Raw genomic sequence first — 72,089 nt, forward strand, 5'->3', positions numbered from 1 at the left:
AGTACATTTTCTGAGTCGGAATTAAGTAATTCAATTAATTTTACTATACTAGGTCTTGTGTAAAAATATTTTTTTAATATATTTTTCTCTTAACTCAACATTAAACTTGCATATTAAAACAAAATGATATTCGTCTTCTATTTCGTTCGATGTACAAAATTCTCATTTTCTTTCATTTATAAGACTTTTTGCTCATATTTACCAGACTCAATACGTAAACAGTGTGAAGATAATCTGAGTCTACTTAATGCTTTTCTATGTTTTTCTCGCTTGAATGGTCCGCCATTTTTTCTGCACGTTGTCTTTTATTAGTGTTACCTTCAGAGAGTTCTTGATAACTTTTATTCCGACCCCGCTTCTTCTTCTGTCTTGAATTCGGCATTTAATTCCAACACTGTATACTGTCGAAGTTTGTTCACAAAATATATATGTAATACTCGTATAACACCGTATTTTAACGTTTTTTCTTTCTCCTAGAAAGAACACACCTATACTCCACCTGTTGACCTTGACCTATATGTCCAACCAAAGTGCTCACGTGAGCAATGTTGTCCATGGGGTCTTTGCTTTTTTCTAAAATATGAAATATGTTAAAAGATGACTGATATTTATTATGTGTTACGTAATGTCTATGATATTACTTTTCGTTTACTCCTAATTTAAATTCTACAAAGATGCATGATGTTGACAAGTATGTGTCATTCTTAACTGACAAGTTCAGAATAATTAAATTCATCATAATTGAGAAAAGAAGTTTATAGAAATCAGACTTGATACTTTGTTAAAAAGTTCACTATATTTGTGTATAAAACAACGGATTACAGGAAAAATGCTAAACGTTGAACTGTTTTTCATATTGGCGTTGTTTTGTACTATATTCGTAAGTATTAATATTCTATTTCATGCTTTGATGTATATTTGCTCTGTTTAAAACAACAATGATTTTGTATGGAAAAGCAACTGAGAGATATACATGTAAACTCCGTATGTAGGTGATGAAGTTATTTTGCTGCATAAGTAAGAGAAGTTGACGATTGAAAAGTTATAGTCATCACGTTAATCATAAAGCTTGGTTGTTAGATTACCATTAACATTTTTTTTCTAGTGAAATATCCAAAATATGAAACAGATGTGTCAGACTCTGTGGTATCCTTTATTTCAAGTTCACCGGGATATATTGTATAGACATAACAATGGAAATAACCATTTTTAATTGACAATACGTCGTCGATATATCTATGGCCACACCAATAAAATTTCTTGTTCGTCGGACCATCGAGCTTGTATTTTAAAGAAACGTAAAAAATAATATTATTTTCAATTTTCCGCTTCCGGAAATTTTCGTTCCTATCCCGCCCCATTTTTCGTTTTATTTTAGATACTCGATCATGTCTGTGTTTGGAATTAAGTAGTAAATTTTACGCGTCGGCAAAAACCCAGACAACATTGATCAACTTGCCGAGACACTTGGATCCGGTCCACAATTCAAAGGTGAAGGCCAACAAGCTGAAATGTAATACATGTAGGAAATTCACATGCCTCACGTTCAATTATAATGTCTAAAGTTTACAATAATATGCATCATGGTGCATTTCAAGCATAAATTATGCATAGAAATGTGTATGAAATGGGAGGTAATTTGGTTTGTTTACACTTTTTAAGCCGACCGAGAGCTATTTTGAGGACATGGCGTCAGAAGCTTATTAATAACCAGGGACTACCACTTTGAACACCCCTATTTTTGGACATTAATATTTATCTGACATATTGCTTTATTATTTCGTTAAAAATATTTTAGAAATGAAGCTTTAAAAAAAGTTTCAAACAAAATAAAACACGTGTTTGTACTATATAAGTCTATATGTAAGCTAATTGTGGTCCGGGTCCACTTGACACTCTGAACAGTTACATGTATTGACTATTGAGCTTATGCTGAAATAATTTGACGGTATCTGTCGAAAAAATGCGGTCATTAACTCCCATGATGCACATCTGCACAAACTGTTTTAAGCGCAGTTCTTTTCACTTACGATTAAGGAAACAAGAAAACCTAATAACTCCATCGTGGGAACAGTGAGGATTGGAAAGAGCAGATATGTTATGTTTAGGCAGCACCATGGACATAGATAAAAAAAAATGGAGATGCCTGGATGTAAGTGTAGTGAATTTAGACTAGATAAAGATGCATATATACGTTTTTTCCCTCAATAACCATGTGTTAAACACTTTTATTAAGGCTGCATCTATTTTATTGTTGAGTGTTAAAGGCCTAGCTCCAGTAAGAATTGGTGGCATTTCCTGATTTCTATAGTGAAAATAAACTGGTCTCTGACTCACAACTGAGAACTGTTCATATAGTACAGACATGTATGGATCAGAGTCATTCAAGGTCTTCAGCTGAACCACAGTGCATGCAAACTTTACGTAGATAATATTTTCATGAAGCCATAGAATAATTGATTTCCACCTCAGGCAATTCTTTAACAAATTCCTTGATTGCATGTACTAATTCCAAGCAAGAAGAAATCAAAGAATCCATCTTCCTTGATTCATCGAAGTAGCTTCCCATAAAATCTAAACAGTTTTGACATTTCAAAATATATATCAGTCAACTCTTTAGAATAAAAAAGTTTTGCTTTTAATGATATTTTCTCATTTTATATCTGATGTTAAAACTTGTTATTCTAAACTCTGTATTTATTATATTTTATTATAAATATTTGTGTATTACTGCTATGTAATAATACCTTATCAGTGCTGGCATTAATTGAAAAAGATAAATAGTAAATGACTGTTCTACTGTGGCTGGGATTTCTTTATGTGAATTAAAATTTGGGGCCATGTTAAGTTTCCGGTAATGTGCATAAATAGTAAATAATAATAATAATAGTAGTGCTGCTGGAATTGGCCAGTTTTGTATGATTTTATAGAGTATTGATCACATCACATTTTGTGAATACAGTTTTCAAGTATATGTAAAAGGTGAAGGTAACAAACAATGATAAATCTCATAAATGTTGTAGACAAAGCAAATCATGAACAGTGCAAAAACATGGACCCCTGGAAACAGCAAAGGTTTGAAGTGCATTGGAGAATTAATATTTTATATTATTAGTAGATTTTTTTTTTTTTACATAATTTTGTACCTTTATGAAATACATTTAAAGAACCTGTATCAAATGTTGTAAAATGCTCTAAACATGAAAAAGAATCAATATTCTTTTTTAAATTTTGTTTTTATTACATTGGAGTAAATTATGTAATTAAAATGAGAAACCATGGTAACAATGTTGTTATGACTGTTTTGTTTATGCATAAATATAGAATGTTATTTTACTTCTTCGCCTGGAAATTATGTTGATAAATAATATTATTATTATAATTATCAAATCGCTCGCTCGCCCTATTTTTTGGGGGTCAGTTGTCCGAAGAACAAGAAATTTTATTGGTGTGGACTAACTGTCCAGTCGAGGGAAATTTTTTTTTTTTTCATGTAAAAGATTTTGAACAGGTTCTGCTTCATATGAAAACAAAAATAGGTCTGATAATAACGGGGCGCAATTGGTACCTATAGACATCCCAATAGATTGTTGGAAGACCTTGTCTCCGAAAACCACATAGATATTGTCAATCAGAAATTCTGGCATCTTTTTAATATCAACTTCAAAGTACTTGTGTGTACAATCAGAATGTTTTTTACAAAATAATTCTGCAAATGACGAATGGCAAGGTATATATAAGTAAATTTACGAGTTCATTTTTTATCGAAAAAGCACTTGTCAATGATATCAAAAAGTCTAGACTTAAATTTATCGTGGTGAATGGTTGTATATAAACTTGAAAAGTCGTAAGTTTTTGTATTGTTGATTTTGGTAAAATTTTGTTATTTCAAATTTTCCTAAGGTTCTTTGGATTTTTTTAAATATCAAAATCAGTTGATAATCAGTTTTATAATAACGTAAATACAGTGAAATTTGTCAAATCTGGATGTTATGCATTCCGAAATCTCTCTAATTCGATGTAATCTTGAAGTCCCTTTTCAGAAATTTCAATTGCTTAAAATGTTGTACAATCCGCAATGTTGGCTAATCTGGCCAATATCTTTGGAAAGTTTGTAAAAATAAATTGTGTCCAGTTCTAGACGTCATATATCGATAACTTTTATATTCACTAAAAATTTAGTGTTTTTATTTTCTATTTCCACAGAAAAAAAGATGTCAGTTGGGTTTTGTATGAAAATGGAAGTGATTACCCTTGCATCGGAAAGTGTCCGATGCATGGTTAATTTGTTTCCGATGTACGGTGAAATGAACATAATAGTAAAAACAACTCTAAAAAAGTATACAGACATGGAAGTGATATTTCTTTAGAAGTTCTGTAAAATTAAAAATAATTGACAAATTTTACCCAAGTCTGACTCGTTCCATTGAAGTCTAATTAAAGAACGACAACTCTGAAAATCTGCAAAATCATAAAATTCTGGTTACTCCCCTTTGATGATGTAAAATATGACGTAATTTCAAGTCCATTCTCGGGGTATTTTTATCGCAACCTGATAATAAAAATTGGCATCAATAAAAAGGTTATATCTTCAGCTTCAAGACAAAAAAAAAAAAAAATAAATAAAAATAAAAACACCGAAACACTCAAATTTAAAGAAAGTTTATTGCTTAAAGTTGTCCAAAGCAAAGTATGTGTCCGATGCATGGTTAACTCACCCTACTTACTTTCCATACTAACACCAGGATATCGGCCTTTTTTCGGTAAATATTAAAAAAAGGAAAGCAAGCAAAGATTTTTACTTTACTAATTCAAACTAAGATTAAGGATAATGTAATTATTCTTAATAAATGTGATGCTGATAATCATTATCTACTTCTGGAAGCATGATGCCACTTCTGGTAGCATAGACCTAGATTACATCAGAATAATGAGAACTAGCAAGCAAATAAAACATATAAAGCAGCAAACATGGGTTTTGAAAAAAAAAATCAGCTCTGAGGCTTTGACATAACTGATGCAACGTACTTTTTAAAAGTACAATGTGCATGTAGATTTTTAAAGCTAAAATCAAGTATGTTATAAGAAGTGCTTGGAGTGTATTCTTGGCTTATAAATATTTTTCATTCAGAACAATATAAAGGTGAAATGGATTTTCTGCTATTCCAATGTACATGCATTCTCGGCAAAAAGAATTGAGTACTAGTTATTGAAAAAAAATTGTTTTATTTTCTTTTTGCAAAATTGTTTAATCTTTGATAAATATTTTTACAAGCGAATTTAATCTAAAAAGGTTGTATGAAATCAATAAACAATAAATCAAACGTTTAAAAAAATCCAGGGATATCGGGGAAATTGCATATAATCAAATTTTTAAAAAATACTTAAAATGTGCTTGATTCTTAAGTCAAAGTAATATTTGTTAGTTTTTTTTTTTTTTCGGAATTTCGAGAAGTGGAATCGGAGACATAAATATTTTTATGCTTTTTGTATAACATACTTATATTGTAAATTGTGTTTACTTATTGTTGAAATCAAAGGATAATTTAGAAGTTATTTACAACCTGCTCTTAGACTGAAATTTAACATCATTAGAAAATCAAAAGCCCATTATCTTTTTTTATTAGAGGCTATGCTACTTATTTTGGGGTAGTATTTCGGCTGACAATCCTCGAAATATGTCTGAAACATTGCCGACTCGGCGTTAAACAATAAACAATCTATCAATCAATCGACTCCCATATTTCCCGGCAGTCGTAAATCTTCAATTTTTATACCATTTTGATCACTTGATCACTACAAAGGGTTTCCGGTAGATTTGATCAATTGAAGGGCATACTTATTCTGCTCTAGCACTTACCGCCTGTCGCATCTTAGGGGTCAGTGTTTCATGATGTTCACTATAAGACTAAGTAAAATAATGTTTGTTTGCCCTCTCCGGACTCAGAATGGAAACAATGTTTCAATTAGTACAATAGGTGGAATTTTTTTTCTCACAAATTTTGAAATCAATGCTAAATTTTAAAAAAATCTTTTTTTTCTGGAATGCATAAAAATAATTTCACAGAGGTTTAAAAATGTTTTGAGTCGGGCAGTTAATGTCAGTCGGTCGGGAGAGGACAATCAAACATTTGTTTTTAAAAGATTGCCTTATTTACTGGATTGTTTTATAAATAGGTCATTATTCTTTATCCTCATCTTCATAACCCACATTCATAAAAGGTATTAAAATATAATGATATATTCTTTTTAACCTATTTCATATACTAAATAAGAAAGAAAATATTCTTAAAAGAGGGGATATAGTAGGATTAGGATATATTCACGATAAATTGAAAAGAATATAATGAACAAAAATAATATTGGAGGCTTTTGATCTAATATTTTTCAATAATTTGAAAATGTAATAAAAGAAAGTCATGGACCTGAGTGGTTGAACTGCAACTTTTCTTTAATAAATTGTTTTCAAAAAGATGTATAAAAAATCCTTTCTTACAAGGGCATTGCAAAGTTTTAATGGATAATAACATTTTACTGGTTCAAATTAATAAGCCAAATGGTATGTGATTCTTTTTTTTTTATTCTGTAGAGGTTTGACTGTAGGCAACATAATTGCATTGCAATGGAAAGGGGATACCAAAATTAGCGAAACCAGCTTGTTCAGGTCATTCTTTATAAAATATGTTGCAATTGCTAAGAATTTATCGAGCACTTATCAAAATATAACCATTGGTAAACTTTGAGAAATATTGGTTTAATTGCTTGTTATATTTTGGTTTACGAAAAGTTTATTTTCTCTAGATATGAATGTCCAAACGTCTCCAACATATCTGTTTAAAGGTAGTGCCACGTCCTCTTACAAGGGATATAATTAGGCATTCGGGAAAATTTTTGGCATCTTTAAAAGATCTTCTGAGGAAACACTGGGCCAACAATGGTGAAACATGTATGTGAGTTTTATAGCATAATGTAGGTCTAAATTTCTTCATATCATACCAAGAATGTAGAGCGGGGAAAACATGTTGCAAAGTTTTATATAGGAATATTTAGGGAAAATATTTAAAAATCATTTTCACAAAAACAACAAAGCCGTTATTAGTCACTATCATCCAGAAGCATCCTTAGGTAGTGTAGACTGATGTTTATTCCAACCATGACCCCCGGCGGTGGAGCAGCAGGGCCTCAACAGTAGATCAAAGTTTTAGATTGGAATACATCTTAATAACCTTTCAAAAATCTTCCCAAGAACAGCAAGAGAATATGGAAGCATCCTTAGGTAGAATAGAATCAAAATTGTTCAGATCATGACCATATGTGTGAAAGATGGGGCAGAAATAGGGGATCAAAATTAAACATACAGAGGGAGACATAAGAATAAGTAGGAGAAGGCTTTAGAAAATTTCCCCAGGAACAGCAATGCCATGATTAGTCATACTGATATGGAACATCCTTAGTGTAGATTCAAGTTTGTTCACATCGTGACCTCCTCGGTTAGGGTGGGGCCATGAAAAGTGATCAAATTTTAACATAAGAATACGAAGGAAAAAGAATCTGATGATGAAAAAAGAAGGACCATAATTACTCAGATGAGCGTTGAGACCATTGGACCCCTTGTTAAATCAAAGGAGCTAGGGAATATTGACTACACCCTATTTAAGCAACACGAACTCTTTTAACAATAATAAAATGACAATACGGTGAAAAAAAGTAAATATTTAATATGTACGATATAAACTGAAAATTTATGTTACAACAAGCGAGGGTAGATTTCATTTAGCAGTTTCTGAACGCTCTTGATATAAATGCATGATACATATGGAGCAGGGAACAGTATTCAAGCTCAAAAGTTTTTTCAAACAATACAAATCAGGCGTAAAGCAAACACGAACCTTAAAACATTAGAGGTGGGATCAGGTGCGATGGAGGAGTGAGCAGCCCTAGCCGACCGGTCACGCCCGCTTTATGCTCCCTGTTCTGGTCTGGAAATAACGGGAAAATCTGTATATAATTCAGTGTGTAAATAATGGCCTAGCAATTAGTATGAAAAACGTCAGTCAGCACTTGACTTAATGATAGATTGTATTTACTAACAAGGTCAATGTATCGACCGTAGAACTTGCAAAATGATGACTTTAAACGAGACTGTTGATATTCTTGTTACATCAACTTGTTTGTCCAAAACTGATCTCGGTTTAGAAATTGTTCATACGTAGTGCATGCTCTTGCGAAACGAATCAACTGTGAGATATAAACCCCATATGCATGTGACAAGTGTTTTTGCTGACGTTTGAAAAATTGAAGCTATTACGTTTATCATTAAGCTTTGTTGTTGGATTACCATTAACGTCTTTTTCTAGTAAAATATCCAAATATGGATTAGGAGTGTAGGACTCTGTGATATCTTTGATTTCAAGCTCCCTGGGATATATCGTGTCGACATATGAATGGAAGTAACTATTCTTAATTGCTAATACGTTGTCGATATATCGAAATGGCCAGTTAAAGTCAACTGCAATTGTTTTCTTCTTCTCGTGTATAAGATTTTGAATAAATTCTGCTCCAAATGAATTTAAAAAGAGATCTTCTTATAACGGGGCAAAATTGGTAACCATTGTATTTACAACAGATTTTTGAACAACTGTTCTCCAAAAACTATGCAGATATTGTCATTCAGAAATTAAGGATCTTTTTAATATCAACATGTGTGTACAATCAGAATGTTTTTTTAACAAAATAATTTCGCAAATGACTAAGAGAAGGTAAGTATATTTACGAGTTCCATTTTTATTGAAAAAGCAGCTTTCAATAATGTCAAAAAGCCTGGACTTCGATTTATGAGTGAAATAGTTTTATATAGAGTTAAAAAATTGTAAGTTTTAATGCTATTGATTTTGGTAAAATTTTGTGATTTCAAATTTTCAAAAAGTCCCGTGGAATTTTTAAGCATCTACATCAGATTTACACCACTTGTAGAATATTGTTGTACAGTAGCCCTGAAGTTTCTACTTCACTCCTGTTGATATTTTAGTGAGGAGTAAGAACATTTACTGGAACCCGCTAGATATCTTTGTTTGTAAGGAATTTTATGAACGTTCGGAATCCAGTACAGGCATGATAATTCAAATTCATGTTTATCGATGCCAGACATTTGGTGGTGATTTACCGAAATCTTCACTTCGCAAAAAAAGAATACATCCCTAAATATAATACGTTTACAGTTCATATGACCTTTGCGAAAGGTTTGACTTTAAAATATAAATGATTTGAACTTTACATTCAAGATCCGTATTTCCTTTAAAAAATATATAGTTTTCAACATTTTTATTTCGCTTAGCGATCAGGGCAACGGATTTCTAAACTTTAAGGCATGATGGATATTTATTTTGCTAGAAATTCTTAAGGTAATTGAATGTCCTTGTTTTAGGTCACCTGAGTCACTCGGATGACCTATTGATATCCGTTTTTGTCTGCCGACGTGCGTTAACATTTAAATATTTTCAACTTCTTCTCTGGAACTGCTGAGCCAATTTCAATCAATTTTGCCATAAAGCATCTATTGGTGAAGGGGAAAAAATATTGTGAATCTCTTGGTCCCTGCCCCCCTCATCCTTTGGGGCCAAAGGGGCCAGAGGGGTGGGGTTTACACCACCAAGAGTAATGCAATCTTTAAAAATCTTCTACTTTACTCGTGGACATCAAGCAGTCAAACTGTTAACATAATTGTAATAAGCATTGAGCTCTTTACCAAAATTGTGAAATTAATGGCCCCAGGGTCAGGGTTTCTGTTGTGGGGGGGGGGGGGGCTCTATTGATTACAGTATATACTTTAAACGCATTAATTCGTTGAAAGACTTCTTCACTGCTCCTTGGTATTATTTAAATAAACTTTATGCATGGTTATGTTAAGCAAGGATCCCTCTTCCAAAATTGTGAAATTCATGGCCACTGGCTCAGGGGTTCTGTGGAGAAGGAAGGGGGGGGGGGGTGTCGCATGGATTATATAGCGAAAATGCATTAATTTTATGAAAATTGCTCCTGGATATTAAGCAAACTCACTAAATAAGAGTTACATTTGTGATAAGCAATGATGCTCCTTCCAAAACTGTGAATTTCATGGCCTTTGGCTCAGGGTTTCTGGTGTTAGGGTTGGGCTCTATTGATTATATAGTGAAAATGCATTAATTCTTTGAAAATCTCCACCTCTGCCCCCTGAGTATTATTTAAATAAAATTAGTGCATGGTTATGATATGCAAGGATGCCTCTTCAAAAATTGTGAATTTCATGGACCCTGGGGCAGGGGTTCTGGTGATCGGGTTGTGCTCTATTGATTATATTATGAAAATGCATTTATTCTTTGAAAATCTCCTCTGCTCCTGGGTATTATTTAAATAAACTTAGTGCTTGGTTATGATAAGCAAGGATGTCTCTTCAAAAATTGTGAAATTCATGGTCCCAGGCTCGGAGGTTCTGGTGAAGGGGGGGGGGTGGCTGCATTGATTATATGGTGAAATTAAATAATCCTATCTGCTCTTTTGTGTTGAACAGATAAACAAAAGGTAAAGTTATGATGAACAAGTGTGCTTCATACAAAATTTTTAAAACTTGTGGTCCCGGGGTCAGGGGTTCTGCTCTTTCTCGGGGGAGGGGGTCGTATTAATAATATAGTGAAAATGCGTTATTTCTTTGAACATCTTCCACAAAGTGCATAGTTATGATGATTATTGTACCTATTCCACGTTTGTGAATTTTTCTGACCCTGGGTCATGGGTTCTCGTGTAAGGGTAGGGCTGTAGTGAAAAAGCATTATTTCTTTTAAAATCTTCGCTGCTCCTAGATATATCATAGGCAGAGTAAAAAATTTAATAAGCAAGGGTATTTTTACCAGATTTTTGAACATCTGGACTATTTGGTCAAGTGTTCTGGTCCTTACCAGGGTTCTATTAATTTGTATTTTACTAAGAGAAGTTATTCCTCTTTGTCATTCACTTTTCATAATTAATCATTGTAAATAATGTATTTGAAAGGTTAATAGAATTAGAGAATTATGCAAGAATTTTTATTGTATAATATAAAGAGTACTTTCATAGTTTTTACGATCAGGTAGTCTTGTAATTACTGTAGATTCCTAAATATACACGGGGAATTAATTAACGCGTAATTACGCGAGGAGCACCACTCGCGAAATAAAATTACACTTTTTTTATTTTCATGGTGTTGAAATTAATGTTAAATCTCGTTGTAAACCGTCCATTCGCGAATTATTGTTCTCGCAATTTGGCGTCTAAGAGCCCTTTCGCGACATTAAGAACTCGCGTAAAATAAGGAATTTACAGTAATAGATAAATAAAAAGGAGACAAAAATAGTGTATTAAATGTTCTTCAAAGACCAAAAAAGGCCAATGTGAGAGGTTATAATATTGGGTTAAAATAGTAGAGAAGCACTTCTAATTTGTTAATAGTCTGCATGGTGACAGTGATAAATAGGATACATATTAAATTTAATTTATAAGTTGTTACTGAATACTAGACTAATTATTTCGTTTATGCCGATCATCCCATTTTTCTTGCTTTTGGAAACAAAACTTTATATATCAGCTATCGATCCTTTAAATTGTTGTTTTAAACTCAGGTGACCGTCAAGACACTTGGGCCTCTTGCTCACTTTAAATAATAAAATAATGTTCATTTGCAGACAATTGATGACTTCAAAGTTGTTCAATATAGCTGTGCCTTGAAAGTTTTCCCAAACAGATACTTTTTTTGACAAAGGTCATCAATAAAAAAAAAATATAAATAAATTCACATTTGAGTATTGTGTTAATAATTATACTTACGCAAAAGAAGTTGGAGACAAATAAAGCTATCACCGTATCTCTTTGCCCTTTGTATTTCTTAATTTGAAAACCACTGATTGATCCATTGAACACTTATACAACATAGGATGAATCTTTCTGAAAAACTGCACATCCATGATCAGTAATATATTTATATTGAAACATTCCTTGGTAGTGTAGATTCACGTTTTCTTTTTTCTTATCATGATCTGTCACGGATAGGATGCAGCGACAAGGAGCAATCAAATATTTGCATAGGAATACATAGGGAAAAATGTAAAAAGCCATGATTGGTGATATTGTAAAAATATGGAAACAATTTTGTTCAAATAATCATTTATGGTTTGGATTACCTCTTATAAAAGCCAGCGATATGCCAAAACATTAGCTCTAACTATGTATAAAACAACAGATTTCAAGAAAAATGCATAATCTTGGACTGTTTTTCATATTGCCGTTGTTTTGTACTATATTTGTAAGTATTAATATTATATATCATTCTTTGATGTATATTTGCTCTGTGAAAACATATATTTAAAACGGCAATGATCTTGTACGTAAAAACAATGTCCAAGAGGTTAACGACTATTTTAAAAGTCGAAAGGAAATAATTTGAAAAGTGTCTATCCTTCTCTCTCTCTCTCTCTCTCTCTCTCTCTCTCTCTCTCTCTCTCTCTCTCTCTCTCTCTCTCTCTCTGTGTGTGTGTGTGTGTGTCTTTACCGCCAATTTATTTTTCTTTTCTGTTACAGGTATCAGTGCTCTCCGATGAGAAAGAGTGTGTTTTAAAGATTCCCAGGGAGATCTGCCCAAGACTAACCATACCTGTACAATTTTTTGTACGTGTTTAAAATAATTATTCTAAGAAAAAGGCACCCGATCCCACCTCTGGAATTTCCAGGGGTTCGAGTTGTATGCCCTCTTTCCTTATTTGAATTGTTTATAGATTTTTTTTTAGATATATCACTGTTTGTTATATTCATCTTTTACATTTAAAAAAGCAAACCAATGTGATATGAAAAATATTTACCTTTCTGAAAGGTAAAATTGTATTATAAAAGTTGGGATAGTGAAAACAATGTTTATGTTTCAGCTTTTAACACCGTGTGAAAAGGATGCAGAATGTCACGGTGACAGTAAGTTCCCCATATTTTTTTCTGTAACAAAGAGATCTACCGAAAAAAAAAATCAAATTATCACTTTTATTTTAAAGCATTTTTTTTATTATCTTACATTCTTTTTTTCTATGCCAATTCTAAAACCAAGAGTTAAGAACTACTATTCCTTTAACATGTAATTTCTAAATTATTTTCAAAAATACCAGCAATTACATGTATGTGCTATGGAAATATACACATAATTGTTTCAGTCGTTTTTTTTTTTTTGTTATTGCTTTTTTTTTCACTTTTTTGTTTTTTTCATTTTAAAAATCTTCTTTTGACGTTCCATTGAGCCAATAATATGAAACGTTAGAAAAATCTTTAATAAATAGCGTAAGTTTAAGTTTAATCAGAAAAAAGACCCGAGGAAGGGGCTTGAACACAACAAACCCTCAAATCTTACAGTGAATTATATCAGAAAAAAAATAAAAATAAAAAAAATTAAAAAAAAAAAAAAAAAAAATTAAAAATAAAAAAATAAAAAAATAAAAAATCTCCTCGTCAAGAACATTTTCATACTAATGATTCCATACGAAAAAAAATGCTAAAACATTTTTTTCAAGAGCTACAACGTTACGATTAGTTATATTTACATATTAATGAGAGAACTATCAGGTAGGGTACAATTAAATTTGTTCAAAGATGATGGGTAGGGTTGGGCCAATGTGTACAATCAAAGTTATACATGTAATTGTTGTATTGAAAATATGTTCAAAAATCTTTTTTTTTCAAGATAAGCTAAGAGGTGAATAACCATATCTATAGGTAAGTATCCTTAGCTAGGGAAGATTTAAATTTGATTAAGCGATTGAGAAGCAAAATGAAAACCAACTATCCTTCAGTGTTCACTAATTCAGGAGTGAAAAAAAAAGAATGATGGATAACGTGATCAGTATATACTGGTCCCTACCGACAAAGCAGGTAACAACATTGACTTTGATTGTAAGGCTCATTATTTAAAATGTATTTTTGAGGAACTGGGATTAAATTCTACAAGTGGTAATCCAACTTATACCCATAGCTCCCTTTCTAAGGAGGAAATTCTTCAAAATCATATGTCAGTTTTTGAAAATTTATAATATTCCCAACAACCAACATAAAATTGAATTACCATATCTATATTAGTTTCTGAAACTTCATAAAAATCCTTACAAAAAGATACATATAGCGGGTTCTATTAAATGTTCTACCAAGCCTCTTTCTTTACTCCTCATTAAAATATTAACAGTAGTGAAGGAGAAACTTTAGGACTACAAGGAATTTTGGAAGATTTGAAATCACAAAATTTTACCAAAATCAACAACATAAAAAACTTACGACTTTTCAACTTTACACGCAGCTAGGTTAAGGACGCCCATGAAATATACGTCTTAATATATTCAGGGAAAATGAATACAATTTCAATATTTTTTTTTTACAGTATTAGTTTTGATAAATGTGATTTGTGGTGTTTGCACTTGTATATACTGGGTCTCTGCTGAGTTCGGCCAAAGCGACATCGCTTACATCAGCTGTTTGTCATGTGACAGTTTTAAAATTAGAACATATATGTACTACTACAAAGATCGTAAAAGTTCAACGATATACGGGTATTTTTCAGCTATAAAATTTATTCTGTTTTCTTTGAGACAAATTCCTTAACATGAAAAGTGCTGGGAGTAACTTCCTCGTGCTCGGGAATTGTTTAAATTTTAGCCGTCTTTCTATAAACTCCAGTCAAAAATGCAATTTGCATTGGAATAATGTTATATTACGGAATAAATCAACAATGCACAACCGGCTCCCAGCACTTTTCAGAACAGTAGGAATAATAGCTACACGTGTTTAAAAATTCAGAATTTATAGTGAGGCGGATATCGTTGAACTTTTGATATTTTCGAGGGCCTGGACCTGTCATTCTAGCGCATTACTGTACAAATGTCCTCCCTATGGCTTTATAGAAAGTCTGCACATTATCAATTTAGTTTGACAATAAAATCTGGATTAATATACTTCAGAATATTTCTCTCGTTTGGTCCCACTACGCGTGTTTCGTACTTATTTTTATTTTTACAAGCTACGATAAAAGCTTGATCCACGCCTCAAGTACAGAGAAACTGCGTGTCAAACTAAGAAATGACGTCATTTCAGTAAGTACAGCGAGATCAAGCTGGCTTTCATTCTACATACGCTAATTGCTACTATGACAAGATAAGTTGCACATCCATTCATCTTTATAATATTTATGAAAAACGAAAGTATTTAGTGTGTTTTGAAAAGAACATATAGTATTTATTCATCGAGATTCATTTGTATTGTTTAAACGTGACGTCATAATAGCTTTACCGAACCTCTGCATAGGCTGACGTATATATGGGAGTCCTTAACCTAGCTGCGTATTCAACCATTCCCCACGAGAAATTGAAGTCCAGGCTTTTTGATATCATTGCCAGCTGCTTTTTCAATAAAAATGGAACTCGTAAATTTACTTACCTTGTCATTGATCTTTTGCAAAATTATTTTGTTAAAAACATTCCGATTATACACACAAGTACTATGAAATTGATATTAAAAAGATGCTTGAGTTTCTGATTGACAATATCTATGTGGTTTTTGGAGATCAGGTCTTCCAATGGGTACCAATTGCGCCCCTTTATTAACAGAGCTATTTGTATTCTTATGAAGCAGAATCTATTCAAAAATCTTATGCGTGAAAAAAGAAAACACTTGTTGTAGCTTTCAACTCGACACTTAGATATATCGATGAGGTATTGTCAATTAACAATGGTATTTTCATTCTTATGTCGACACGATATATCCCGGTGAGCATGAAATAAAAGATACCATAGAGTCTGACACATCTGTTTCATATTTGGATATTTTATTAGAAAAAGACGTTAATGGTAATCTAACAACCAAGCTTTATGATAAACGTGATGACTTAAACGTTTCAAACGTCAACTTCCCTTATTTATGAAACAATATACCTTCATCACCTGCATACAGGGTTAATATCTCTCAGTTGATTCGATACGAAAGAGCATGCTCTACGTATGAACAATTCCTTAAACAAGGGAAGTTATTGACAAACAAGTTGATGAAACAAGAATATCAGCAGTCTCCTTTAAAGTCTTCATTCCGTAAGTTCTATTTTTGATACAATGACCTTGTCAGCAAATACAATTTATCATTAAGTCAAATACTGACTGACATTTTTCATACTAATTGTTAGGCCTTTATTTACATATTGAACTGTAGATGGGTTTTTCCGTTATTTCCCGATCACGACAACTAGTACATGGCGGGTGTGACCGGTCGGCAGGGGATGCTCACTAGTTCATGGCACCTGATCCCTCCTTTGATATTTAGATGTCCGTGTTTGCTTTGCTCCAAAATTTGTATCGTCTAATGGACTTTTGAGCTTGAATATTGTCCGTTATCTCTATATATTTAATTGATTCAAGACCTCCCCTGGTACGGTTAGGCTGCGATGGACAATAGAAGCTTAACATAGCAAACAAATTTAAAAATCTTTTAAGATCATCTTGTCAAAAAAAGACAGGTAATGAATAGTAATATCTCTATGAAGGCTTCTTCAGACAATGTAAATTTAAAATTGTTCAGTTGATAACACCTAGGTTAGGGGTTGGCCACCATTGTGATCCAAGTATTATGTAATAAAACATGGGGTAAAATATCTAAAATCTTCCTAAGGACAGCACGGTGAGTAAATTTGGATGCATCTACAGGTTGTGTAGAACCACATTTGTTCAAATCAGAGTATTTTATAAGGATGTAATCACTGACTGTGCACATGAAATTCGAAAATCCATCAAAAGCCAAAAAAAAAAAAAAAAAAAAAAAAAAGAAAAAAAAAAAAAAAAAAAAAAGAAAAAGAAAAAAAAAAAAACTTTCATCAATATTATAATATTATAGAAATAGCATACATACGCATATTGGTACATGTCTATGCATATTATTTTTTTCTTTGTAGATGAAAGATGCTGCGAGATCACTTGTCCAAATTTAAAATGGCGATCCTTTTGTTTTGCGTAAAGAGATGGCAATCATAAATAAAAAAAAAAAAAAACAACAACCACAAATTTCTGTCTTCTGAAACATTGTATTATTCCACTATTCCGATTCGTTGAATAATAAATTGATTAATAAAATGGCTTACTCTGGCACATTCATGAACTGTGGTATAGCGTTGGTTATTGTACATGTAACTGTAGGCATACTGGGATCTACCTTAGGTGAATGTAGCTTGCGTGGGATATAGACAATAGCATCTTGAAAATAACTATATATACTAAGTAGACATATCATAACTTGAATACGTGAAATATGTCTAATTTGGATGTTCTGTATTCCGAAATCTTATCTAATGTGATGTAATCTTGAAGTCATTTTCAGAAATTTCAATTGCTTAAAATGTTGTGTAATCCGCAATGTTGTCTAATCCAGCCAATTTCTTTTGAAACAGTGGAGGCTGTATTAGACAAGTTTAACCGCATCCTGCATATAGCTGTGGAAATGCTGTAGATTACTGAAAGAAAGAGAAAGAAGAAGGTTTTGAGGATAATAGTATCATCGTCAAACTTAAATGATTGGTAAATAAAATTGAAACACAAAAATTCCTTAAAACAATTATGTACATAAGCTTCACAACGAATGAAAATGTAAAGAAAATCGATGATGCGAAAACAGTGCAACAAAAATGTTCTTTATATATTGCTCATCACTAAATATTGTATAATTCAAGTTTCTCTTTCCGTTTTTTCAATTTGTAAACTATTTTAAACTTTGATATCAAACTTTTCAAAATGGCGTCAAAACGAATGTGGTCTTCGATGGGAAAGATTTCTTCTGCCCAATATTAGTATTATTTACCGTAAAAAGTATATAAAAATATACGTACACTAATCCTTGGTTGTTGATCATTGCATTTTTCATAGTTTTAAAGACACTGGGTGGCGAAAACATCGTTAACTTTTCACATTTGCACCTTACACCCGAGTCCATCTCCGTCTTGCTCAACTCCAAAAATGGCGCCTCGTGAAAATTGACCAATGAAATTAAAGCCTCTGCAGAGCGATGCATTATGGGAAACGGAACCTGTTTACGTTAATTATGTTAGTGGGTAATAAAAGTTTTTATATATAAATATAATTTCCTATTACGGTGATTAATTTATGAGTTCATATCCTTAGTGAAGTTCTTCACTAATCATAGAAAGGGGGTGTTCCTCAATAAATTTGCTGATAATTAGTATACTATAGAAAACAAAGCAGTTTTCTGAGGGTGACCAGAGATATTTTATGTTTCTGGTGTGACCTTTCAAATTATTTGACTTGGGGTGGGGGTGGGGGGGTGGGGTGGGGCTTGGTACGTGGTGCCCATCCAAACAGAAAATGTCCGGTTACCCCCCCCCCCCCCCCACTACTTTTTCATTAAATTATTCTGATTAATGTATAATGTCACAACGAAAGATGTTAAACCTTTATACATGTATAACATGTTTTAAAATTTGAAGCGTCAGAAAATGAATATTAGTTGAGGACCGTAGAAAATGGGGGGGGGGGGTGGATATGCCATACGTCCCTAAACATATTTTTGCAGTATAGTAAACAAAGCTTATTTCCTGTTGCGCCCCTCAAATTAAACGTTTGATGACTCTTTATCAGCTGTTTATTATTTTGTGACAAGAATGTTTTCCTTTGAAGTCTGCCGTAAATTTCGATCTGCATTTGGCATGCAAATGGACTACATGACATGTATACAGAACAGTATTTTATTTTTAGTGATGATGGAATAGTTTGGTGTCAAAAATTGCTAGTTAGTAGAAGGAATCAGGGTATGTTAGACTAGTAAACACTTGTGAAAATCAAGACAAAATAATTTAATTACCAGCAAGGACGGTTCAAGAATAATAAAGATTTGATGATTTTTTTCTCTTGTTCGGCTTTAGATACTATTTTGAACCCCCTCCTTTTTTTGGTTTCGATTTTAGCCTGATATCAATAATAATCAGTGGACGAAATTGCTGGACTTTTTTCTATTTGCTATATTTTATTTCAAACATCTTTGCCTTTAGTTAAGATAATTCTCACCGTTATAATGTATCAGAATTTTTCAAATTAAGTTTGAAAATTGATTTATAAAAAAAGAGAGTAAACACAAGGTGAAAAAAACGAACCAATATCTAAGCAAAGGTAGGGAAAACAGTATTTTAATTTGGAAAACACCGGCCCGTAGAATGCGGGAGGGGGGGGGGGGGCAGGGGGTGAAAGTAAATGGTTATGCTCTTCTTCTTATTTTTTTATTTATATTTTTTTTGGCTTGTCAGATTTTAATGGAAGCCCCCCCCCCCCCCCACCTTTTGAAACTGTTGCTACTGACCTGAAACACATAATTAAAATAAGCTCAGAATTATTGTAGGTAACCTACAATCATGACCATTGCGTTCAGAATTTTAGTCGTGACTGGTAATAATTTGTCAATATTTGATCATCTGATTTGTTGGAAAATAAGCCCGGTGTATACTCGTTGATGTGCAGGGCTGTATACGTGGCTTTAGCCGTTCAGCCAGTACCGCCCTGTATCTTTCATATATAACTTTTTTCTGGTAATTTCTAGTAAGGTTTGCTAGTTAAGAACTTTCTGGTAAAGTTTGTGCCCCAAACTGAAATTATACAGGCCTGTGGTTTGAGTAGACAGTTTTAAGTGCATTTTTTTAAATAAGTAATGGTACATGTAGGGTATAAAAATCAAGAAATGGACGGCATGTATAAAGAAATGTTTGTACATGTAGAAGTATTGACAATCACCACATCAGTACATTATACCTAAATATCGAAAGAAACTATTTTCTCTCCATTTTTTGAAGGAGGGGGGGGGGGCTTAAATTTGAAAGGGGTAACCTTCCGTTTAACATAATACACGATTTAAAAATATTAAGTTTTCGCTAAGCATCTACGTGTACAAAAATTAATAATTTTTTCTTCTTCAATGAATTGCCTTAGCATGCAGTTCTTCAGAAGACGTTGTTCTTAAGGAAAAGAAAATCATGTTATATAAATATCATAGACTTTTCTTTATTTAGAGCCAGCATTGGTCTTTGTGTACAAAATGGCTAAATTAAATATACGTGCATGTATGCATTTAAGACCAACATTATTGTAATTTCCTGCGAAAAATGAAGACATTCACTATATCAGGGTCTGTGTACAGATATATATAAAAATAAGTTATTTAGTTAACACTCATTAATTTTGTATATGAATATTATTCTGCTGTGTTATCTTTTCAATGTCTTTGTAGAGGACTATATACGAATTTCACACAAAACATTAGTAATTTAGTTCTTATGTTGTATAATAGATCCACCTGCATCCTTTCTCATAAACAATTTGCGAATTAAGCAGGCAACAAAGTTCATAATTAACAATTCTTTCTATGTTTTCAATATTCAAAGTTTACATTGATGTCAAACAAGGACAATTCGTTATTTACCGATTAAGAAATTTTATTTCATTTATCTATGCACTTACAAATTTGTTTAAAAAAGAATTATGATTTAACACATAACGAGAATTTAGATTTATTCTAGACCGATAGAAAAGTATATATAATTTTTAAACGGTTAGGAAATTTTGTTTTTTAATCAGTATAATGAAAAAATAAAATACAATTCTTTTTTTCCTTCTCTCATTGAACATCTTAAAATTAATGTAGCTTATTTTATCAATATTCTGTGGTCTTATTGATAATTTAAATTATTTTTTTTTTTTCAAATCAAATCAATGGCCAGCAGTTATCACCTAAATTCAAACTGAGTTTGTGGAGACTATGTGTATGTACATGCTTGACCACAGCCCATTGTTCCCTTTAGGTAGAAAACCTCTCAAATCACATAGAATATACAAAAAATACACAGTCGCAGGTGTCTTCGCGACCTGTGGCACGTGAAAACAGGTGCCCGCGATTACAAGGGTTAGCGCAATGATTGAATTTTATCTGAACAGTTTACACTGATTTTTCTAAAATTAAAAGTTGTATTAAATCTTCTCTTACTACGAATTCCAATTCACGTGTCTTTATGAGTTTTACCGAGACTAAAATGTCAAAAAAATCTTTTATTTGTCACAGAATGTTCAAACAGTTTTTTTATTATTCTTTTGATACACGTTTCCAAAATGTCTATTATCGGGGAAATAGGTGTAAACCACAGCATACGTGTTTTCCATATCTGGAAAACATGCAGGAAACTACAGGTTGATTGCTTCCATATCGGGAATATACGTGGAAACCACTACTGCATGTTTCCGCGGTTTCCCATATTGGGAAACTTACGGGAAACCACAGGTTGATTGTTTCCATGTCGGGAATCTACGTGGAAACCACTACTGCATGTTTCCACGGTTTCCCATATTGGGAAACTTATGGGAAACCACAGGTTGATTGTTTCCATATCGGGAATCTATGTGGAAACCACTGATGTCACGATTCCCATATGTTTCCATCGGGTTTCCAAATTTGGGAAACCTGGCTTTTCATCCTGTGTCAGCATCAGCATCAACAAAATAAGCATCAGCTTCCAGATAGCATGAGGATCAGCATTGAAAAGTAGCAGTCATGTAATAGTCAACACAAGCACAAGATGAAACACTTCCTTTAAGCCTGCCTTAATGGTGGCTTATAGGTCTTTAATGATGGCGTAATGGTCGTCTTTAAGTCACCACTAAGCACCTTTCAGCTATCTTTAAGTAATAAATACACCATCATTAAATTACCATTAAGCCATCTCAAAGTCCTTAATGAATGCTTAAAGGTAGCTTAATGGTGGCATTAAGGTGCTTAATGGAAGCTTCTAGACAACCTTTAAGCCACCATTAAGCCAAACTTAAAAGTGCTTAATGACAACCCTCCATTAAGCTACCATTAAACCTCCTTTAAGCTACCATTAAGTCACCATTACGCAGTCTATTAAACTGCTTTATGGGTAAAATATTATTTTTTATATTAATTTCTTCTCGTAAATTATGTCAAAAATCTCAAATACACACATTTGTTAATTCGGCAAATATTATGTAGAAGAAAGAAAAGTTAAAAAAATAAATAAGCAATAAAGAAAAAAAAGCCGTTGTGCCCCAAACAGGATTCGATATCACGACCTTTGCATTGAAGGACCCTTTAACCACTAGGCTATCCTGGCTGATGAATAATAATGGAAATATAAAACATATATTGTTAACAAAGTTTGTTTGGACTGGTATATGTATTTTCTTTTATTAATGTTTATATTTCGTAATCAATAAAATGAATAATTATATTTATATGTACTTTAAAAAAAAAAAAAAAAAAAAAAAAAAAAAAAAAAAAACTTTATATTTCGTTAATATTACTTAATATTACATAATGCTATGACAAAATTGGTTCAACGTACTTTATTACCAATAAACTCTAAAAGTACAATGTGCATGTAGTTTAAGCTGAAATCAAGTATACAGTGCTGCTATCCCACAAGTTGACATGGGATGGGTTTGGATAGGATTCAGGATTGAGGATTCACGATAGAAACACATAGTAGTTAATCCAATCCTATCCTATCCTATCCTATCCTGTATCCTACAGCCAATCAGATTCGAGTAAAGGTTGATTCATATTTCAGAATTAATTACAAAAACAGAATATGTTTTAAAACGTTTACAAAAGAAATATTTATATTTTAACAAAAATTAATAATTAACTTCGAGTGACATTGCGTACGATTTAACCGTGAACGATTACCGGAAGAATCTTCACATGTAAACAACAAAGAGTTCGGACATCAAGAGATCTTATTTTCTTCAGCATGTTTGGATGATTAAGCCAATTCCTACTTGTTTTAAAGTTCAATAACATGTAACTGTGTTAAATGTGCTCTGTTTGTCTGGATAATTCTACACAAACCGCCAATGGTGGACTTGAACAGATCGATATCGCAGTTGTTTGGTGCAAGAACATGTAAGTATACTACACACTGTAACATGTACCATGTGTGCATGTTTATACATTTCCCCCCCCCCCCTTTTAACAATGTTATAATGACTTGAGCTATCAAAATTTTATTCTATTATAACATAGACAAAAATCGGGTGTGGAAAAATAGGTAGTGTAGGAAGGGGAGAGGGTTAAAAATTTACAAATTCTCTGTCATGATTCAATGTGTCCTAAAACAATAAGATGTATTATGCCTTTTTCAGTTTGTTATTACTATATTATTTCCCTACTGTGGTTTAAAAAATGGTTTGTTTTGTTTTGTTTTTTATTTGAGTGCAATTATAATAAAATAAAGACAGAATCATATCTTATGCTACTGTTTAAATTGTATTATAAGCCAACTCAGCACTTACATGTACATTGTATGTATGACCTATTCTGGGTTATGAATTATATATTAATCATTCATTATTCTTCATTGAAGAGAATGATACTTGGTTTTGCCTGCCCTCATCAAAATATTTTGTGAGGAAAAAAGGATTTTACATTTGAAAAGTAGGTATGATTATTAACATGTGTTTATGCTTGGGTATCAGTATAATACATACATATCATTATCAGAGTTGAGATGAAGTTTCTGTGTAGATTCTTTGAATAAGTGATTTTTCTTCTTTAAAAAAAGAAGAGTAAAACTGAAAACAGTTTGTTATTGTTCTGGTCATCTGACATGGTCATCATCATGTTATATGTATTTTCATAATTTTTTCTTATTCAAATTTTAAGCAAAGAAGAAAACAAACAAAAAAACATAAATAGATTAAAACTAGCATTAGAATTCAAAATAGAGAAAAAAAAAACAAACAAATGTACTCATACTAGTTAACAAGTTGACGAGATGAAATGAATTACAATTTACAAGTAAACTATGATTGTTTAATTAAGATATGACTATGAAGTTGCAGTATAAGATTTGAGTTTGCTTGATTTCTTTAAATGCTTTACTCTGGGAGAGAAAAAAGGTAAAATTCAGCCAGTCGTACATGAAATGAGAAAGATAATCACAATAAAATACAGTTTTAATGTATAATGTATATGACAAAAATGCACAATCTACATGCATATATTGTTATAATCATGATAATAATTGGGTTTTTTTAGGACGATCCTGCATATTTGCTGCTGTACATATTGCAGTTCATCTCATCTGCTGCTGGAATAAATATGAAAGATGTTCAAACCACTAAACAAGAGCCCCCTAGAGTCTGAAATCATGATGATTTTATTAAGGAGATCAGTGTGTGAAGTATTTGTTTTCTGTGCATTGTTGACAATTTTGAAACTGTTCGGTTACTTATGACTAGCTCTTTGACACAAACTTTGACATTTGAAATTCAATTTGAGCGATGGACAAGGAGGCGAAATCATATGCATGTAAAACATCATACGATTGGAAAAAGACAATGATAAACTTAAATTTAAAAAGATTTCATGTACATGTATCTGTGAGCTTGGCATTGAAATACCTGTATACTTCTGATGAATTTGTCTCATAATGGAACATTCAATTGTTATACATTGTAGATAAAAAAAATTGTAGATGAGATTTATTTGGCCCAAAATATATATATTTAACACTGAAGAGGCAATTATCCTGAATAAATATTGTCAACTTGGTCAAGCATTTTTGTTCCTCATTTAGACCCTGAATAACATTCAAGATCAAATGTCAAGGTCAAAAACAAAATTTACTTAAATATGGCTTATAGATACTGAAACTACTGTGAATTCATATACATGTTTTACAAGAAGGAATATGTGTGTGTTCACTGCAATAATTATTGCTGTCAATCTATCTATGAAGATTTATGAAAATGTTTTCTGTTAAACATAAATTAAATTCACATTCATAAAAATATGGTTATTGAAATACATTTGCATGACACTGAACTGACCATAAACTAAAAACAAAGTGAAGTAAAATAAGAAAATTTAACAATTTGAATATCTTGATTTTTATTTAGCAAACATGATAAAGTTTTTGCATATTTGTAAAATATTCAAATTCAAACAATGCTGAACTGAACATCTCAAACAAGAATAACTTTAAACATTGAATATAAAACAAATTTTAATCATACATTTAAATAATTTTTACATGTTTAATGAATAAAAGTCATGATATTCTAAATGTCTGTTCTCGGTTTATGGTCTTGTCATACATGTATCTTCTTTCTGGATCTACATGAGTATGAAGGTATAGACATTAATAGTCTGATTCTCATAATTAAAGAGCTTAAATTTTGTTCATTTAGTCTACTTATTAATAATCATAACATTAGAAAAGTATCTGAAGTCTTAGTTGTTGTTCCCCCCCCCCTTTTCCCACGATTTCTTCTCTCTAACTTTAACTCCATTTATTTATCAAAGTGTATAAATTCGAAAAGAAATCGCAAATACCGTGACGTCTCTCGATCATTGTTAGTATGTGAAATTAAATTAAAAAAAGTCGGATTATAATTTTTTTTCTATAAATTTTTTGAAAGCTTATTTTCTTTACACGTTCGCTAGATCAGTACTTGCCTTTGTTTTATTACAGTCCCTTTGTTTACATTTTAACTCGGTACTCGAATATTAATTCGTGCGGGGTGTCGGGAATTAATGGATGTCGATCTCGATTATTTTTTATCATTAAAACATATTAAATAAAATCCATAATTATAACTGATTTTTATATAATGGTCATTTTATTGTTTTTTTTATTTATTATTTTTTTTTTCGGTTTGTCAAATTAACTCCTAAATATTAAAAAACTGAAAGTAGCAGGATAGGATAGGATAGGATTAGACTGAAATCACAGGATAGGATTGTGGATGCAGGATTCACGATAGGATAGGATAGGATTGTCAACTTATAGGATAGCAGCACTGTATTATAAGAAGTGCTGGGTGTTGATTCTTAGCTGATGAATATTTTTCATTCATTACGATATAAAGGCAAAGTTGATATTTTTTTTATTACAATGTACATGCATTCACGGTAAAATGACGATTACTTCCTAGACAGCACAAACTAGTTCCAGGTACTTTTCAGGTAAAGGGTGTAAACTTGTTTTAATGTGTCTAAATTTTGTTGGCCAAACACAACTGCATATCTTTGAATAAGCGTCATTTTCTTCATTCAGATAAACAATTTTTTTTACCAGTGTAGACCAGGTCGATAGATTCTAGGGTCTTCAGTAAGACATAAGTCAGTAGTAAGGTTTGACCAAGATTTAAAGTATTGTAATATATATAAGAAAAACCTGAAATAAAATCATAATAAATAATAAACATTTACAAATACCTGATGACTTTACTTTTAATTGTAAAGATAATAAGAAATATGTATATAAAATAAATATGTTTACCAAGCACCACTGTTAATCAGCTCTAATATAATATAACATTTATGCCGTATGGAAAACATATAGTCGCGAGAAAGTTAGTAAAAAGTTATCAATAGAAATAGAACTGGTCAAACCGGAAATGGTCAAGTATGTCACACCAAGGAAACACAAATACTCACACGTGGACATTCACACATGGACAACACAAAGGTAAAACACACACAACAGAAATAATTATAAAATAACACATTGAAACTGAAACATTTAATTACTTACATTGGTTACACATCCCCTCTTTATTAAATGGCTCCTGACATCTCTGAAATTAAATATCAGGCAATGTTTTAAACTTACAGTACTGAATCAACTCAATATACATGTACAACAAAATCATTAATCCAGCAAACTCCTGGAAATAAAATCAAACCAAACAAAATAATCAAACATCCTCTAACTCCCTTAATGCAGCGCCAAAACACAACTTACTGACACTGAACACAGAACCTGCCAATAAACTTTGACATATAAGACCTCAACATCACTGTCAAAGAATCATATCAACTGAACCAACCACTATCAACTGAATATGTTCAAGTCAAACTCAAGTTAAATATTAATTTCATCAAATACCAAATGATGATGGGTTCAATTAAATAATAATGCATGATTGCAGTATCAATTGTTTATCTTTACAATAAACAACATGTATCAGTGAATCACTGAATGTCACACATAGATTCATTTATTCAGAATAAATATTTACTTAAGTCATAAAAACAATGAAAAAAAACACTATTTTCACTGAAGAAGTCTTTGAATTCACTTATCATTTTACTCTTAGTGTCTATTTTCCTTGGCTCGTTCATTCACCATATCTGTCTGGCTTTTTCTTAATTCTGGTAGATCGTCTTATGGGTAGAACTCTCTCTGACATATCTGCCTCTATATTCTGACTTGCTTCATTTGTACTCTGGCTAAACTCATCAAAGTCTGCAGACTGAAATGATAGAGAATAATTACAATTATTAAGTTCATTTTGACTTTGACTAACCTGAATAACTGTAACCTTCATCCACTACTGAGGAAACCCCTTGGATAGATGATAGCAGTTCAGGTTGGTCCTTGCCCTTGTTCTCAATACTCTTCTAAGTGTCCAATCTTCAACATCACTCTCAGACTCTGTTTCTGATGAATCAGATGTTGTTACTCCTGGCTTTTGTGTCTCTGAGCTCTCTTTCCTTGCATGTTTTAAATAATTTTTTCCCGAGGTTTAGATAGTACTTCCCCTCTTGAAATCCAGAATAAGAAGCATGTTCCCACGCAGAGTCCTTGTTCTTCCCCCTTTACCTTCAGCCTTTACCTTGAACACTGGAACGTCTGGGTTTGGCATTTCTTTTACTACATAAATGGTTTCTTCCCACTTGTCTGCTAAATTTTTCTTACCCTTTAAACCAACATTTCTAACAAAAACTCTATCTCCTGGCTCTAACTTTGTCTCTTTCACTTTGGCATCATACCTTTCTTTGTTTTTTAATTCCTGCTTTTCTTGCCTCCTCAGATGCAATGGCATATACTGGCTTCATCCTTTGTTGAAGTTTTTCCCCGTATCCCCTGGGATTGATATCTGCCTTATTTCCTGGATCAAGGCCGAGGAAGGTATCAAGGGGTAATCTTGGATTCCAGCCAAATATCAAGAAATGTGGTGAAAAACCTTTTGCATTACTCTTGGTAGCGTTATATGCTTGAACTAAAGGAGCAACAGCCTGTTTCCAGCCTGCCTTCTGTTTGGGATCCAGGGTACCCAGCATCTTCAAGATAGTTTCGTTAAACCTCTCTGCAGATCTATTACCCATAGGATGATATGATATGGTACGACTTTTTCTAATACCTTACAGCTAACACAGTTCTTTTATAACTTTGGACTCAAAATTAATTTCTTGCCTTTATCATTGTGCAGTTTTTATGGAAATCCATAATGAATCCATAATCCATAAAGAAGGAAGATATTCTCATAAAGGGCTTTAGCTGTCACAGTAGCTTTCTTGTTACGGCATCGTATGGCCTGTGCAAAGCGCGTATAATGGTCAGTTATAACCAAAATATCCTCGGTCCCTCCTGTACTTTTCTCAAGACTCAAAAAGTCAATACACACCAATTCTATTGGATGTGTGGTCTCAATATGGACTAACTCAGCAAAAGGCTTTGCTTGAGTTTTGCGTCTTATGCATCTAGGTCAATTTTCTATCTTCTAAGTTATCCCCCTTTCTAACCCTGGCCAGAAATATCTTTGACTTGCTAACCAAAAAGTTTTCTCTTTTCCAGGATGACCTGTATCTCTGTAAATTCCTTGAAAAGCTATTTCTCGATACACCTCAGGGATCATCAGCTGACTTACCTCTTTGTCAATAATTGCTTTCCTGTAGAGAATTCCATCTTTCAGATAAAGTTTCCTTCTTTCCTTAAAATAATCTCTGGACTGATTAATCTTCGTTTTTCATGTTCACTCTATTTGGATAAAATCCTTGTTCTTCAGCTCTATAACTCTTGCTAGATACTTGTCCTCCTATTGTTCTTTTCTCCAGTTAATGTCGCATAGATATTGGGATTTTATAGTCTCAAAAGAAGCAGAATTTGGTAAAGAGTCATCTATAATAGTCTGGCAGTAAGGAACACCACACAATACAGACTGGCCTGTGGCCTTAATGGCATCAGAGAAAAGCTCTGGCTTCCTTGATAACCCATCTGCATCACTGTTCTGCTGACCAGGTCTGTATGCTTTTGTAAAATCATATCCTGCTAAAGCAGCAACCCACCTTTGGCTGGTAGCATCGAGCTTGGCTTTAGAGAGCACATATGTAAGGGGGTTATTGTCAGTGATCACTTGAAAAGAAGTACCATCGAGGTAGTCGTGAAAATTATTACTGACCGCCCATTTGAGTGCCAAGAACTCCAGTTTGTGAGCTGAATAGTTCCGCTCGCTTGGCCTCAATTCTCTGCTGGCATAAGCTATCACTCTTTTCGTACCTTGCTGGACCTGGTAGAGAACAGTCCCTAATCCAAAACTTCTAGCATCTGTATGTAAAATGAATGGTAATTTGTAATTTGCAAATCCAAGTTTAGGGGGTTCTAGAAGCTTGCTTTTTACAGTCTGGAATTCTTCTTCTTCTTTCTTCGTCAACTACCACTTTACTGGTGTATTTCAGTTCTTTTTCCTCTTCTGTTTCTTAGTTGTACCATGTCCTTGAAGTAGGGTGTTCAGTGGAGCTACTATCTTGGCAAAATGTTGTATGAACCGCCGATAGTATCCCACAAATCCAAGGATCAGTTTGAATTACTTTTTCTGAAATAACATGGCCTAAATAAGTAATACAAATTTTAAATAATTCACATTTTGATGGTTTCAATTTTAATCCATGCTTAGCTAATTTTGTAAATTCATTTTTCAGTCTAGCACAAAAGTTCTTCAAAAGTTTTTGAAAATATGATTACATCATCCAAAAAGATCAGACATTCTTTCAAATGCATATCCCCATTGCACTTCTCCATCAACCCTTGGAAAGTTGCAGGAACATTAGTTAATCCAAAACTCATTCTGTTGCACTCATAAAAACCTAAATTACCTACCGAGAATGCTGTTTTGTGCCGATATTTCTCCTCAATTTCCACCTGCCAATAGCCTGTTCGTAGGTCGAATTTGCTGAAAAACTTCGCTCCATACAGGGTATCTATGAAGTCATAAAACCGAGGAAGCATATAGCAATCCTTACGCGTCTCCGAGTTTAACATTCTCATGTCGAGACAAAACCGTTAAGATCCGTCTGATTTCGACAAAGTACCACGTTAGAAGAATAATTGCCATTAGAATCACGAATAACTCCGGTATCTAACATTTGGCGCCCAAAGTACAAATACCCACTATTCCCTAGGAACATGCCTTACAGCTTTTCCTTAACTCCTAGAATTCGAGGACGAATTTCTACAAAGAGGGGGAATATGTCACTGGGTTCACAGGTGCGTGAAAGTCAGTCAATATATCAGGTCTCAATAGCTCAGTGGTTAGAGCTCTGGCACGGTACGCCAAAGACCCTGGGTTCGAGTCCAGGTTGAGACGTGATTTGTCACCACCTGTGACACCAGTCACGTTACAACCAGCATGAGTACTGATTTGTTTAACTTAAATAGATTTAGAAATTAAGATAGATTGTTTCAAATGTTCAGATATTCGTATCTTAAATTGAATACTAGTTATTGTCAAGAAATTGTCTTATTTTCTTTTTATAAAATCGCTAAATCTTTGAGAAATATTTCTACAAGCGAATTTAATCTAAAAATGTTTTTATGAAATCAATAAACAATATATCAAACGTTAAAAAAATCCAAAGATATCGGGACAATTGCTTTTAATCAAATAAAAAAGTACTTAAAATCTAGACGGAAGGTCCAAGTAATGTTGATAGTTTTTACGGAATTTCGAGAAGTGGAATCTGAGACATAAATAATAATTTATGCTTTTTGTATAATTTACTAAATATTGGAAAATTTGTTTGCTTATTGTTGATATGAAAGGTTAATTTAGAAGTTATCACTACTGGCCTAAATAATTACTGATAGTGCCACTTTTTACTGATAATTCCTGATATTTACTGATATTATACTGTTGGTGCTGAGAATTTCTGATATTTGCTGATATTTTTACTGTTGTTACTGATAATTACTGATATTTACTGTCGTTTTTACTGTGGGTTCTGATAATTATTGATATTTGCTGAGAGTTACTGTTGGTACTGAGAATTGCTGATAATTACTGAGAATATTTTTTTTCTGAACCCAGAAGATGCAAAACAAGCCTAACAATGACTAAAAATGGAGGGGAATTGGTTTGAAAGGAAGAATGAAAAAGGAAATCCGTTAAAAATCGTTAGGAATCGTTCTTATTAGTCCCCTACCGGTGAAACCGGAGGGGACTATAGGTTTCCTCTGAGTCTGTCCGTCCGTATGTCAGTCTGTCCCATTTGGTTTTCCGCACTTTTTTCCTAAACGCTTGCAGATATTGAGCTGATTTTTGGTACGTGAGTGTATCTTGATGAGTTACAGACCAAGTTTGCATTTCGTTCCGCTTCATTGATTTTTGACGGAATTACGGCCTTTTCAATTTCTAAGGGTTTTCCGCAATTTTCTTCTAAATGATTTCAGATATTGAGCTGAATTTTAGTATGTGACTTTACCTTGATTAGTTATAGATCAATTTTTCTTGTCGCCCGCTTCATTGATTTTTGACGGAATTATGGCATTTTCAATTCTTAACGGGAACCAGATTACACTTGCCGGTAGGGGACTAGTATTGCTAATGCAATACTCTCAGAATGCTTGTTTTAAAACATAACTTCAGGAAAAAAAATAACTGGTAGATGAAACTTTTAAAGACCTTTTAAACTCTAGCTGTTTCAATAATAGTTATACATGTACATGTAATTAAAAAAATAATCCTTTAAAGCTTGTACTCATTTTTTTCGATACAGTAGTTGTTATACATAAAGTTTTGTTGAAAGCGGTTTCAGAATTTCTTGCCCCCCCCCCCCCCCAAAAAAAAAAATAGAAATTAAATAAATAAAGAATTACTTAATAAAAAAAAATAATAATAAATACAAAACGAAAAAAAGTTTACAGGACGTTTTTAGAAGACACACACACATTACCGTATAAAGGAGTCTGATGGAAGTATTGCTGTAAAATTATTTGGAAGTCGGTCCCTCTTTCTCGCTTCCCACGGGCGTTTTAAACAAATTTTTTTTAATTTAAATTAAAAAAAAAACAAAGAACAGAGGATGTTATTTATATCTAATGCTTACAACTGAAAGAACTACGGTTACAGAAATAAATGTAGAGAAAAAGACAATATCCCGATCTATTTATTTTTTTTTTCATTTTGAAGATATTCAAGACTACTTCCAAGTCTTAGAAAATTAATATGTACAAATTATAAGTATTTATTTTCACTAATCACAACGGTGCCTGATGTAAATTGTTTTTAGAAAAGAATTCAAAAATTTCCTTCCAATTAGTCCATAACATGCAACAGATGTGTGCTGGTCCCGGCATTATTCTTAAACTATTACGTTTTCCTTGAGTCTATACCTTGATCTTAATTAAATATATCTAACTAATAAAACATTTCTCAGATGTAATGTTGGATTATATTGACAAGCATTTTAAAACCGAAAAAATGCATTCCTATCACCCTCTTACAAATAAATAAATAATATTCTTGTTACGAATTCTGCTTATCCCCCCCCCCCTCCTTTTTCAGCCTTAAATGTAGAATGCACAATAACATGTACCCAATCTCGAGGAAAATAAAAGGATTAGAACCACAAAAATATGAAGTTGACAGTGCATATTTTATACATCCTGGACCCTTGTTTACTTAAAACTAAATTACTGCACCTATACCTCGAAGTACCTAGACTGTTACAAGGATAAACATTTTTTTTTTTCATTCATTTATCTACCTGTCTATATGTAACGAATTTATTTCTTCTGTAAAAAGGCATTCTTAATTATGAGTTTTACCCATCAAGCTTAGCCAGAATTATAAAATTAGAAGTACACATGTAATTTCCCCCCCTACAATTTTAGCTTAAACGTTCTAGATTACAAGTATCGTGTCGATACATGTAACATCATACTTTGATACATTTAAATTCTTTATTTTTTTCATGTAATTGTTGTCTTTCTGTTCTTTTTTCGCAAATGAACGAAAGTGAGATATATAACAGAGAGAGAGAGAGAGAGAGAGAGAGAGAGAGAGAGAGAGAGATACACTTTTTAATCCACCTGTCACTTCATTGTTGCGTAGCTGACTGTTATTGATATCCGGCGAGTCCCGGCCGATCTGGCGAGTCCCGGCCGCCGAGTGCCCTTCTCTCTCACTCGCCATGTCATACATGTATATATACAGCAGTGACACCTATTATGTTATTTTCTCGCTACCGTACAGTGTATATCACAGCGCTTCCATTTGTGTACAATACCCTTAAAAGTCCTAAGACCCCGTTACTGTGTTCAACAGTAATCAGATAAAATATACTTGTAACATTTGGGATGAATAATACTATTTTTGTGGTAAATTGAACAGGATTTTGAACTTTTTCATGTAAACCAAATCTTATTTTAATATTCTGATGAATCTAAGTGCAACAGGAAAATAAGTCACAGTAACTGTAAATAAGGGATATATAGACTGTGAATTAATTTAGAAATAATTCATACTGATATAAAACATGCTGACTCTTTGTTACATGACATTGTGAAAATACGATTTCATTTTTAAGTTTCAAAGACGCCAAATCCTTGCATAATCCTTGGCTTGTTTCAATTAACTCCAGCAAGACGCTAGCCTTTATATAAAAATATTTAAGATCTGTTGTTTTCCTTTATAAATCAACAATACTTCCATGTGCATTCTACTTGTACAGTATGTCCTCATTTACACATGTAAATGTCTACCCTTCTGCAAAAATCTTCGAAATATTTTTCCACTGAAGACACTCGGTCCTAAATAAGACACATCATTGATTAAGGAAGCGCTATTTGCAGAAACAAATTCTGTTGGAAAAAGTTCTAATAGGTCATTTCAGGATAATAGATCGCGCGTCCCCCCCCCCCTTTTTCACAAACTTAAGGTTAAGTTTCTTCGTGTAATTGGCCTGTTTTAAGATATCCAACAATTAAAACATATAAAATATTAGCACTAAGAGTACTTTTATTCATTTTAAGGACAATGCATGTGTCTGGTCATGTTCAGTAAAAATTATATATGAATTGTGTTAATTTTTCTAAGGATATGAAATAATTACGCTGAGGTTTTATGTGTATTGAACATTTATTTTTTCCCATCGATTGTTTTTACTGACAGTCCATGAAAAATCTTTATTTTTTAAAAATAATTTTGACGACACAAATGGAATCATGATCAATGTATTTGAGAAACATTATTATACGGTATGTGTTTTAACAAGTAAAGGTTACTTGTTACATGTTTCCGATGAAAATCTGTAATGCTGTTACGGTAGAAAATGTTCAAAACATTACAATGTGTGAACGGGTTGTTGGTGTATCGATCTTGACTTACTTTGATCCAGTCTCTTAATATAATACTTTGGAGGGGTGGATCAAGAATTTTCTGGAAAAAAAAAATAACTGCAGTATTTTATATGGCATTGAAAATGAACAGTTTTAATTTTTTTTTTTTTTTACATGTGTTCTTTAGATAACGTTTCACTCATATTGGGCCGCTATTATTGTTTTTCCTATTAAAAGCTGCCAATTTCGACCTGTACGCTGCACTTACGTGTGCATGTATATGTTCATAAATCAGTGGCAGGATCTTCCGTGTTCAACTTTTGACATGTACTCGGCGGCATTTTTTACTTATGGGCAATCTGTCTCCTGCATATTTCGATCTGTACCTTGCACCTATAAACAAAGAGCAGAGAGGGATCTTTCTCGTGAATCTGCACTATTTGATCCCCGAGGAATCTTTTTGTGCCAGCACCTACTTTGACAGAAGACCGCTGTTTAAACAGTCCCATCCGAAGGACCGATCTCCATGTCCAACATCACCGCTACATGTATGAGTTCAGAAAAATATTCTCAGTAATTATCAGCAATTCTCAGTACCAACAGTAACTCTCAGCAAATATCAATAATTATCAGAACCCACAGTAAAAACGACAGTAAATATCAGTAATTATCCGAAACAACAGCAATTATCAGTAACAACAATAAAAATATCAGCAAATATCAGAAATTCTCAGTACCTAAGAGACTATGCAAGTTATTTTTGCATTGTTTTTCTACTGACATATCCGCCGAAATATGGCTGAAACATTGCCGACTCTAAAATATAAATATGTTCGATTTTGTCTTCAAGATCTGTATTTGCTTAATCAAAAAAATAGTTTCCAACATTTTTTTTTCGATTAGCGATCAGGGCAATGAGATTTGTGAGCTTTAAGGCATTATGGATTCTTATTTTGCTAGAAATTCCTAGGGTAATTGAATATCCTTTCTTCACTTTAAATAATAAAGAATGTTCATTTGCAGGCAATTGATGACTACAGAGTTGTGCAATGAAGCTCTACGTTGAAAGTTCTCCCGAACAGATATTTATTTTGACAAAGGTCATCAATAAAATAAAAAGAATAAATTGATGCACATTTGAGTATTGCATTTATAATAATACTTACGCAAAAGAGGTTGGGGACAAATACAGCTATCACTCTGTCTCTTTGCCCTTTGTATTTCTTAATTTAAAAACCACCCATTGATCCATTGAACACTTATACCGTATAGGATGAATCTTTTTCTCAAAACCTGCACATCCATGATTAGTAATACATTTATTTTGAAACATTCCTTGGTAGTGTAGATTCACGTTTTTTCTTATCATGATCTGTCAGCAGCAATAAGCAATCAAATTTTTACAAAGGAATAGATAGGGGAAAATGTAACAATCTTCTTCCTTAGAACAGAAAAGCAATGATGGGTCATATTTGTACGGAAGAATCATCAGGAAATGTAGATACACATTCGTTAAAATCATGACCCCCTGGTGTAGGGTGCAGTCGTAATGTATATGTTAAGTTTTATTTTAAAAAATATAAGGGAAAAACTTTTAAAATCTTCTTAAAAACCCAGAAAAGCCATAATTATTGATTTGTTCAAATAATCGGTTTTGGTTACGGTTGTATCGCTTAATTTATATTTTAACTTTTTAATATTGAACTGAATATTGTTTATATCGCCAACCAAAGTGCTCGGGTGAGCAATGTTGTCCCTGGGGTCTTTGCTTTTTTCAGAAATATGAAATATGTTAAAAGATGACTTGTTAAATTGATATTTATTTTGTGTTACGTAATGTCTATGATATTACTTTTCGTTTACCCCTAATTTAAATTCTGCAAAGATGCATGATGTTGACAAGTATGTGTTATTCTTAACTGACAAGTTCAGAATAATTAAATTCATCATAATTGAGAAGAGAAGTTTATAGAAATCAGACTTGATACTTTGTTAAAAAGTTCACATTCTTAAAAAAACCCTTATAAAAGCGAGCGATATGCCAAAATGTTCACTCTATCTGTATATGAAACAACAGATTTCAGGAAAAATGCAAAACGTTGGACTGTTTTTAATATTGGCGTTATTTTGTACTATATTCGTAAGTATTAATATTCTATTTCATGCTTTAATGTATATTTGCTTTGTTTAAAACAACAATAATTTTGTACGTAAAAGCAACGTCCAAGAGGTTAATGACTACTTAAAAAGTTGAGAGGAAATAATTTAAAAAGAATCTTTCTCTCTCTCTCTCTCTCTCTATTTGTGTGTGTGTGTGTGTGTGTGTGTGTGTGTGTGTGTGACTCTTTACCGTGAAATATATGGAGATAACGAACAATATTCAAGCTCAAAAGTCCATTAAACAATACAAATTTTGAAGCAGAGCAAACACGGACCTCTAAAACAATAGAGTTGGCATCAGGTGCTATGAAGAAATGAGCAGCCCCTGCCGACTGGTCACACCTGCCGTGTGCTCCTTGTCATGATCAGAAAATAATGGAAAAATCCGTCGACAATTCAGTGTGTAAATAATGGCCTAAGAATTAGACAGAAAATTGTCAGTCAGCATTTGAATTAATGATAAATTGTATTTGCTAACATGGTCATTGTATCCACCATAAAACTTACGAAATGACGACTTTAAACGTGATTACTGATACTTGTTTCATTAATTAGATGTCAATAACTTATCTCATTTTAGAAATTGTTCAAACATAGAGCATGTTCTTGCCTATAGAATCAAATGAGAGATATACATGTAAACTCCGTATGTAGTTGGTGAAGTTATTTTGCTGCATAAGTAAGAGAAGTTTACGATTGAAAAGTTATAGTCATCACGCTAATCATAAAGCTTGGTTGTTAGACTACCATTAGCATCTTTTCTAGTAAAATATCCAAAATATGAAACAGATGTGTCAGACTCTGTGATATCCTTTATTTCAAGTTCACCGGGATATATTGTATAGACATAAGAATGGAAATAATCATTGTTAATTGACAATGTGTCGTTGATATATCTAAGGCCACACCAATAAAATTTCTTGTTCGTCGGACCCTGACGCTCGTATTTTAAAGAAACGTAAAAAATAATATTATTTTAAATTTCCTTCTTCCGGATTTTTCGTTCCTTTCCCGCCCCATTTTTCGTTTTGTTTTAGATACTTGATGATGTCTACGTTTGGAATTAAGTAGTAAATTTTACGCGTCGACAAAAACCGAGACAACATTGATCAACTTGCCGAGAAAGGACACTTGGATTCGGTCCACAATTCAAAGGTGAAGGCCAGCAAGCTGAAATGCAGCACATGTAGGAAATTCACATGCCTCACTTTCATTGACAATAATAAAAACAGCTGACATGTTTATGATACATTTTGGGTATAGAATAAACGTTTAATGTCTAAAGTTTACAATACTATGAATCATGGTGCATTTCAAGCATAATTTATGCATAGAAATGTGTATGAAATTGGAGGTAATTTGGTTTGTTTACACTTTTTAAGCCGACCGAGAGCTATTTTGAGGACATGACGTCAGAAGCTTATTAATAACCAGGGACTACCACTTAGAACACCCCTATTTTTGGATATGAATATTTATCTGACACATTGCTCTATCATTTCGTTAAAAATATTTTAGAAATGATGCTTTAAAAAAGTTTCAAACAAAATAAAACATAAAACATGTTTGTACTATATAAGTCTATATGTAAGCTAATTGTGGTTCGGGTCCACTTGACACTCTGAACAGTTACTGTATTGACTATTGAGCTAATGCTGAACTAATTTGACGGTATCTGTCGAAAAATTGCGGTCATTAACTCCCATGATGCACAGTTGCACAAACTGTTTTAAGCGTACTTCTTTTCACTTACGATTAAGGAACAAGTAAACCTAATAACTCCATCGTGGTGAACAGTGAGGATTGGAGAGCAGATATGTTATGTTTAGTCAGCACCATGGACATAGATAAAAAATGGAGATGCCTGGATGTAAGTGTAATGGATTTAGACTAGATAAAGATGTTAATATACGTTTTAGCTTTTTTTCTCAATAACCATGTGTTAAACACTTTTATTAAGGCTGCATCTATTTTATTTTAGGGAGACTTCTAAGCTACTTGATTCATTTACTTTGGATGTTGAGTGTTAAAGCCCTAGCTCCAGTAAGATTTGGTGGTATTTCCTGAATTTCTACAGTGAAAATAAACTGGTCTCTGACTCACAACTGAGAATTGTTCATATAGTACAGACATGTATGGATCAGAGTCATTCACGAAGGTCTTCAGCTGAACCACAGTGCATGCAAACTTTACGTAGATAATATTTTCATGAAGCCATAGAATAATTGGTTTCCACCTCAGGAAATTCTTTAACAAATTCCTTGATTACATGTATTAATTCCAAGCCAGAAGAAATCAAAGAATCCATCTTCCTTGATTCATCGAAGTAGCTTCCCATAAAATTTAAACAGTTTTGATTCTTCATTTCAAAATATATATCAGTCAACACTTTAGAATAAAAAAAAAGTTTTGCTTTTCATGATATTTTCTCATTTTATATCTGATGTTAAACCTTGCTTTTCTAAACTCTGTGTTTATTATATTTTATTATATATATTTGTGACTTACTCCTATGTAACAATACCTTATCAGTGCTGGCATTAATTGTAAAAGATAAATAGTAAATGACTGTTCTACTGTGGCTGGGATTTTTTTATGTGAATTAAAATTTGGGGCCATGTTAAGTTTCCGGTATTATCCATAAATACTGAAAAATAATGATAATAGTAGTGCTGCTGGAATTGCTGCCAGTTTTGTATGATTTTATAAAGTCTTGATCACATCACATTTTGTGAATACAGTTTTCAAGTATATGTAAAAGGTGAAGATAACAAACAGTGATAAATCTCATAAATGTTGTAGACAAAACAAATCATGAACAGTGCAAAAAACATGGACCCCTGGAAACACCAAATGTTTGACGTGCATTGGAGAGTTAATATTTTATATTATCATTAAATTTTTTTTTTTTACATAATTTTGTACTTTTATGAAATACATTTAAAGAACTTGTATCAAATGTTGTAAAATGCCCTAAAAATGAAAAAGAATCAATGTATTTTTTTTAATTTGTTTTTATTACATATGGAGTAAAGTCATCATGTAATTAAAGTGAGAAACCATGGTAACAATGTTGTTATGACTGTTTTGTTTATGCATAAATATAGAGTATTGAATGTCTTACATGATAAGGGAACTTGGAAAAGACTTCATAATGATTTACTCCAGAAATGTAAAGGAAAACCAAAACAAAATATTATCGCTCGCTCCGTTATTTTACTTCTTCGCCTGGAAATTATGTTGATAAATAATATTCTTATTATAATTATCAAATCGCTCGCTCGCCCCAATTTTTGGGGATCAGTTGTCCGAAGAACAAGAAATTTTATTGGTGTGGCCTAAATGTCCAGTCGAGGGAAAATGTGTTTTTTTTTCTTTTCATGTGAAATATTTTGAACAGATTCTGCTTCATATGAAAACAAAAATAGGTCTGCTAAAAACGGGGTGCAATTGGTACCTATAGACATTCCAATAGATTGATGGAAGATCTTGTCTTCGAAAACCACATAGATATTGTCAACCAGAAACTATGGCATCTTTTTAATATCACTTTTAGAGTTCTTGTGTGTACAATCAGAATTTTTTTTAACAAAAGAATTTTGCAAATGACGTATGACAAGGTAAGTAAATTTACGAGTTCCATTTCTATTGAAAAAAGCACTTGTCAATGATATCAAAAAGCCTGACTTAAATTTATCGTGGTGAATGGTTGTATATAAACTTGAAAAGTCTTAAGTTTTTGTATTGTTGATTTTGGTAAAATTTTGTGATTTCAAATTTTCCTAAAGTTCTTTGGAATTTTTGAATATCCACATCAGATTTCATCACTTCTCGAATATATTGTTGCACAGTTCTCCTGAAGTTTCTCCTTCACTACTGTTAATATTTTAGTTAGGAGTAAAGAAAGAGGCTTGGTAGAACATTTACTGGATCCCGCTATGTATCTTTGTGAGGATTTCTATGAAGTTTTGGGATCCAATATAGATATGGTAATTCAAACCGTCAAATGTTCTTCTCTGTTAAAGGTAACAGTGCTCTCTGAAGATGATGAAGCGTGTGTTTTGAAGATACGCAGGGAGGTTTGCCCTAGGCTACCCAGACTTTTACAATTTTTTGTATGTGTTTATACTTGTATAAAATAGTTATTTTAAGAAAAAGGCACTTGATTCCACCTCAGAAATTTCCAAAGGTCCGTGTTTTATGCCCTCTTAATTGAATTGTTTATAGATTTTTTGAGATCGATCACTGTTCGTTATCTTCATCTTTTACATTGAAAATAGTGGAACAATGTGATATGAATATATATACCTTTTATAAGGTAAAACGTAAAATAAAAGTTCATTAAAAGGATTACTGAATTTTTTTTTTTATTATTATTTTCAGGATTTTACACCGTGTAGAAGGGATTCAGATTGTCACGGTTACAGTAAGTTCCTTAATATTTTTCTGGAACAAAAGATTTACAAAAAATTAAATTACCAATTTTTTATGAGGTTATTTTTTTATCATCTTACATCCCCTTTTTTCTATGCCAATTCTTAAAATAAGAGTTAAGAACTACTCTTCCTTGACATGTATATTCTAAATTACTTTTAAAATTACCAGCATATATGTGCTATTGGAAATATACACAAAATTGATTCTGTCGTTTTCTGATTATGGCTTTTTTTCACATTTTTTTGTTTTTGATTTAAAAAAAAACAACTTATCTTGACTTTCCATTTGACAAATAAGAAAATTCTTTAGTAAATAGTGCAAACTATTTAATTCTAATCAGAATAAAACGGCCTGGAGGTAGGGTTTAGACACAACAAACTAAAATCAAATTTTACATTGAATTATATCAGACAAAAAAAAATAAATAAATAAAAACCGATTCGTCAAGAACCCCCCCCCCCCCTTCCCCCACCTTTTTTTTTTTTACTTTGGATTCAATTGTAAACAATTTGTTAAAATATTCTTTTCTGAAACTGCAAAGTCACCTTTAGTTATATTTACATATAAGTGAGACAACCAGCAGGTAGTGTAGAATTAAATTTGTTCAAAGATGATGTGTAGGGTTGGGCCACAGTGTACAATCAAAGTTATACATGAAATTGTCATATTGGAAATATCTTCAAAAATCTATTTTTAAGAATAGCACAGAGGTGATTAACTATATCTATAGGTATATGTAAGTATCAGATAGGGAAAATTTAAATTTGATTGAATCAATACCTCCCGTGGAACTGTTAGGCAGCTATGAGCAACCGAAGCTTTACATAGCAAACAATGGGAAAATCTTTTAAATCATATTGTCAAAAAGAGAAAGGATATGAATCGTCATATCTCTGTGAAGGCTTCTTCATACAATTGTACCACATAGGATGAATCTTCAATGTAACACCTAGGCTAGGGTTTGGCCATCATTGCGATATAAATATTATATATTAAATCATGGGATAAATTATACAAGTGTTATATATTTAAATATAGGATAAATTATGAAAAATCTTCTCAAGAACAGCATGGTGAATCATATTAAGTTGGATGCATTTACAGGTTGTGTAGAATCACGTTTGTTGAAATCATGAGCACCATGATGGGGTGGAGTATTTTATAAAGATGTAGTCACTGATTGTGCTCCTAATGTGAAAATCCATCAAAAGCAAAGAAACTTTCATCAATGTTATAATAACATGTAATATAATTATAACATACGCATGCATATTTGTACATGTCTGTGTATATTATTTTTTTCTTTGTAGAAGAAAGATGCTGCGAGATCACTTGTCCAAATTTGAAATGGCGATTCTTTTGTATTGCGTAAAAAGATGGCAATCATATATAAACAACAACTGTAAACTTTCATCTGAAACATTGTATTATTCCACTCTTTCCATTCGTTGAATAATAAAATGGCTTACTCGGGCATATTCATGTACAGTGGCATACCATTAGTTACTGTACATGTAAATGTAAGCATACTGGGATCTTCATTAGGAAAAATTTAGCTTGCGTGGGATATAGACAATTGCATTCTGAAAATAACTATATACTAAGTAGACATATCATAACTTAAATACAGTGAAAGAAGAAGGTACGATTTTACCTCTATTGTGCCCTAAAAATTTAATATTTTCAAAGGTTTTGAAACTGGCTTAATTATTAGTTGAGTATATCACAGTGATAAATCAGGAAAGAATATGTCATGAAAGAGTTTCATTGTGGAAATATGACGTCATAAATTTGATGCATTTCTCTATTTTAAACAGAAAAAGCCTCAGAATGACCCATTTCAAGGGTTATTTTCTTTAAGAAAATAGGGTCCACAGCCGTCGCCCACTTTTATTTTTGGATATGTTGTGTAAAATTCTTTGAAAAATCACATATCTCAAATTTTTGTGGGCGATGCCTGTGGACAATATCATCTGAGAGAAAATTCCATTGAAAATTTGTGTCTTCTGCAGCTTTTCATGAAAATACGGGAAAATGCACAAGTTTATGACGTCACAATTATCATTTAGAAGCTCATGTGAGAAAAATGATTTGTATGAACTTTCTGCGTGCAATTGCTTAAAATGTTGTACAATCCGCAATGTTGTCTTATCCGGCCAATTTCTATGGAAACAGTGGTCGTCGTTTTATACAAGTTTAGCTACATCCAGCATGTATCTGTGGTAATACTGTAGCTTATCGAGAGAGACAGAAAGACAGGGGAGACCATCGTCAAACTTAAATTATTGTTAAATAAAATTGAAACATATAAGATTCTTAACACAATTATGTACATAAGCTTCACAGCGACTGAAAATGTAAAGAAAACTGATGATGCGAAAACATACAATGGTACATTGCTCAGCATCAGCAATATAAGCATATATAAGCATCAGCTTCCAGCTAGCATGAGGATCAACATTGAAAAGTAGCATTGCGATGCAATAGTAAACAAAGGATAGAAATAGCATAACAAGTAAGAACTAAGGGTGAATTCACCATGTATCAGAAACCTTCGTACTTCAACAAGTTCTGGTGATATCGCTATGGACCGAATATTATCAAAATAAAGCTTAGCATGTAGTATGGGATTAAGATATAAATTTTGACACAAATACATATGATATTTATTGAAAGATTATCACTTAAAACTTTTTTTAATAAGGCAGATTTTCACCATGCATCAGACAATAATCACCATGCATCGGACGAACCGGAAAAATGTCCTAGCTTTATCTCAATGCTTTAAAATTAGTGTTATTGAACTATTTTTATCTTTTATTTTAAAATTAACCTTCTAATTAAATTTGATTGACTACATCGATCAGCAAATGAGGAGAGATTTTAGTTGCATCACGTCGCATTAGAAAGGCTATACAAAGCTATTTATATGTCAACTTGTACCTTTGTCTCGTGGGTTATCATACTCTGGTTTGTAAAAATAAATTGAGTCCGATTCTTGACGTCATATATCGATAACTTGTATATTCACTAAAAATTTAGTGTTTTCATTTTCTATTTCCGCAGAAAAATAGATGCAGCTGGGTTCTGTATGAAAATGAAAGTGATTACCCTTGCATCGGAAAGTGTCCGATGCATGGTTAATTTGTTTCCGATGTACGGGGAAATGAACATAATAGTAAAAAAAAAAAAAACAACTCTAAAAAAGTATACAGACATGGAAGTAAAATTTCTTTAGAAGTTCTTAAAAAAATAAAAAATATCATTGACAAATTTCACCCAAGTCTGACTCGTTCCGTTTAAGTCTAATTAAAGAATGACAACTCTGAAAATTTGCAAAGTCATAAAATTCTGGTCACTCCCCCTTGATGATGTGAAATATGACGTAATTTCAAGACCATTCTCGGGGTATTTTTATCGCAACATGATAATAAAAATTGGCATCAATAAAAAGGTTAAATCTTCAGATTCAAGACAGAATCAAGTAAAAACACGGAAACACTCAGATTTAAAGAAAGTTTATTGCTTAAAGTTGTCCAAAGCAAGGTATGTGTTCGATGCATGGTTAACTCACCCTACTTACTTTCCATACTAACACCAGGAAATCGGCCTTTTTTCGGTAAATATAAAAAAAAAAAAGGAAAGCAAGCAAAGAATTCTACTTTACTAATTCAAGTTAGTAATGTTATAAGATTAAGGATAATGTCATTATTCTTAATTAATGTGATGCTGATAATCATTATCTACTTCTGGAAGCATGATGCTACTTCTGGAAGCATAGACCTAGATTACATTAGAATAATGAAAACTAGCAAGCAAATAAAGCATATAAAGCAGCAAACATGGGCTTTGAAAAAAAAAAAAAATCAGCACTGAGGCTATGACAAAATTTATTCAACGTACTTTATTACCAATAAACTTTAAAAGTACAATGTGCATGTAGATTGTTTAAGCTAAAATCAAGTATGTTATAAGAATTGCTTGAGTGTATTCTTGGCTCATATATATTTTTTATTCAGAAAGATATAAAGTTGAAGCGGATTTTTTGCTATTACAATGTACATGCATTCTCGGCAAAATGACAACTACTTTCTAGACAGCACAGACTAGCTCCAGGTACTTTTCAGGTAAAGGTTGTAAACTTCTTTTAATGTGTATCAATTTTTATGGGCAAAGACAACTAAACTTGAATAAAAGTCGTTTTCTTCATTCAGCCTAACAAATCTATACATGTATATTATACCAGTCACATTACAACCAGCTAAAACACTACTAATTTGTTACACATAAACAGATTTAGAGAGAAAAATTGTTTCAAATGGTCTAATATTTGTATCTAGAATTGAATACTAGTTATTGAAAAAAATGTTTTATTTTGTTTCTGCAAAATCGTTTAATCTTTGAGAAATATTTTTACAAGCGAATTTAATCTAAAATGGTTGCACAAAATCAATAAACAATAAATCAAACGTTAAAAAAAAAATCCAGGGATATCGGGAAATTGCATATAATCAAATTAAAAATAGGTACTTAAAATGTGCTTAATTCTTAAGTCAAAGTAATGTTTGTTAGTTTTTACGTGATTTCGAGAAGTGGAATCAGAGACATAAATATTTTCATGCTTTTTGTATAACTTACTAATATTGTAAATTGTGTTTACTTATTCTTTAAATCAAAGGATAATTTAGAAGTTATTTACAACCTCCTTTTAGACAGAGTTTAAACATCACTAGAAAATCAGAAGCCCATTATCGTTTTTTTTTTTTTATTAGAGGCTATGCTACTTATTTTTGGGTAGTTTTTCGGCTGACAATCCACCGAAATATGTCTGAAACATTGCCGACTCGGCGTTAAACAATAAACAATCTATCAATCAATCGACTCCCATATTTCCCGGCAGTCGTCAGGGTTCAGTTTTTATACCATTTTGACCACTTGATCAATACAAAGGGTTTCCGGTAGATTTGATCAATTAAAGGGCATACTTATTCTACTCTAGCACTAACCGCCTGTCGCGTCTTAGGGGTTAGTGTTTCCTGATGTTCACTATAAGACTAAGGACAACTGTAAAATAATGTTTGTTTGCCCTCTCCGGACTCAGAATGGAAACAATGTTTCAATTAGTACAGTAGGTGGGAATCTTTTCTTTCTCACAAATTTTAAAATCAATGCTAAATTTTAAAAAAAATATTTTCTGGAATGCATAAAAAATAATTTAATAGAGGTTTAAAAACGTTTTGAGTCGGGCAGTTAATGTCGGTCGGTCGGGAGAGGACAATCAAACATTTTTTAAAAGATTGACTTATTTACTGGATTGTTTTATAAATAGGACATTATTCTTTATCCTCATCTACACATTCATAAAAAGGTTTTAAAATATAATGATATATTCTTTTTAACCTGTTAAATATACAAAAAAAATGTAAGAAAGTATTCTTAAAAGAGGGGATATGGTAGAATTGGGATATATTCACTATAAATTGAAAAGAAGATAATGAACAAAAATAATATTGAAGGCCTTTTGATCTAATATTTTTCAATAATCTGAAAATGTAAAAAAAAAAAAAAAAAAAGGAAAGTCATGGACTTGACTGGTTGAACTGAAACTTTTTTTTTTAAATAAATTGTTTTCAAAAAGATATATATATATATATAAAGTGCCTTTGTTACAAGGGCATTGCAAAGTTTTAATGGATTATAACATTTTACTGGTTCAAATCAATAAGCCAAATGGGATGTGTTTTTTTTTTTTGTTTTGCATTTATTTCGTAGAGATTTGACTGTAGGGTTCTTAGCATTGCAATGGAAAAGGGATAACAAAATTAGCAAAACCAGCTTGTTCAGGTCATTCTTTATGAAATATGTTGCAATTGCTAAGAATTTATTTCGCACTTATCAAAATATAACCAAATTTTGAGAACTATTGGTTTAATTGCTTGTTATATTTTGGTTTACGAAAAGTTTATTTTCCCTAGATATGAATGTCCAAACTTCTTTACCATATCTGTTCAAAGGTAGTGCCACGTCCTCTTACAAGGGATATAATTAGGAATCGGGAAAATTTTTGGCATCTTTAAAAGATCTTCTGGGGAAATACTGGGCCAAAAATGATGAAACATGTATGTGAGTTTTATAACATACTGTAGGTCTATATTTCTTCATATCATGACACTAAGAATGTAGAGCGGTGAAAACAAGTTGCAAAGTTTTACATAGGAATATCTAGGGAAAATATTTAAAAATCATTTTCTCAAAAACAACAAAGCCGTTATTAGTCACATTCATCCAAAAGCATCCTTAGGTAGTGTAGACTGATGCTTATTCCAACCATGACCCCGGCGGTAGAGCAGCAGAGCCTCAACAGTAGATCAAAGTTTTAGATTGGAATACATCTGAATAATCTTTCAAAAATCTTCCCAAGAACAGCAAGAGAATATAGAAGCATCCTTTGGTAGAATACAGGGTTCTCCATGGGCCGTTTAACGTGGCGGCCCCGCCACAGTTAAATTCCTTACCGCCACAGTTAAAAAATCAGCGCCATAGTTCCACCACAGTTAAAATATTAGCGCCACAGTAAGATCGTCGTCGTCAGTAAGACAAATATAAATGTGTAAACCAAATGAACCTCCAAATTATGTACCGTTTTTCAGTTTCTAATGCTAAACCGTTAAGTTCCTCTAATTAGGTCCCATTGTTTAGCTTGCGCAATCAATTATCTTCTAGACCTCGCTGGACACTTGAATGAAAAGAGACAAGCCATTTTTTTCACACTTCACGATTATTACAAATGAAATTTCTAATATTAATTAATTCATGCTTTTATAGGTCTACAGATAACCACGTCTTTAAAATTGCATTGGCACAGCGAGTCAAACATCGCACGAGTTTCGTAATCATGTAGTTTTGTAATGTTGAAAAATTAGCGATAGATCCACCAAAATATTATTTTATGACTCTAAACAGCTTAGATATTTTTTTTAATTCACAAGTTTTAAGAAATTTCAGTCTTCAGACCAATAATTGCAGATATATAGTATATACATGTTAGCGTGATTGTGTGACTTACCAGAATTTCCTCTGCCCTTTAATAAACGCTGTTTAATTTACCTTTTGTAAACAAAATTTTTATTTTTTAAATAGGGTTTAATGCTTGAAACTTGTTGTTACTGGTACCTTTATTTTCAGATTCTATAACCGAATATTTGTTTATTTATAAGTACGTATTGGGGGTGGGTCTTTTTCACAGTATGCATATACTTTGGAAACTTCCTAATTTTTGTTTTTTAATACGTTTAATCGATATCGATGAATAATTTTATTATTAAATTTATTGATTAATTTTCCAAATAATAAATGTCATTTGTGTATTTAACTATTGATTCATTTGGGTTGTGTGTTTTTTCAATTTATTTGGTGGTTTTTTCGCGAATTCGGTCGCGAAATGACCTCGAATATTAGCACTTCGTGTAAGTCTTGCGCCACAGTTAAATTTGAAATGATGGAGAACCCTGAGAATAGAATCAAAATTGTTCAGATCATGACCAGATGTGTGAAAGATGGGACAGAAATAGGGGATTAAAATTAAACATACAGAGGGAGACATAAGAATAAGTAGAAAACTTTAGAAAATTTTCCCAGGAACAGCAGTGCCATGACATCCTTAGTGTAGATTCAAGTTTGTTCACATCATGACCTCCTCGGTTAGAGTGGGGCTATAAAAAGTGATCAAATTTTTATATAAGAATATGAAGGAAAATGAATCTGATGATGAAAAAAGAAGGACCATAATTACTCAGATGAGCGTTGAGACCACTAGACCTCTTGTTAAATCAAAGGAGCTAGGGAATATTGGCTAGACCCTATTTAAGTAACACGAACTCTTTTAACAATAATAAAATGACAATGTGGTTAAAAAAAAGTAAATATTTGATATGTACGATATTAACTGAAAATTTATTTTACAACAATCAAGCGTAGATTTCATTTAGCAGTTTCTGAACGTTCTTGATATAAATGCATGATAAATATGGAAGCAGGGAACAGCATTCAAGCTCAAAAGTTCTTTCAAACAATACAAATCAGGCTTAAAGAAACACGAACCTTAAAATATTAGAGGTTGGATCAGGTGCGATGGAGGAGTGAGCAGCCCGAGCCGACCGGTCACACCCGCTGTATGCTCCCTGTCCTGGTCTGGAAATAACGGAAAAATATGTAGATAATTCAGTGTGTAAATAACGGCCTAGCAATTAGTATGAAAAACGTCAGTCAGCACTTGACTTAATGATAGATTGTATTTACTAACAAGGTCAATGTATTGACCGTAGAACTTGCAAAATGATGACTGTAAACAAGACTGTTGATATTCTTGTTACATCAACTTGTTTGTCCAAAAATTATCTCGGTTTAGAAATTGTTCATACGTAGTGCATGCTCTTGCGAAACGAATCAACTGAGATATATAAACCCCATATGCATGTGATAGGTGTTTTTTGCTCCATAAGTAAGGGAAGCTGACGTTTGAAAAGTTGAAGCTATTACGTTTATCATAAAGCTTTGTTGTTAGATTACCATTAACGCCTTTTTCTAGTAAAATATCCAAATATGAAACAGGTGTGTAGGACTCTGTGATATCTTTGATTTCAAGCTCCCTGGGATATATCGTGTCGTCATATGAATGGAAGTAACTATTCTTAATTGATAATACGTTGTCGATGTATCTAAATGGCCAGTTGAAGTCAACTGCAAGTGTTTTCTTCTTCTCATATATAAGATTTTGAATAAATTCATTTTCAAATGAATTCAAAAACAGATCTTCTTATAACAGGGCACAATTGGTACCCATTATATTTACAACAGATTTTTGAACAACTGTTCTCCAAAAACTATACAGACATTGTCATTCAAAAATTAAGGATCTTTTTAATATCAACATGTGTGTACAATCAGAATGTTTTTAACAAAATAATTTCGCAAATGACCAAGACAAGGTAGGTAAATTTACGAGTTCCATTTTTATTGAAAAAGCAGGTTTCAATAATGACAAAAAGCCTGGACGTCGATTTATGGGGGGAATAGTTTTATATAGAGTTGAAAAATTGTAAGTTTTTATGCTACTGATTTTGGTAAAATTTTATTTCAAATTTTCAAAAAGTCCTGTGGAATTTTTAAGCATCCACATCTGATTTACACCACTTGTCGAAACTGGTTGTACAGTACCCCTGAAGTTTCTACTTTACTCCTGTTGATATTTTAGTGAGGAGTAAAAAAAAATTACTGGAACCCGCTAGGTATCTTTGTTTGTAAGGATTTTTATGAACGTTCGGAATCCAGTACAGGCATGATAATTCTAATTCATTTTGGTTGCATGTTTATCGATGCCAGACATTTGGTGGTGATTTACCGAAATCTTCACTTCGCAAAAAAGAATTTATCCCTAAATATAATGCGTCAGTTCATATGACCTCTACGAAAGGTTTGACTTTAAAGTATGATTGATTTGAATTTTATATTCAAGATCCGTATTTGCTTAAGAAAAAAAAACATAGTTTTCAACAATTTTTATTTTGCTTAGCGCTCAGGGCTACGATAAATAAGGCATGATGGATATTTATTTTACTAGAAATTCTCAATTTGAATTGAATGTACCTGTTTTAGGCAACCTGAGTCACTTGGATGACCTGTTGATATCAGTTTTTGTCTGCCGACGTGCGTTAACATTTAAATATTTTTAACTTCTTCTCTGGAACAGCTGAGCCAATTTTAATCAATTTTGCCATAATGCATCTTTTGGTGAAGGGGAAGAAAAATTGTGAATCTCATGGTCCCTGCCCCTCTTCCCCCGTGGGGCCTGAGGGGTGGGGTTGAAACCACCAAATTTTATGCAATCTTTAAAGATCTTTTTCTTTATTCCTGGACATCAAGCACTCAAACTGTTAACATAATTGTAATAAGCATTGAGCTCTTTACTCTGTTCCTGGGTATTATTTAATAAACTTAGTGCTTGGTTATGATAAGCAAGGATGTCTCTTCCGAAATTGTGAAATTCATGATCCCAGGCTCGGAGGTTGTGGTCAAACGGCGGGGGGGGGGCTGTATTGATTATATAGAGAAATTAAATAAGCCTACCTGCTCTTTTGTGTTGAGCAGATAAACAAAAGGCATAGTTATGATGAACAAGTGTGCTTCATACAAAATTTTTAAAACTTGTTGTCCGGGGTCAGGGATTCTGGTGTTTCTCGGAGGAGGGGGGTCGTATTAATAATATAGTGAAAATGTGTTAATTCTTTGACAATCTTCCACAAAGTGCATAGTGTCGCCCGCATGGGGCTGTGGTTAGAGCGTTTGCTCTAGGGTCGCGGCGTAAGAAGTTGATCCTTGCGTTGCGGGTTCGAATCCCACTGTGGGACGTGGAGACCGGTCCTTCGGATGAGACGGTATAAACCGAGGTCCCGTTTCGCAGTATGTGCTGGTACGAAAAAGATCCCTCACTGATCAATGGCCGTAAGTGCAGAGTATAGGACAAAATTTGCAGCTCTCCAACGGCAAGTGGTGGCGTCTACATATGAGTGAAAAATTCTTGAGAGGGACGTTAAACAACATACAAACAAACAAACAAAGTGCATAGTTATGCTGATTATTTTACCTATTCCAAGTTTGTGAATTTTTCCTTTAAATTGATGTTTTAAACTCAGGTGACTATGAAGACCCTTGGGCCTCTTGCTCACTTTAAATAATAAGATAATGTTCATTTGCAGGCAATTGATGACTACAATGTTGTTCAATATAGCTGTGCGTTGAAAGTTTTCCACAACAGATACTTTTTTTGACAAAGGTCATCAAGAACAAAAAAAATAAATTGATACACATTTGAGTATTGTGTTTATTATTATGCTTACGCAAAAGAAGTTGGGGACAGATAAAGCTATCACGGTATCTCTTTGCCCTTTGTATTTCTGAATTTAAAAACCACTGATTGATCATTGAAGTTCGTACAACATAGGATGAATCTTTTTCTGAAAAACTGCACATCCAAGATAAGTAATAAATTTATATTGAAACATTCCTTGGTAGTGTAGAATCACGTTTTTTTTTCTTATCATGATCTCCCACGGGTAGGATGCAGCGACAATGAGCAATCAAATATTTGCACAGGAATACATAGGGAAAAATTTAAAAATCTTCTTCCTTTGAACAGAAAAGCAATGATGGGTCATATTTGTACAGAAATATCGTCAGGTAGTGTAGATACACATTTGTTAAAATCATGACCCCCTGGGAGTAGGGTGCAGTCATAATGTATATGTAAAGTTTTATTTTTAAAAAATAGGATTTTTTTAATCGTCAAAAAAAAAGGCATGATTAGTGATATTGTAAAAATATGGAAACAAGTTTGCTCAAATAATCAGTTAAATTTATGTTTATTTTGTGTTATGTAATGTCTGTGACATAATTTTCGTTCATTCTTAATTTATATTCTACAAAGATGCATGATGTTGTCATTCTTAATGAAATTATGTTAATTAAAGATATCACCTCTTATAAAAGCCAGCGATATGCCAAAACGTTAGCTCTATCTATGTATAAAACAACAGATTTCAAGAAAAATGCAAAATCTTGGACTGTTTTTAATATTGCCATTGTTTTGCACTATATTTGTAAGTATTAATATTATATTTCATGCTTTGATCTATATTTGCCTGGGTCATGGGTTCTCGTGTAAGGGTAGGGCAGTGTTGATTCTTTAGTGAAAATGCATTATTTCTTTTAAAATCTTCACTGCTCCTAGATATATCAGAGGCAGAGCAAAAATTTTAATAAGCAAGGGTATTTTTACCAGATTTTTGAACATCTGGACTATTTGGTCAAGTGTTCTGGTCCTCACCAGGGTTCTATTAATTTGTATTTTACTAAGAGAGGTTATTCCTCTTTGTCATTCACTTTTCATAATTAATCATTGTAAACAATGTTTTTTTAAAAGGTTAATAGAATAAGAGAATTATGCAAGAATTTTTATTGTATAATATAAAAAGTAATTTCATAGTTTTTATGATCATGTAGTCTGGTAAATAATAGATAAATAAAAAGGAGAAAAAATAGCGTATTAAATGTTCTTCAAAAACCAAAAGAGACAGATGTGAGAGGTTAAAATATTGGGTTTAAATAGTAGAGAAGCACTTATAATTTGTTAACAGTCTGCATGGTGATAGTGATAAATAGGATACATATAAAACTTAATTTATAAGTTGTAACTGAATACTAGACTAATTATTTCGTTTATGCCGATCATCCCATTTCTCTTGCTTTTGGCAACAAAACTTTATATATCAGCTATCGATCCTTTAAATGATGTTTTAAACTCAGGTGACCGTCAAGGCCCTTGGGCCTCTTGCTCATTTTAAATAATAAAATAATGTTCATTTGCAGGCAATTGATGACTACAAAGTTGTTCAATATAGCTGTGCGTTGAAAGTTTTCCACAACATATACTTTTTTTACAAAAGGTCATAAAAAATAATAATTATAATAATAATAAATAAATAAATTGATACACATTTGAGTATTGTGTTTATTATTATACTTACGCAACGGAAGTTGGGGACAAATAAAGCTATCACCGTATCTCTTTGCCCTTTGTATTTCTTAATTTAAAAACCACTGATTGATCCATTGAACACTTGTACAACATAGGATGAATCTTTTCCTGAAAAACTGCACTTCCATGATCAGTAATACATTTATATTGAAACATTACTTGGTAGTGTAGATTCACGTTTTTTTTTTCCTTATCATGATCTGCCACGGGTAGGATGCAGCGACAATGACCAATCAAATTTTTGCAAAGAAATACATAGGGAAAAATGTAAAACTCTTCTTCCTTTGAACAGAAAAGCAATGATGGGTCATATTTGTACAGAAATATCGTAAGGTAGTGTAGATACACATTTGTTAAAATCATGAACCCCCTGGGAGTAGGGTGCAGTCATAATGTATATGTAAAGTTTTAATTAAAAGAATAGAATTGTTTTTTAAATCGTCAAAAAAAAAAAAAAAAAAAAAAAAAAAAAAAAAAAAAAAAAAAAAAAAAACATGATTAGTGATATTGTAAATATATGGAATCAAGTTTGTTCAAATAATCAGTTATGGTTACGATTGTTCCTCTGAATTTATATTATAACAGGGTATTGTTTATATCTGTAACAAAAGTGCTCATGCGAGCAATCTTGTCCCTGGGGTCTTTACGTTTTTTGAATTGTGAAATATGTGAAAAGATGACCCGATAAATTTATTTTTATTTTGTGTTACGTAATGTCTGTGATATTACTTTTCGTTCACTCCTAATTTAAATTCTACGAAAATGCATGATGTGGACAAGTATGTCATTCTTAACTGACAAGTTCAGAATAATTAAGTTCATCATAATTAAGAAAAGAAGTTTTAAGAAATCTGATTTGATACTGTGTTAAAAAGTACACATTCTAAAACAATATCACTTCTTATAAAAGCGAGCGATATGCCAAAATGTTTACTATATATGTGTATAAAAACAACGGATTTTAAGAAAAATGCAAAATCTTGGACTGTTTTTAATATTGGCGTTGTTTGTACTATATTCGTAAGTATTAATATTATATTTCATGCTTTGATGTAAATTTGCTCTGTTTAAAACGGCAATGGTAATGTACGTAAAAGTAATGTCCAAGAGGTTAACAACTCGCTTTCTCTCTCCCATCTTCCCTCCCTCCTCTGTCTCTTTCTGTCTCTGTATCTCTGTTTCTCTCTGTGTGTGTGTATGTATCATTACCCTGAAATACTTAGAGATAACAAACAGTATATTCAAGCTCAAAAGTCCATTAAACAATACATTTTTTGGAGCAAAGTAAACACGGACCTCCAAACATCAGAGGTTGGATCAGGTGCCATGGAGTCGTGAGTATCCCCTGCCGACCGGTCACATCCGCCGGGTGCTCCTTGTAATGATCGGAAAATAACGGAAAAATCCGTCGACAATTGAGTTTGTAAATAATGGCCTAACAATTAGTATGAAAAAAAATTCAGTCAGCTTTTTACTTAATGATAAATTGTATTTGCTAACATGGTCATTGTATCGACAATAAAACTAACGGAATGGTTGTATATAAAGTTGTAAAGTTTTTGTGTTGTTGACTTTGGTAAAATTTTGTGATTTCAAATTTTCAAAAAGTTCCTTGGAATTTTTAAGACACTACATATGTTTTGCACCACTTGTCGAATATATTGTTGCACAGTACTCCTGAAGTTTCTCCTTCTCTACTGTTAATATTTAAGTTAGGAGTAAAGAAAGTGGCTCGGTGGAACATTTACTAGAACCCGCTAAGTATCTTTGTTTGTAAGGATTTTTTTGACGTTTCGGATTCCAATATAGATATGGTAATTCAAGCTGTCAAATTTTCTTCTCTGTTTCAGGTAACAGTGCTCTCTGAGGATGACGAAGCGTGTGTATTGAAGATAAGCAGGGAGGCGTGCCCTAGAGTACCCGGAATTTTAAAAAGTTTGGTACGTGTTTATACTTGTATATTTTTTTTTTCTAAGAAAAAGGCACTTGATCCCACCTCTGAAATTACCAGGGGTCCGTGCTTTATGTCCTCTTTACTTAATTGAATAAATTATTGTTTATAGATTTTTAGAGATCGATCACTTTTCGTTATCTTCATTTTGGGATTAGTGAAAAAATGTTTATTTTTCAGGATCTCATACCTTGTGGAATCTTTGGCTGTTCCGGTCACAGTAAGTTCCTATATTTTTTCCTGGAACAAAAGATCTACAAAAAAATCAAATTAATAATTTTTTTATAAAGTCATTTTTTATCTTTTTACATCCCCTTTGTTCTATGCCAATTCTAAAATTAAAAGTTAAGGACTACTTTTCCTTAACACGTATATTTCTAAATTACTTAATAAATACAAGCATATATGTGCTATTGGAAATATACACAAAATTGATTCAGCCGTTTTCTCATTATTGATTTTTTCCACATTTTTTTGTTTTTGATTTTAAAAAATCTTATTTTGACGTTCCATTGGGCCAATAAGATAAAACGTTAGAGAAATCTGTAGTAAATAGCGTTAACTATTTAGGTTTAATCAGAATAAAACGGCCCGGGGGTAGGGTTTGGACACAACAAACCCTCAAATTTTACATTGAATTATATCAGACCAAGAAAATTAATATATATTATAATATATATTATATTTTCATCACGACGTTAGTGTGACGTCATTATTTTCGTATGCCTGCGCGACCAGAAAAAAAATTGAATTAATGAACAACTCATTCAAAATAAAGCATGTAATCAGTAAATTCAATTTTTTATTCGTTAAAGTTGCCACAGTTTGCTCTCAATAAACTCAATCAATATGGAAAAATTAGGAGAAATCTACATTTGTATAAGCAACTATAATCAGGTTTGATTCATTTGCAAACCTATTTTAAATTATTGTTATCTATAACAAAATTTGCCAGTATCCAAGTATCATATAGGAAAACATGGGATAAATTATTTAAAATCTCATTAAGAACAGCATGGTTGGTCATATAAATTTAGAGGCATCTACAAATTGTGTAGAATTACGTTTGTCCAAACTATGACGGGGTGGAGTATTTTATAAAGATGTAGTTACTGACTTTGCACATGAAATGTGAAAATCCATCAAAAGCAAAAAAAAAAAAAAAAAAAAAAGAAAAGAAAAAAAGAAAAAAAGGGAAAAAAAAGAAAAAAAAAAAAAACTTTCACCAATATTATAATTACATGTATAAAAATTATAACATACACATGCATATTTGTACATGTCTGTGTATATTATTTTTTTCATTGTAGATGAAAGATGCTGCGAGATCACTTGTCCAGATTTGGATGTGGATTTGGGAAACTATTGTTTTCGTAAAAGATTGCAATTATAAACAAACAACAACTGCAAACTGTCTCCTGAAACATGGTTTTATTCCACCCTCCCAATTTGTTGAATAATAAAATGGCTTACTCCGGGATATTCATGTACTGTGGCATTCTGAAAATAACTGTATATACTAAGTAGGCATATCATAATTTTAATGCAATAAAATTTGTCTAATCCGGGTGTTCTGTATTCAAAAATTTTGACTAATGCGATGTAATCTTGACGTCCTTTTCAGAAATTTCAATTGATGAAAATGTATTATAATCCGGAATGTTATCTAATCTTGCCAGTTTCTTTGGAAACAGTGGTGGCCGTATTAGACAAGTTTAACTGCATCCTGCATGTAGCTTGGGAAATGCTTTAGCTTACTCAGAGAGACAGATAGACGGGGGTTTTTAGGCCGATAGTGTCATTGTCAAACTTAAAATATTGAAAAATAAAATTGAAACACAAAAATTCCTTAAAACAATTATGTACGCAGGGACTGAAAATGTAAAGAAACCCGATGATGCGAAAAACAAACAGTGCAACAAAATTTTTTTTATATACATTGCTCAGCATCAACATCAGCAAAATAATCGTCACCTTCCAGCTAACATGAAGATCGACATTGAAAAGTAGCATTGCCAGGCAAAGATCAACATAATCAAGCAAAGGTTAGAAATAACATAACAAGCATGGACTTACTTTGTATAAGGACTTCCCTACTAACAACACGAAATCGGTCATTTTTCGGTAAATATAAAAAAGGAAAGCAAGCGGAAAGATTTATACTTTATTAATTTAAACTATTAAGTAAGTCATTATTCTAAATTGATGTGATGCGAATAATCATTATCTATTTCTGGAGGCATGATTCTACTTCTGGTAGCAGAGACCTAGAAAACATCAGAATAATGAGAGCAAGCAAGCAAATTAAGCATATAAAACAGAAAACATGGGTTATGAAAAAAAAATATTAGCACTGATACTATAACAAAATTGGTTCAACGTACTGTATTACAAATACACTCTGAAAGTACAACGTACATGTAGATTGTTTAAGCTAAAATCAAGTATGTTATAAGCAGTGCTTGGAGTGTGTTTTTGACTGATGAGCACTTTTCATTCAGTACGATATAAAGTCGAAGTTGATTTTTTTTTATTAGAATTCTCGACAAATTGACGATTACTTCCTAGACAGCACAAACTAGCTCCAAGTACTTTTCCGGTAAAGGTTGGAAACTTATTTTAATGTGTATCAATTTTGTTGGCCAAACACAACTGGATATCCTTGAATAAGCGTCATTTTCTTCATTCACCCTAAAAAATCTATTTTTATGCCAGTCACGTTATAACCAGCTAAAACATGAGTACCGATTTGTTTAACATAAATAGATTTAGAAAGATAAATTGTTTCAAATGTTCTAGTATTCGTATCTTAAATTGAATACTACTTATTGACAAAAATTGTCTTATTTTCTTTTTGTAAAATCCCCAAATCTTTGAGAAGTATTTTTACAAGCAAATTTAATCTAAAAAGGTTATTATGAAGTCAATAAACAATATATCAAACATCAAAAAATCCAAGAATATCGGGAAAATTGCTTATAATCAAATAAAACAGTACTTACATGTAAAATCTGGAGTTTAGTTCCAAGTAATGATTATTAATTTTTACGGAATTTCGAGAAGTGGAATCTGTGACATAAATATTTAATCATACTTTTTTTAATAACGTACTAAATATTGTAAAATTTATTTACTTTTTGTTGACATGAAAGGCTAATTTAGAAGTTATTTACAACCTGCTCCAAGACGGAAATTTATCATCATTAGGAAATCAGGAGCCCTTCGGCGATGATTGTCGTTTTTTTTTTTTCTATTAGAGACTATTAAACTTATTATTTGGTCATTTTTCGACTGACATATCCGCCGAAATATGACTGAAACATTGCCGACTCGGCATTAAACAATAAACAATCTGTTAATCAATCGATTGACATATTTCCCGGCTGTCGTCAGGCTTGTTTTTATACACTTTTGACCACGTGATCAATTCAAAGGGTTTATGGTGGATGTGTTTGATTGAAAGGGCATACTTACTTCACCCAAGCACTTCCCGCCTGTCGCGCTTTAGGGGTCAGTGTTTTATGCTGTTTACTATAAGCCTAAAGCCTAAAGCCTACTGTAAAATAAATTTTGTTTGTCTTCTCCAGACTCCCGAATGGAAATGTGTCAATTGGTAGGTGGTAAGTTTTTTTCAGAAATTTTAAAATAAATGCTAAATTTTAAAAATCTATTTTCTGGAGGGAAAAAAAGAAGAAGATTTCTGGAGGTTTAAAGAAATTTCGAGCCCGGCAGTTAAAGCCAGTCGGTCGGGAGAGGACAATCAACTATTTATTTTTAACAGATGGGCTTATTTACTGGATCATTTTATAAAATAGGCTACTATCCTTTATCCTCATCTTCACATTCAGAAAAATTTATTAAATTATATAGATAAAATCTTTTTAACCAGTTTAATATAGTTAATAAAGTAAGAAAATTTGAAAATATTCTTAAAAGAGGGGATATTATAGGATGAGGATATATCCGCTATAAATTGAAAAGAATATATTGAACAAAAATAATCTCGAGGGCCTTTTGATCTACTATTTTTCAATAATTTGAGAATTTAAAAAAAAGTCATGAACCTGACTGGTTGAAGTTTTTAAAAATGAATTGTTTTCGAAAAGATAAAAGTGCCTTGTTACAAGGGCAATGCACAGTTTTAATGAATTATAACATTTTACTGGTTCAAATCAATAAGCCAAATGGGATGTGATTTTTTTTTGTTTTGCATTTATTCCGTAGAGATTTGACTGTAGGGTTCTTTGTATTGCCATTGAAAAGGGATAACAAAATTAGCGAAACAAGCTTGTTCAGGTCATTCTTTATAAAATTTGTTGCAATTGCTAAGAATTTATCTCGCACTTATCAGAATATAATCATTAGTAGAACTTTGAGAAATATTAATTAAATTGCGTGTTATATTTGGTTTACGAAAAAAATTCTTTTCTCTAGATATGAACGTCCAAACTTCTTCAACATACCGGTATCTACTTTTTGTCCCCCATTTTCACTGAAAGTTGGAGATATTAATTTGGGTATGTGTCCGTCTGTCTTTCTGTCTGTCTGTGACACTTCCTTTTCCGCGCAATATCTGAAGAAGCCTTTGAGGTTTTGCAGCGAAATTTTATAACAGAACACGCTTTTGCCTAAGGAAGACTCCTATTTATTTTGAGGTCAAAAGGTTAAAGTTCAAGTTCGTAGATTCATACACTCTGTTTGTGTGTAAAACTTTCATATCCAGGCGATATCTAAAGAATCCTTTGAGCTTTTTCAATGAAATTTGATACTATAACTCCCTATGGCACCACCCGCTCTTCTTAAAATGTCCCCTACCCCTTTGACCCCCCTCTAGATCCGTGCATGCTCTTCTTTTTTTTTTCCTTAAGAGGCAGACATAAATTCTCTGAATAAGCTTGTTTATTTACATATCTGCAAGACAAAATAAAGAAAAAGAAGAAAACAAAAAGTCATTGCGTATGTTTGAAAATTCCAATTTGTCACTTTTTTGGGTTTTCTTGTGTAATTTTTAGATTTACATTGTTTTTGTTGAAATAATACATGTATTTTCGAACGTTTTTTTTCTATACAGGTTTATATTATATACAAGTTTGCGTACCGCTATATTGAACTATATATACTACTTTCAACATGCCAGTTTATGTCTTTCAAGATTTAAAGATTCTATGATCCAATCGATATAATTGCTAAAAGTGCTGAAAAAAGTGCAAATATATTTTTCTCTTAGGTCAGAGCTACGGTATATATAGTCTTTCTCATTTTCAACTCAGAACACAAAAATGAAAAAAAAAATATTGAAAGTTTCTGGCAGCAGAGACAGAAATAAATCTTCCCTAATAAACTTTTTCCCGACAAAAAAAAATTAAGATTCTTAATTGCAGAGACAATTTATCATTTTCTGAAATGTTGATTACGGTACAGTAAATGTCCAGGTCCTTTTAAAATTACATTTATTACAGTTTCAACTTAAAGAAAATCCCTTGGATAATAGATAGAGGTAGCCAGTGGGTTTTTTTTTTCATGAATTTTGTTTTGAATCTTGTCAGTATTGTGCAGATATCAGTTGTCAGTTATTTTGAAAGATTTGGTCTTTAATAGAGATATTTTATTGAAATTTCTACAGACCCTAAAACGTTCTACTTTCCCACCTGAACGGTGAGCGAACGCTGAACGAATGGTGAACAAACGCTGAATGAACGCAGAGCGAACGGTGAGTGAACGATATGTGAACGCTGAATGCAACTTGTTGAAAGATGTGTGAACGCTGAACGGTGAGCGAACGCAGAACGCGAACGGAGCACAAACGCGAACGCAAAGTGAACGGTGAACGAACGGTGAACGCAAGATGAACGATTTGTTCGGAATGCTTCTGATCTTTTTCTTCCATTGAAACCATTCTATTGTATTCTAATGTCAGGTGCCAAAAAATAAATAGATAATAAATAAATAAACAAATCAATGATTAAATGAATAAATGCTACAGAATTTTCTTAAGAAAGACGTATATTTCTTGTATGATGTTTAAATTCAACTTTCTAATCACACGATTTTTATCGCTGTGAAACATTGTAATTGTTACCGAACGCTGTATTACAAAAGATAAAATTATTTTAGTTGGAAAATAAATATGTCTATTCTTATTTGATATAAATAACCATTACAAATAAGAGAAAACTTCTAACTTATAGAATGAATTACAACGGTAGTAACATCCATTCATATATTTCTTTGCAAAGGCGATTCCGTGTAAAATAATGAAAAAAAAATTACAAAGGTCTGTGGACATATTTGCATTAATACACTCGTATTTTAAATTCTTAATGCAATAATATATTTCTGTGTTATTTCTATTTTTTTATGATGAATTATTGAGCAGACTTCTACATCTACCTGTAGACATTTCCCCCTGATTTTACTCAGACAAGATAATACAAAGAGGCATATTCATATTATTTGTTTTAGATTAAAATTTCAGAACTTGATATTTAAGTTATATGCTGACATGGTTTTTATGAAACAGACAAGAGAGAGAGAGAGAGAGAGAGAGAGAGAGAGAGAGAGAGAGAGAGAGATTCCATTTTCGCCCCCTCCCTTTTTCAGGCTTCACCGAATGTTTCTATACCTATATCAAACAAAAAATCTTTATTTTTTTTCTAAATTTATCGGGCAATGAAAATAACTTTTTTTAAATCAACAAATCCATTTGTTTGATAGTCATGCTCGTTTTTCTTTTAATTTTTCTGCTCCAAGTTCACACGAAATCCACGTGCTTGTCCTGTCAATCAAAATCATTCAACACTGTGCAGGTGTGAAAGTCTCGTCACACCGAAGACGAAGTGCTAGTGTTTCCAACAAGTTTTAACATTTTATTTATCATTCCTAGATTTGATTTCAAAATTAAAAAAAAAAAAATTATAATAATAAATTAAATACATTGGGCATTAACACTTGAATTTGAAACATACTCTCTACCAATTTAAAATACTACCACCGACACGTGTATATTTTGAACTACTATTGTTGTTTTTTTTTTTTTTTTTACTTTATTGTCTTTTTAAAGGTGCTTGGACACAGATTTGAAGTTAATATTAACTCAAATTTTTTTGTATAATTTCATGACTTATATGTGCTATAGAATTTCGCACGAACATTTGATAAAAATATTATTTTATCTGGAAGTTATTGAAACTTTGAATATCTGGACGCGTTTGATAGACACATCCTTGCACTTTCACAAATTTTAACTTTACCCTTATTACTTTAGAAAAGTAGCAATTTTGTTGTTTATTAATGAAAAATATTAAAACTGTAATGCAGAAATTTCAGAGTAGAAATGAAGAAAGCGAAATCCTCTCACCAGTATTGTCAGTCCGTGCTCAGTGGTGTGTGCAGAGTTTAACAATTGAACACACCCGGTGAAACGTAAACATTAACAACAACAGAACTCGTGCCCTGTTTACAAAAACAGTTTACGTTTCACATGTGTATTCAAATTGTTAAGCTCTGTAGACAACTACACAACACTGAGCACGGGCTGACAATACTTAAGAGAGTGGGTTTTGCTTTCGCACATTTTTACTCTGAATTTTCTGGATTATAGATGTAATATTATTTATTAATACACAAAAAAATTGCTACTTTTCTTAAGTATTAAGGATAAAGTTAAAAATTGTGAAAGTGCAAGGATGTGTTAATCAAACGCCTCCCGAAATTCGTAGTTTCAATAATTTCCAGATTAGATAAGTTTTTAATTTTATTTTCGTGTGAAATGCTATAGCAACATATAAGTTGTGATATTATACAGAAAATTTGAGAAAATATAAACTTCAAATCTGTGTTTATGCACCTTTAAGATGTATGTTGTTTTGAGACTGCAATTTTTGTGCTACAAAAACACATTAACTTCTTTTTAAATCTTAATTAAAATATACCTGGAATACTGACTAAGTAACCGATTTGGGGGGGAGGGGGGGGGCTCTTAATCATATTGAATGGCAAACATATAAAGTTACGGAAAAGGAAGAATTTATTTTCTCTATAACTATACACTTAATATATTCTAGTAGAGAAAATCCTGTAGTGCATTAAATTTTAAATAAGTATTTTTTTAGCCACACTATCGATTCGATTCGCTTCAAAGATATTTAATTAACAGGATATCCACAGTACTATGTATAATTCTCAGAACTAGTTCTATCATGTATTTCTGTAGTAATTGAAAAAAAAAAGTGTTAGAAATAAATATTTTCGTAATTATGCTGCAGTTTGTAAATTAATTGACTTGGATAATTATCTATCCATAAACGATTTGTCGTCTTTAACATAACAACAAAATGTTGCAGTGCTTGAAGTATCTAAATATTGCCCGTATTTAAATTTAATTTTTCAAAATCGTTTTACATAGGTACATACTTATAACAACATTTATTATCCAGAGTAAATTACCTTACAGCTAAGTAATTAGAATGATAAAAAACTAGTAAGCTAGAATATTGTGGATAATTTTTTTCCCATGAGATAATGATTCTTTAAGCACGATTAAAAAAGCTGTAAATCCTTACTAACAAAAAGATAAGTCCTTTCACTTCTTAGTTCCGAATGACACTGAAGACTGAACGATAAGTGAACGGTGAACGCAAAGTGAACGAACGGAGAGCGAACGGTGAACGCTTTGTGAACGCTGAACGCAAAACTGTGAACGGAGAGCCAACGGTGAACGCACGGTGAACGAACGCTGAACGAACGGTGAGCGAACGGAAAAATGGGAAAGTAGAACGTTTCAGGGACTGTATGTAGTATCTTTTTAATTTAAAAAAATATTAAAAATGTCTGCAATATCCCCGGACAACAAGGGGTGGACGCCTACCCCCGCCCAAATGTTAATGTTATGTTTTCACTTGAACATTTGGATATTATCTGTAATGTTTGTAATACTATTGAATTTATATCAATTTCTTTACTAATTGGAGAATATATTAAAAAAAGACATTGAGAATGGTTTCTGTTATCAACATTCGAAGAATTAATAGAAGTGTTTTTTTTAGGGGTAATCAAGTGGCGTTGAATGTTTTCTGCGCGGAACAAGTGGTGTGGAATTTTTCAATACTTCCACTTAACATATATTGAAGATTCATATTACATTTTCACGAAAAAGACTGTGCATTGCAAAAAAAAAAAAAAAAAAAAAAAAAAAAGAGAGAGAGAGAGAGAGAGAGAGAGAGATAGAAACAGTTCTGTATTTATTTTTTGTATCTGTTTAAATCATCATCATGTTTATGATCAGTGACTTTGACAATATCAGTCATTCGGATGAGTATAAATCGAGGTCCCCTTTTGCAGTATAGGTACAGGCATGAAAGTGACCCCTCACTGCTCAACGGTCATAAGTGCCGAGTATTAATTGAAGCCCTCTGTAGGCATGTGGTGGCGTTTAAATATGACTAATTGTTGTCAGCCTATTGTGATGCGATAAACCTTGATTGTTTCTCTATATATGATTTATGACATACACTAAGCACACAGGTTATCTTAAGCATATGCATAAATTTGTAAAGGTTCATTGTCTTGCCGAATAAATGTTTTATCTTCATTTGTTTAAAAAATTATTGCCTCTCTGTTAATTCATGTTTAAGGAGTATACCAATAAATTGAGAATTTTAACTCTAATAATGCGATTTCATCTTGCAAAATATTCTTGACTATTTACATGTAAAATGCAGAAAACAGCATTCATAGTTTATAATCTTCTTGAGATGCCATAGACCGAATTAAACTTAATGATATATCTGTGTAAAGTAATACTTAGTAAAAGGTCTTATTTGTAGAAACCATTTGTCATATTTTGAAAAATTAATTAATCACAAAAATGTAACTTTAAAGGTATAGATGCGTTTAAAATCTCCTTTAAATCAGAATGCAAACTTTAAAACAAAATCCCATTCATGTTAAATGTGAAGATAATGCACAGTGATCAATCTAATAAATCAAGTAAACAAATAGCAAGCAGCACAGAAGTTGAAACCCTTAAAACACTAGAGATGGGATCAGGTGCCTAGGATGAGTGAGCATTTCCTATTGTCTGGACACAATCGGCATGAGCCCTACGTAAAGATTGGTTATATGGAGTACCCCATAGTCAAACTTAGTATGAGAGAAATGACTTATCGAATGGCATCAATTATGTCAGATTTTTTTCCTTTTCTCCAGATCAGGACAAGGTGCAAACGGCAGGTGTGACTAGTCGGCATGTGCTAGTCACTCGTCAATGGCATCCAATCCCACCTCTGTGTTAGAGGTCTGGTTTTGCTCTGCTTGTGATCTATATTATTTGAATGGACTTCGGAGCTTATATGCTTTTGTAATCACCATATTTCATTATTCCTCACGATAATTTAAAGTACAGATTTTTGACATCATTGGCAGCAGCTTTTTCAAGAAATAAAATGGCACTCCTAAATTTACTCACATTGTTATTGTTCATTAATTTTGCAAAATTCAATATCTATGTTGTTTTTATAGACCAGTTTTTCCATCATCCATGGTTACCAAATGCGCCCCCTTTTAGCAGAATTATTTCTGTATTCATATGAAGCAGAATTTATTCAAAAGCTTATAAATGAGGGAAAAAAAAAAAAAAAAAAAAAAAACACATGCTGTTGCCTTCAACTCGACATTAAGATATATCGATATTATCAATGAACAATAGTAACTTCCATTCATATGTCGACACGATATACAAGTATCCCAATGAGCTTGAAATAAAAGATACCACATCTGTTTTATATTTGGATATTTTACTAGATAAAGACGTAAATGGTAAACCAACAACAAAGTTTTATATGATAAAAGTTATGAAACCAACTTTTCGATCGTCAACTTCGCTTACTTATATAGAAATATACCCTTTTCACCTGTATATTGAGTATATTTTTGTAATTGTCTTATACGAAACGCAAGGCCCTTTCTTGTATTTTTTTTTTCATTTTTCTTGGTCATCATAGAAATGCGTAGCAATGTTAAGGCTTCCCGAAGCTTTAAATGAGTTAAAAAAATAACACTGCATTGCAAGTTCGAGTTTTATTTTTATTTGTAAGTTATGTACACAAGTACGGCCAATTTATATAGAGAGTTCTCTAGGATATATATAAAAGTATTTGTTACGATATCACATGACCTCGTTGATCACGTGACGGTCATTTCTACTTTTTTGAAATGTTTCACATAAATCGCTCCGGCGCAGGTGATTAATACAATTATTATTAACTTTTTGTCACATAAATAAACTCGTCACATCCTTGTGAACCCGAAATGTGCTTGGAAAAAGTTATACTATTACTCTGGTACAAAATATTTCACAATAAATTCAACCTACCAACAAATTTGAGGGTATCTTCCACTCAATATCGTCATATGTATTAAAACAAAGCCATCACACATTTTTTCCAAACAAGATTCAGTTAGAGGGGAAACTCCTCTTACAGATTTTCACAAAAGATCTCAAATAAATCCTCATTAATCACCTGCGCCAGGCTCTCTTATACTCATATTATAAATTCTATCTCTATCCAAATGTATAAAACAGGGTAAATGTCAAACGTATATTTTCATATATATTTTGAACACGCTGACTTTTAAACAAGAGTAATAAAGCAAGGTTTTCTAAAATATTCGGATAGATAAGATTTTCAAAAAAAGATTAAAACACTTTATTTTACACTACCTTCCTGACACTTTATATGGAGATTGAAATAGGGTGTAAAGTTTATGTCACTCTCCCCATCATAACAGCTCAAGTTTGCAGTAACATGACGTCATTTTCAATTATGACGTCATATATTTGTAGTTCAGAGAAGTGAAGGCACAGAGTACAATGCAATATTCTTTGGGAAGCCTTAACGTACCTGCGTGCTAACTTACGCAGCTAGGTTAAGGACGCCCATGAAATATACGCCTTAATATATCCAGGGAAAATGAATACAATTTTAATATTTTTTTTAACAGCATTAGTTTTGATAAATGTGATTTGTGGTGTTTGCAGTTGTATATATCAGATCTCTGCTGAGTTCTACCAAAGCCACATCGCTTACATCAGCTGTTTGTCACGTGACAGTTTTAAAATTAGAACATATATATACTACTACAAAGATCGTAAAAGTTCAACGATATACGGACATCTTTCCGCTATAAAATTTATTCTGTTTTCTTTGAGACAAATTCCTTAACACGAAATGTGCTGGGAGCAACTTCCTCATGCTCGGGAATTGTTTAAAATTTAGCCGTCTTTCTATAAACTCCAGTCAAAAATGTAATTCGCATTGGAATAATGTTACATTACGGAATAAATCATCAATGCACAACCAGCTCCTAGCACTTTTCAGACTAGTAGGAATAATAGCTACACATGTTTAAAAATTCAGAATTTATGGTGAAGCGGATATCGTTGAACTTTTGATATTTTCGAGGGGCTGGACCTGTCATTCTAGCATGTTACTGTACAAATGTGCTCCTACGGCTTTTTATAAAGTCTACACATTATCAATTTAGTTTGACAATAAAATGTGGATTAATATATTTCAGAATATGTCTCTCTTTTGATCCGACTACGCGTGTTTCGTATTTATTTTTATTTTTACAACGATAAAAGCTTGATCTACGCCTCAAGTACAGAGAAACTGCGTGTCAAACTAAGAAATGACGTCATCTCAGTAAGTTCAGCGAGATCAAGCTGGCTTTCATTCTACATACGCTAAGTGTTATTATGGCAAGATAAGTTGCACATCCATTTATGTTTATAATATTTATGATAAACGAAAGTATTTAGTGTGTTTTAAAAAGAACTTATAGTATTTATTCATCGAGATTCATTTGTATTGTTTTAACGTGACGTCATAATAGCTTTACCGAACCTCTGCATAGGCTGACGTATATATGGGAGTCCTTAACCTAGCTGCGTAATTTGCAGTAGTTGAAGTTTTACATGAAAAATGTATGATAAATTTGAATTGTTTTTCTAATTATGTCAGGAGTACCTCTATTCTTTTACGGATATCAGCATATTTGGTAAATAAACGATAATGATATGTTTCAAAATTATAACACTGTTTCATGTTGAACAAATTTAGACACATGATAAAACCATTTTAAAACAAAGTTAATGTTAGATGTTATATTTTATTCTATAATTATTTTGATGTTTAAAATTATTTGTGATTGAAAATAATAAACTAACTAAAGGAAATGTAAAAAATTAAAGCCAAAACCTTACACTAATGCAATCTGAACATTTTTTGTTGTTATGGCCTTCTTTTGTTAAGGTTAAGGTTTTTTTCTAGAAAATTCCCTAGGATAGTTTTTGCGTCTTTCTTCACTATCTTAATTACACAATTGGAATCTGATTAGTATGTCACTAGAAAATATATATACAGACCCTAAAACGTGCTACTACACCTCAGAAACGAAACGGACAATACCGTGCACAAAACGAACCGTACTGTTCACAAAACTAACCGTTCCATGCAAGACGCGTACCGTACTCAAAACGAAACAAACCGAATCGTGCAAGGGGTATATTAGCACGTTTTAGGATCTGTATTCATTACGTACATTTTCTTCCTAGAAAATAAATGCCTCTTTTTTAATAAATGTATTACCAGGGACGCAATGTACGTTTAACAAATAAACAATCACAATCATAAAGAGTTCACTTTCATTTATTCTGGATAAATTCCCTCAAACATTAATTAATTACAAAACAAAACAGAGATTTCACAGTAGTTGCATTTGAATCTGGAATTAATATTATGCTTATGTTACGTAACGCCTGTGACATAACTTTTGTATCACCTCTTATATTAACTCTACATATGTTCATGATGTTATTCTCATCAATCAAGTTCATAATAATTATATTTCCGCTATTTTTGAAAAAAAGGACGTGATGTTATTTAAATTCGTGCGCATAGTGCATAGAGTGTCATGTAGAGTCATACAAATTATTTTTATTTATTGCATATATATTTCTATATATAATATAAGATATTCTTCCATTTGTATTAGTCAAAGAACTCTAAGGGACAACATGACGAATTTGGAAATATTTCTTATTTTGGCACTTGTTTGTTTTATTTCCGTAAGTATAACTATTATATTTTTTTTATCGTTTTAATGATTTATATATCCCCAATGAAATCATTTGTAAAAAATCATTTGCAATCGTTTGAAGGGCGGATCGGAGGGTCTAAGATCTAGATCAAAAGCGGTGCAAGTTAAACAAAAAATAAGGTAAAAAAAAATTTCCTTTTTATTCTATCAATATCTAAAAAAAATGTAGCATTAATTAAGATATATATAATTAAAAAAATCACTTCTTCAACATGACTCTCTCCTAGACGATGTTCAGACACAGTGACAATCCATCGGCGTGATGAAAAATCAAATGAAAAACAGGTATTTTATCTCTCTCTCTCTCTCTCTCTCTCAAATTATAAATTCGCCAAAGTTGAAGACTCGAGAGAGCTTTTCTGACAAAAATGTGTCCCTCGTTGGTTGTTGTTGTCACTAGCGTCGTTGTTGTTAAAAATTGTTCTCATAATTCAATCGTCATCTCCAAAATTCTGAAATAATTTCAACAAAGCTTAGAAAAGAGTAGCAATGGGTTCAAATAAATTCTTCAAATATTCAAATATTCTTCGAATAATTTTAATTTGAAAAGCGACATAATGGAAAAATAAGATATGAGTTTTCAAAGATATCATCTTCCAACTAGCCTTTGGCCAAAATTTTTTTAACTGTGGCGCTAAGAAATGTAATTGCGTCAAGAGCGCCATTTTAAAACATTTCATGGAGAACCCTGACAAACTCTGGACTTAAGGTTGGGACCATAAAATGAGGGAACAAGTATTAACCTGTCAATATTAAAGACATTTCTTTATTTTTTGATATTATAATTGCAGTTTCTAGTTTGTTCAAAACATGGCTTTCGGGGGTAGAGTAGGGCCACTATGTAGTATCAATCTTAACATAGGAATATAAAAAAATTCTTTTAATAAATCTTTTCGCAAACAAAATCACCATTATTGTGAATGTATTATGCAAAAATTTAAGGTCAGGTAGATTTAGATTTTTGGGCCTCTAGATGTAGGATGGGGTCACAGTTGAAAACCTCATGATCACACATTTAAAAAGCAAGCATCTTCAGGCAGTGTAGATTCAGGTTTCATCAAAGCATTCCCCGGGACAATGACAACGATTTCCGAAGAAAATGGGGACCATTGTTTCTCCCGTGAGCGTTGTGGCTCATGGGTCTCTTGTTTGTACAGTCAGACTCAAGCGAATCCAAGGAAACTCAAAAATCGGATGAGAATAATTGGAAAGCGGACCAAACATTGGCAATCAGTACTGATGATGACAGTGATGACAGTATAAAAAGGATGCCAATCCCCGAGGAAATAAAATGTACGCATTCTGAGACTGATGAAATATGCTGGAATTTTGAAAAGGAGCGTTGCTATGATCTGGTGTATTCACGTATGGTAAGGGCAACGCACTTCACCCATTTTCTGCGAACACTGATTATTTCATGTATTAGTAAAGGGGTTGTTGTAAGTAAAAGCTGCACATCCCCGTGGTTTCTCAAGCAAGGTAATCCTCACCGCCTTCGCCGCAAATTATCGATAAGAAATCAAAGTACAGAAAGTTCATTATTTCATTATATATCTGCTACATACAGTATACTTTATTTGATATAAATAAACTCATAAAAAATGTCCTTTGCCTTGTAGACATATCTGCTAGTTTGACAATCTTGTTTTACTCGCCAATATTTCACCCTGCGAACTTTTTTTTTATGATATTACATTTTTACATAAAATGTTTTTCAGACGCTATATAATTGTCACAGAAAAATGCAAACGACTAGCAGTGTTCAGGAGGTATGCCATCAGTTTTAGAAAAGGATTATCAAATTATTTTGATAAAAAAAGTGACCATATACGAACAGACTATTCATATTGATTGATCTATTGATTTCATGTGATCGAGTTGTGAATTTGTCATGCAAAGAACCTTTCAAAATAGTGTAAAAATTTATAGACAGTTCGAAAAAAAAAAAAAAAAAAAAAAAAACTTTATCAAAACTTTATTATATATAAAAAAAAATCATAAGCAACAAAGGAAACTAAAATACAGACTGCTAAAAGCTAGTTGAAGCTTTTCGAATGTAAGAATTTTTAATACAACAAAATTGTGATTTAATATTACCTTTGACACAATTACTTGTATCTATATATTAGTAAATTGATTTAGAAAAAAAAAAGATGACAGCTTATCCTGATTGTAGAATTTACCGCAGTGTGTATTAGCTGGAACTAGGAGTGCGATGAACTAACCGCGGGAGGTAATGTTGAATACGCTGCGGTTATAGTGAGGTCGGTTGCATAATCCGCGATACCCGTAAATTATTTTCGTTTTGATATACAATGTGTGTTTTTTTTAAAAACAAAACTAGTGGAATAAATAAGAAAATGATT

At 32.3% G+C, this 72,089-nt stretch overlaps 1 protein-coding gene and 3 long non-coding RNA genes across 5 annotated transcripts in view; all 4 read left to right on the forward strand.

Moving 5' to 3' along the window:
* The first annotated feature begins 12,265 nt into the window (after window positions 1-12,265).
* On the forward strand, window positions 12,266-57,132 carry LOC133193316 (uncharacterized). Of its 2 annotated transcripts, none has more exons than XR_009721898.1 (4): window positions 12,266-12,310; window positions 55,463-55,552; window positions 55,744-55,783; window positions 56,874-57,132. It is a non-coding gene; the product is annotated as an uncharacterized LOC133193316 (long non-coding RNA). The 2 variants fall into 2 exon arrangements; XR_009721899.1 differs by lacking the exon at window positions 12,266-12,310 and adding an exon at window positions 52,627-52,674.
* Window positions 22,806-24,594, forward strand: LOC133193315 (uncharacterized). The gene is made up of 3 exons (XR_009721897.1): window positions 22,806-22,980; window positions 23,441-23,511; window positions 24,115-24,594. It is a non-coding gene; the product is annotated as an uncharacterized LOC133193315 (long non-coding RNA).
* Window positions 40,684-42,372, forward strand: LOC133193079 (uncharacterized). Its single transcript, XR_009721882.1, has 3 exons — window positions 40,684-40,698; window positions 40,967-41,009; window positions 42,331-42,372. It is a non-coding gene; the product is annotated as an uncharacterized LOC133193079 (long non-coding RNA).
* Window positions 57,133-69,796: 12,664 nt separating the features above from the next.
* The window catches only part of LOC133193317 (uncharacterized), a 25,000-nt gene continuing 22,707 nt past the window's right edge, over window positions 69,797-72,089 (forward strand). Inside the window, exon 1 of the transcript XR_009721900.1 lies at window positions 69,797-69,843. The gene's annotated coding sequence lies outside the window, so the exon portion shown is untranslated. The remainder of the gene's footprint in view (window positions 69,844-72,089) is intronic.

The sequence above is a fragment of the Saccostrea echinata genome, unplaced genomic scaffold (assembly GCF_033153115.1).
Source record: "Saccostrea echinata isolate AGI-Se365-2 ecotype Australia unplaced genomic scaffold, CSIRO_AGI_Sech_v1 ptg000027l, whole genome shotgun sequence".
NCBI lineage: Eukaryota > Metazoa > Mollusca > Bivalvia > Ostreida > Ostreidae > Saccostrea > Saccostrea echinata.